Source organism: Theropithecus gelada, chromosome 10 (assembly GCF_003255815.1).
Source record: "Theropithecus gelada isolate Dixy chromosome 10, Tgel_1.0, whole genome shotgun sequence".
NCBI lineage: Eukaryota > Metazoa > Chordata > Mammalia > Primates > Cercopithecidae > Theropithecus > Theropithecus gelada.
Window position 1 is genome coordinate 89,679,399 of NC_037678.1, and position 72,089 is coordinate 89,751,487.

The window sequence follows — 72,089 nt, forward strand, 5'->3', positions numbered from 1 at the left end:
ACACCAGTTCAATTTATTTACATTATTTTAAATTGGATTGTTACAGTAAACTTACTTCTTCCATCACAATATGGTAGAAATCAATAACATAGAGAAATCTTGGAAATATCCAAAGGTTTGGAAATTAAATAACACACTTCTAAATAACCCATAGATTAAAGAAGAAATCACAAGGGAAATTAGAAAAATATTGAAACTGAAAGAAAATTAAAACACAACATGTCAAAACAAATGGAATGGCGCTAAAATAATGCTTAGAGGAGTGCTTATAGCACTAAACACCTATATTTTAAAAGAAAAAAGGTCTCAAATCAATTGCCTATGCTTCCACTTCAGGAACCCAGGAAAAGAAGAACAAATCGAACCCACACTAAATGGAAAGAAAAACTAGTAAAGATCAGAGCAGCTGGGCACAGTGGCTCACACCTGTAATTCCAGCAGTTTCGGAGGCCGAGGCAGGCGGATCATGAGGTCAAGCAATCGAGACCATCCTGGCCAACATGGTAAAACCCCATCTCTACTAAAAATACGAAAATTAGCTGGGCGTGGTGGTGCATGCCTGTAGTCCCACCTCCTCACGTGGCTGAGGCAGGGTGTGGTGGTGCACACCTGTAGTCCCAGCTCCTCACGTGGCTGAGGTAGGAGAATCACTTGAGCCCTGGAGGCGGAGGTTGCGGTGAGCTGAGATTGCACCAGAGCCAAAATCAATAAAACAGAAAATAAAAACAATAGAAAAATCAATGAAACATAAAAATTTGGTTATTTGAAAAGTCAACAAAATTGTTAAATGTTTAGCTAGATTGACAAGAAAAAGAGAATGAAGATATAAACTTCCAAAATAATCAAGATGAAGGAGGATACATCACTACATGCCCAACAGAAATCATAAGAATTAAAAAGGACTATTACAACTTTATGTCAATAAATTAAACAAGTTAGATGAACCAAATTCCTAGCCAGGAAACTACTAAAACTGACTCAAAATAGCATAAAATCTGAATGTGTTAACATCAGCTATTGTTAGTAATTTTTATCCATTCGGATTACTAATTTAAAATCTTCTCACAAGGAAATCCCAGGCCCAGATTTTTTCCCTGGAATTCCTTTGATGAATTCCCTGGTAAATTCTATCAAACATTTAATGAAAATGAACAGGCTAGTACAATCCAACACAAATTCTATAAATAAGTGTTACAGAAAGGTAAAGAACAATTTCCAACTCTTTTTATTAAGCCAGTATTACCCTGATACCAAAGCTAAAGACATCATAAGAAAAGAAGACCATGGGCCAGGTGCAGTGGCTCATGCCTGCAATTACAGGACTTTGGGAGGTCAAGGTGGTTGGATCACTTGAGGCCAGAAATTTGAAACCAATCTGGCCAACATGGCAAAACCATGTCTCATCTCTACTAAAAATACAAAAATAATAAAATTTTAAAAATTAGCTGGGCGTGGTGGCACATGCCTGTAATCTCAGCTACTTGGGAGGCTGAGGCATGAGAATCATGTTGAACCCGGGAAGTGGAGGTTGCAGTGAGCTGAGAGCACGGCTCTGCGCTCCAGCCTGGATGACAGAGCAAGACTCTGTCTCAAAAAAAAAAAGAAAAGAAGACTGAACAAATAGCTCTCATGAACACAGATGCAAAATCCTTAACAAAATATTAGCAAATGAAACCCAAGAACATATAAAAAGAAATTGTGGTGATTTCACAAATAACCACGAATACTTTGATACTGCTCCCTTTAAACTATGAATCCTAACTGTCCTCTTGATTGTGGGCTGAACTTAGCGGCTTATGTCTAATGAAAAGAATGCAGTGGAGGCCGGGCGCGGTGGCTCAAGCCTGTAATCCTAGCACTTTGGGAGGCCGAGACGGGCGGATCACAAGGTCAGGAGATTGAGACCATCCGTGCTAACATGGTGAAACCCCGTCTCTACTAAAAATACAAAAAAAAAAACTAGCCGGGCGAGGTGGCGGACGCCTGTAGTCCCAGCTACTCGGGAGGCTGAGGTAGGAGAATGGCTTAAACCCGGGAGGCGGAGCTTGCAGTGAGCTGAGATCCGGCCACTGCGCTCTAGCCTGGGCGACAGAGCGAGACTCCATCTCAAAAAAAAAAAAAAAAAAAAAAGAATGCAGTGGAACTGGCAGTGTTAGGATCCCAAGGGTAGGTCACAAAACGCATTGTGGCTTTCTCTTTGCTCCTTCTCTTTTTCCCTTATTATCTCCGGGAAACCCAAATAATATGTAATTAGTCCACTCACACAGCCCTGCACCCTATCGAGAGGCAGACATAGCAATGTACTGAGCATCCTGCCAACACCCAGCAAGGAACTGAAGCCTCCTGCCAAGAGCCATGTGAGTGAGCCACACTGAAATTGCATCCTCCAGGCCCAAGCGATGCATCAGACTACTGCAGCCTTGGTTGACATCTTTTTTTCTTTTAAGCTCCTTTATTATTTTATGGAGGTGAAATGCATATAACGTAAGTCAACCATTTTTTTAAAGTACATAATTTAGTGGCATTTAGCACGTTACAATGTTATGCAACCACCACTTCTTTCAAGTTCCAAAACATTTTCATGACTCTCCTCTCAAAAACAAACCCATGCCCATTAAACAGTCACTCCCCATTCTCCCCTCCCTCTAGTCCCTGGCAACCATCAATCTGTCTTCATGAATTTACCCATTCATGAAGATATTTTATATAAATAGAATTATATAATATGTGACCTTCTATGTCTGACCTTTGTCAGTTAGCATACTGTTTTTGAGGCACATCCGCATTGTAGCAGGTATCAGTACTTCATTCCTTTTCATGGCCAGGTAATATTCCAATGTGTGCATCTGCCACATTTTGTTTATCCATTCATCAGTTGATGTATATTTGGGTTGGTTCTATCTTTTGGCTATTGTGAATAGTGCTGCTATGAACACTTGTGTATACATATTTCTGTAACTGTGTTTAATTCTGTTGGGTATATAACTATGAGCGACATTGTCAGGTAATGTGGTAATCCCATGTTTTACTTCCGGCCAAATTGCCAAACTGTTTCCCACACCAGCTTCATCATTTTACATTCCCACCAGCACTATACAAGAGTTCCAATTTCTCCACTTCCTCACCAATATTTGTTATTTTCCTTTTTATTTTTTAAAATATGGCCATACTAGTGGGAATAGAGTCTCATTGTGGTTTTGATTTGCATTTCCCTAATGATTAATGATGTTGAGTATCTTTTCAAATGCTTATATGCCATTCGTATATCTTCTTCAAAGAAATATCCTTTGCTTATTTTTGAATTTGGTTGTTTCTTATGATATTGTTGAGTTTTAGGAGTTCTCCATGTATTTTTGATATTAATTCCTTATCAAATATGTAATTTAGGTCGGGCATGGTGGCTAATGCCTATAATCCCAGCACTTCGGGAGGCCGAGGCAGGCGGATCACTTGAGGCCTGGAGTTCGACACCAGCCTGGCCAACATGGTGAAACTCTGTCTCTACTAAAAATACAAAAATTAGTTGGGCTTGGTGGCGCATGCCTGTCATCCCAGCCACCCAGGAGGCTGAGGCAGGAGAATCGCGTGACCCAAGATTGTGCCACTGCACTCCAGCCTACTTGACAGAGTGAGACCCCATCTGAAAAAAATAATAATAATAAAATAAAAATAAAAAATAAAAAAAGTCTGTGTCTGACACTGGCATGTAAAGTGGAAAGCAAGAGTGAGAAATTATGCTGAAAACAGGGGAAATCGAATTAAAGTCCTACGTATGGAAGCCCCCTGACAGTTCAGTCCTCTTTCTACCCCCTTGTGAAGAAACAGTGCACAGTCTCATTTATTCCCAGGGAGAGGGAGAAAGTGCAGACAAACCAGGGAATTCTTCTCTAGCAAAAAGTTGAGTGGCTGGAGAAAGCCAAGGCTTCTGGCATGCGGCGCCCTGCAGCAGAGCTCTCCTCGTTTGAGCACCCGCAGCATCTGCAGCCTATAGCCTCTAGATTGAAATCTTTTTTTTTTTTTAAATATCCCCCGAGGGTTACACCATTCCTGGAGGTACTGCAATACCAGGTGGGTGTGTGGAGTGGATGGAGCAAGCTCCTATTCCATCTCCCTGCTCAAAAAATCCATTTACTGTATTGTCCTCAGATAGAGGATATATCAGCCTATTAAACTGGTAAGAACAGATTCTACACATGATCTTAGCCAAAAGACCAAGAAGCGATCTAGAGAGAAATCTTATCAGTAAGCCCTGGACAAACCGCCTTCTTCCACCTATCCCCAGGAAACAGACCTTCCTACACAGAAGCATAGGAAATCCACACCGATCACAGAATTCTTTCCATAACAGACAGGGAGGACTCACCAGACGTATCGTGAAACCAGCAGTGTGGAAGAGAAGTCAAAGGAAACAAACAGGAAAACTGATGCAGGTTGAATATCCCTTAAAAGAAATGCTTGGGACCGGAAGTGCTTTGGATTCAGATTTTTTTGAGTTTTGGAATATTGCATATACACCATGAGATACCTTGGAGATCAAATCCAAGCCTAAACATAAAATTCACTTATGTTTCAGACACATTTTATACATAGAGCCTGAACGTAATTTTATACAATATTTTAATAACTTTTGCATAAAATTAAGTTTGTGTGCATTGAACCATCAGAAGCAAAGATGCCACTTTCTCAGCCACCCATGTGGACAATCTGTTGTTCCCTGGCATCACCATCATTCATGACTGTGAACGTCTATGCTCTCAATAAGTAATCATTTTCCTACACCTGCATTTTGACCTATCACATGTAACGTGATCCATCAAGTGACCCACCACATGTAATGATTGCTGAGGCAGCAAAATCATTCTCCTGCCTCAGCCTCCCGAGTATTTGGGATTATAGACACCTGCCACCAAGCACAGCTAATTTTTGTATTTTTAGTAGAGAGGGGGATTTCACCATGTTGGCCAGGCTGGTCTCGAACTCCTGACCTCAGGTGATCTGCCCGACTTGGCCTCTCAAAGTGCTGGGATTACAGGTGTGAGCCACCGTGCCTGGCCTGGCTAATTTTTGAATTTTTAGTAGAGACGAGGTTTCACCATGTTGGCCAGACTGGCCTGGAACTCCTGACCTCAAGTAATTGCCCACCTCAGCCTCTCAAAGTGCTGGGATTACTGGCATGAGCCACCGCGCCCCTTATATGGTTCCATTTTATTTTTTCTCTTCCCATACCGATTATACTGATTTTGTTAAAAAAAAAAAAAAAAATGTCTGTGACCGCCCTTGAGTTTGCATTTACAACTAATGTCAGTTTACTTTCAGATGATACTGTACTGGTTCACTGGTAGTGCAGGTATTTTGTACCATTCCTTGTACTCTTTTCCATACTCTTTCATGTTACAGAGTTATTTCCCAGTGTTTTTCCCTATGTATCTATATCTTCCTTCCTTTTTATTCACGTAATAAATTGCAAACACAGGTATTTAATTTCAGATAAGATTACTCATTTAACAGATATTTATACACTTCTTGTTTCTACTATATAAAAGTAGAATAGAGAAGAGAAATGATTAGTATGTAGGTACCAAAAAGCCTAAATCCTCACGCAAGTTTGGCCCTTATCCTTCAGTGTAATTAGAGTAAATGATCTCATTGTGCTATGTTAGTATTTTTGAGTGCCTATTAAAAGGGCTAATTAAAAACATTAAAGTAATTATATTCCTTATCCCTTAGTTTCTTTTTCTATGTAATGACTATTAGGGCAGAATATCTTCCTCAGGGCATGATAAAAGATAAAAGACAGATAACAATGCAAGATATAAAATACCAAATGAAGGAAATGATGCTAAGTAAAATAAGTCAGGCACAGAAAGACAAGTACTGCATGATCTCACTTACATATGGGATTTTTAAAAGTTGAACTTAAAGAAGCAGAGAATAGAATGGTGGTTGCCAGGGGCTGGAGACAGGGATGGAGAGATATTGGTTGAAGTGTATAAAGCATTTATTGTATAGCATGGTGACTATAACTAATAATAGTGTATACTTGGAAATTGCTAAGAGAGTAGATCTAAATGTTCTCACAGCAAAAAATGGTAACTACGTGAGGTGACAAATATGTTAATTAGCTTGATTTAATCATTTCACAGTGTATATATACACATATCTAAACATCACATTGTATACCATAAATATATACAATTTTTATTTGTCTATTGTACCTTAAAAAAACTAGGGATAAATTAAAATGAAATCAAATTATATATCCAAATAATTAGATTTCAAGCTTCCAATTAAAGATTTCACTCTCATTTTAAAATTTTAGTTGGGGAAGCAAAAAGATGCAGCTACAAGACGTTTACACAGAGAATGGCATTTGAATGAAGCTCAGTTCCAACTGCCCAGCACCCTCAGGCCCTTCCTTAACCAAAGTATGTAAAGGATGTTGAGGCTGGTGTGGATTTCCTATGCTATTGTTTATTAAGATCTGTTCCCTGGGGATAGATGGAAGAAGAGGACCCAATATGGGAGGAACCTTGGCTTTCTCTGGAAAATATGCCAATTTTTGTTAGAGAAGATTATGATGTAGTGATATATTAAGATATATATATATGTATAATACACACAAACATATGTAGAATCCATTGATCTACACAATGAGAATCTATTGTTGTAATATTTAGTCTTTGACACCTGGTTCCTAACACAGAGCTCCTTAAGACCTTTGTAATTTCCTCGGTGATAACGTCTGACACAGAGTTCCGAAATCCCTTGGAATTTCCTGGGTGAGAGGAGCATCTTTTGTTCTCATGACCCGAGGCTTGGTGGGCTCCTGGATGGGGGCTGGTTGCCAGGGGAACCAACCTTGTGATTAGAAGGTTGAAACTTTCAGCCTCACCCCTCACCTCCAGGGAGCGGGGAGAGGCTGAGGGCTGAGTTGATCACCCATGGTCAATGACTTAATCAGTCATAGCTTCGTAATGATGCTTCCATAAATCCAAAGGACTGGATTTGGGGAGCTTCCAGATAGCTATACACTTGGGGTATCTGGAGGGTGGTGCACCCGGGGAGGGCAGGGAAGCTTTGTGGCCTTCCCACACACCTCACCCCACACATCTCTTCATCTGGCCACTCAACTGTATCCTTGCCATAGCCTTATAATAAATGGGTGAACGCAAGTAAAGCGTTTCCCTGAGTTCTGTGAGCTGCTCTAGCAAATTAATCAAACCCAAGAAGGACGTCGTGGGAGCCCAAATCCAAATCTGAGCTGGCCAGTGGAGGTAGAGGTGACAACTTACTACATGCAACTGGCCCCTGAAGTAGGGGCAATCTTGTGGGACCAAGCCCTCCACCTGTAGGATCTGATTCTCCGGGTGAATACTGTCAGAATTAAATTGAATTAAGGACGCCCAGCTGGAGTCCACAGAGAATTGGTTCGTGTGTGTGGAAACCCACCCCCAACCCCAGGTGTCAGAAGTGTTGTGTTGAGTGACGTGTGCATACGCGTGGAGGAAAAAACACTTTGGTTTTTCTTCTCTCTCATAAGAGTCCTCTTGTTTTGCACTTGGTGGGGATTAGTTCGTGGTCACTAGTCTGCTTAGTGATGAGTTCAAGTTCATGGTCATGTCATTCTCTTAGGGACACAGAGATTACTAGGGGAGGTTAAAGATGCTTGCACAGGCCGGGCGCGGTGGCTCACGCCTGTAATCCCAGCACTTTGGGAGGCCGAGGCGGGCGGATCACGAGGTCAGGAGATCGAGACCATCCTGGCTAACACGGTGAAACCCCGTCTCTACTAAAAAATACAAAAAAACTAGCCGGGCGAGGTGGCGGGTGCCTGTAGTCCCAGCTATTCGGGAGGCTGAGGCAGGAGAATGGTGTGAACCCGGGAGGCAGAGCTTGCAGTGAGCTGAGATCCGGCCACTGTACTCCAGCCTGGGCGACAGAGCGAGACTCCGTCTCAAAAATAAATAAATAAAATAAAATAAAAAATAAAAACAAAAGATGCTTGCACGCATCTCTGATGGTGTCACCGTGTTCTCCCTGCAGCGGTGTTCCCGAAAGTCCAGGCCATACATGCGGTGTGTGACTCTGCCACCAGAGAGGGGCCTCTATGGAGAATTACCTCCAGGCAGTGCTGCCACTCTGGACCTACGGCCGAGCGCTGGAGGCACAGGCCAGGCGGTGAAGCTCCAGGGAGAAGTCTTGGCAGAAAAATACCGGGAAATCCTAGGAGTCGAGGGCACAGTCAACGAAAGTCCCTTCCTCATGCAGTTGTCACGTGGTCCCTTTAAAGAAGCCTAAGCCCAGCCCGGCACAGTGGCTCATGCCTGTAATCCCAGCACTTTAGGAGGCCGAGGCAGGTGGATCACCTGAGGTCCGCAGTTCGAGATCAGCCTGGCCAACATGGTGAAACTCCATCTCTACTAAAAATACAAAAATAAAATAAAATAATTACCCAGGCATGGTGGCAGGCACCTGTAATCCCAGCTACTTGGGAGGATGAGGCAGGAGAATCGCTTGAAACCCTGGGAGTGAACTGAAATTGCGCCATTGCACTCCAGCCTGGGCAACAAGAGAGATTCTGTCAAGAAGAAGAAGAAGGAAGAACGACGAAGGAAGAAGGAAGAAGGACAAGGAGAAGCAGAAGCAGCAGAAGCAGCAGCAGCAGAAGAAGCCTGAGCCCCTTTGCCCTAGAATCGTCCAGAAGCATAGTGGGGATTCTGAAACCAACTGTCCAGAAGCCTCAGGATTGCTCAGGTTGTTGAAGTCAAAATCTCCTAGAGTGGAAATGAACAAACAGTGTGGCTTCTGTGGCCCACGTTTACTTATCCTGTCTTCCATTTTCTAAGACACTAAAAATATGCATCAGCCTAGACCAGTGTCCTAGGCTATGTCATGAGGCACCCTCTGAAGTGGAGGGTTTCGTTGTGGAATACAGGAATGAACCTACCAGGACATGCCAGGACCAGGATGTTAAAGAATAGTTGTAAGGACAGTGCATCATTGCACCCCATTGTGACTTCCCTTAAAAAGCTGCTGGTTATAATGAAACAGACAAGACCAGAGCAGATATCACTACAAAGAGTTAGAGCCTTGGTTGCTGTAATCATCACAGCTCCATAATACTATCCTTTTCTAAGAAGCTGAGATGATTTGCAGATGTGACTTCATTTAGTTATACAACAAGCCTATCCATTGGTAAGATATTATCATTCCCAATATGCCTCATGCAATTAGGACTGTCTCAAGGTTACCTGGGAAATTGGCCATAAAGATGAGACTGGTAACTTAGTTTTCATTAAGTTTTCACTTTCATTTTTGACCAATTACAGCTTGCCACCACTGGCAAGGCTCACAAGACATTTGGAAAAATTCCATCCAAATGTGAAAATGGCAATATTAAGCCCTCAGGGCTTGAAACACTCTCTCCAAAAGAAGAAGAAGAAAAGAAGATTGTCTCATATCACTAAAGAAACTGTAGAACATCTCTGGCTAACACACATGCCAAAAGCCCTGAGGTCCTTCACGTGTCGTACCAGGAAAATAAAACTTAAAAAAAAGATAACAAGAAGTAGTAAAAATGAGGAGATAAAATCAGAAACATTCCCTTTCAACAAAACAGTGCAGGTAAGGGTGAGAGCAGTTCCTTCTGGAGCCCTCTGCTACTACAGCTGTTATAATACACATGAGAGGAAATCAGAGAAACGGAAGAAATATGTTGAAATGATTTGCCTCATCAAGACATCTAATTTTAATATTCAATTAACTGCAATCTTCTTCATATTGGGTGTACTTTTCAGTGACAGTCAAGCAATCTGAAGCAGCTGGAGTTCTTCTTGGTCAATGCATGGACCTCCAACACTTGAGGCACTCATGATCCCACATGATTGACAGAAGTCTCTACTCTTGAGCTGAAAACACGTCAGTCGGTTGTAATATGAAGCTTCTTTCCTAAGTCTGAAAAGTTAATTACAAATATAATCAAAACACAGTTTTAAAATAAAATTGAAAGCATCTCTCTAGTCATTGATTTTAGAGTTTGGTTTCCACCTGTCCCAGTAATGCAAAGCTTTCCTAGTAGACACCTGAAGACTTCGGGGCATCTTGGGAAAGTGGGATGGAGCCCTAGACCTGGCTTTGAGGGCTGGCACTGTGCAATCACCTGGGTTACCTCACACAAACCCCAGTCCCTATAGCTAGAACCTTCATCATAAAAGAATGGGTCAAACCAGAAGACTTCTTTTTTTTTTTTTTTTTTTTTTGAGACGGAGTCTCGCTGGGTCGCCCAGGCTGAAGGGTGGTGGCACGATCTCGGCTCACTGCAAGCTCCGCCTCCTGGGTTCACGCCATTCTCCTGCCTCCGCCTCCCCAGTAGCTGGGACTATAGGCGCCCACCACCTCACCCGGCTAGTTTTTTTGTATTTTCAGTAGAGACAGGGTTTCACCATGTTAGCCAGGATGGTCTCGATCTCCTGACCTCGTGATCCACCCGTCTCGGCCTCCCAAAGTGCTGGCATTACAGGCGTGAGCCACCGTGCCCGGCCCAAACCAGAAGACTTCTGAGGTCCCTTTCTTAAACTTCCACCTGCTTATTTGTGAATTTGCTTGATTAGACTAGACATCATATTGAGAAGCTAGAACAGAGAAAAAGGGAAAAAATATATACTAGAGGACATTACTGCACACTTTTTTGGCCACACCTGGAGCCAGCTTGTGTCCCCCTTTGTGACATGTGCTTCTGCATCAGCAGAGAATATCTGACTGAACTTTGTGGGCCAACAGAATGTTAAAGGCCTTTTCACACGTACTACATTGCCTTGTGATTATTTTTTTCTACCTTGTCATTTCCCCAATGAGACTATGAGCAACTTGGGTCCAGGAGCAGGGTCCCCCTACTTTGAATCCCAGGGGCTCAGCTGAGCAGGACACTGTAAGCCCCTGATAAATGGCTGCTAGCTGTCTATGTACATTATGGCATGTTGTCACACTAATATAACAGAATGAACTTATAAATATATAAATATATTTCTTATATAAATGAACATATTTATAATGAATATATATTTTGTTTTTAAAATTAATCTAATTAGTCATAATCCAAGATAACCTTCCTGTTTCTTTAAAAAAAAAAAAAAAAAAAAAGACACAGTTCTGGAAAAATCTGTTCCCTGGCCAAAAAAACCCCACAAAATTGCGCATCAATTAATTGTTTTTCTTCTTATTTTTCTTCTCCTGCTTCTACCCCTGCATCAATAAATTTAAGCAGGCAAGATAATGAAACCCATTTATCTTATATTTTCAGTAGACTGTTGAGCTCCAAGGAACTCAAAATATATAAGCAAGACTGAATTCACTTTTTTTTTTTTTTTTTTTTGAGACAGAGTCTTGCTCTGTCACCCAGGCTGGAGTGCAGTGGCACAATCTCGGCTCACCGCAACCTCCACCTCCCAGGTTCAAGCAATTCTCCTGCCTCAGCCTCCTGAGTAGCTAGGATTACAGGCATGTGCCACCATGCCCAGCTAATTTTTTTAATTATTATTTTTAGTAGAGATAGGGTTTCACCATGTTGGCCAGGCTGGTCTCAAACTCCTGACCTCAGGTGATCCACCCTTCTAGGCCTCCCAAAGTGCTGGAATTACAGGTGTGAGCCACCATGCCCAGCCTGAATTCACCTTTGTAACAATTTTAAACAATAAGTTGGAAGACGATAAAAGACCTAATCATTTAGTATCTGATCCTTGCTGGAACCCATAAATCAATTCTAGAACTCTGAACTTTCAATTAACTGAATTAGTAATTTTTTTCTTAGTGTCTGTCTTTTTAAAGATGATCACTTTATAGTCAATAATAGCACAGATCCTTTTATTTCATTTTGCAAAGGCCCAGTTTCATTAGAAGTGCAAAAGGTCATGTGTACAAAGAAGGAAACATTCTGATGAAAACTGTGATTTTTAACAATCTGAGTTTTCCAGCTGTCTAAACAACTAGTGGCCACCAGGGCACCCGCAGTCCCCTCACTTGTGTCCCCGAAGCTCATCAAGAGTTGCTCAACAGCCCACAGAACCACCTGCCTGCCTCATTGTCCTTATCTTTCCATTTCAAGGTTTCAACCAACCCTTGAGTACAGTCCTTACCGAGTCAGATCTGAATGCCTTAGGGAAAGAATGAGACCAGGCACCTCCACTGGGAGGGGAAACATGTTGCAGCACATCATAACAAAAGTATCAAGACAGAAGTTTATAAACTGTGCTAGGAAAATCAAAGGAAGAGGGTGGGGGGCGGGGAAACTTCAGAGAAGAAGTGACACTTGTGCTGAACCTGAAGGATGAATAAGAGCTGCCAGAGGGGCCTGGCACGGTGGCTCACATCTGTAATCTCAGCGCTCTGGGAGGCTGAGGTGGGAGGAATGCTTGAGCCCAGGAGGTTGAGACTGCAGTGAGCCAAGATTGAGCTACTGTACTCCATCCTGGCCAACAGAGAGAGCCCTGTGGGGGGAGAGAAAAAAAAAAAAAAAAGTTTGCCAGAGGAAGAAGGTGGTGGTATTCAATCCATGAAGTACAGGAGGCTTGATGCATAGCATTTTGAGGGAATTCTCAAATTCTAAGTAGTGAAAAGTGGCAGGGAATACCATGGGATAGGGAGGAGAAGCAGACAAGAGAGCAGTGAATAGTAAAACTAGTGGCAGCTTGGGGTAGACTGGAACAGAGTGGAGATTTGATCCTGAAGGCAGAAGGCAGCCACTAGAGGTTTATAAGCAGTGCAGGTAAATGGTCCCAGTTCTGTTCAGATAACAGGGGAGCAGAAAATTGAAAAGAGGTGAGGAGACTTGGGAATGGCTAAAGCACTAGCTGAGAAGCCACTGCATTAGTCCCAGGGAGAAATGACAAGGGCCCAAGGCTTCATCCAATGCTGAGGCAATGGCAACAGAGAGATCCCGGCGGATGTCCACATGCAGAGCACACAGCAGGTGGTGGAAACTGATGTCAAGTGAAGAGAAAGGAACTCTAACAAGGTACTTAATCATTTGTGAAACTGAGAGAAGAGTCATGAAGTCCATGGAGATGTGGGGACTACAGGAGGAGAAAGAGGTTTGGGAAGGGAAAGGATGGGGTGAGTTTGAGGCATGCCGAGCTTAAGGTGCCTAATGGTCGTCTAGCAGAGACGTCTGCCTAGCATTGGAGAATGGATCTGGAGCTCCAGAAAACTGATATGGGGTGGATCTTGTATTCTCTCACACAAGAAGACAAAGTTCAATTTTGATTCAAGAGATCACAGGGCCATTGTAATTGCAAAACAATGGAGCGAGACTCATTCTATTGATGGATAAAAGCAGGAAAGCTAATCTGGCAGCTGACAAAGATGGCCCTGTGCCAGGTCAGACTGAGACATTTTTTGGTTTTGTTTTCGGGGGTTCTTTGGGTTTTGGAGGGAGTTGCAATTGTACTTCCTTGCTGGTTTGTTGTGGTCATCTAGATATTAACTGACTGTCTCCTCCCCCTCCCAAGGATGTACTCCATTCCTAGGATCTGGTATAGACTTACTAATCCCTGGTATGCATCTTTTTGTCTGCCTGGAGGTGACAAGAATGTGTTTTGTCACGCTGGTCACAAGGCGAAAGGGTAAAAAGAAGGCAATTAAAAATAAAGTTGTAATATAAATTGTTCTTCTGCTTCTCGTTTGATACGGTTGAGCAGGGTGTGCACTGAATATTTGTAGAAATGAATAGGTGTTATAAAATATCTCAGGTAGATGGCAGAAAAATGCCTTAAGGAAGGGGGCATCTTTTTCTAATTTGCACAAAGATACTGTCTGGGCTACTTCCTTCCTGCTGAAGATGGTTGGCTGCTACGAAACATAACAGCAGTAACATACAGTCACGTGTTGCTTAATGACTGGGAAACATTCTGAGACATGTATCGTTAAGCAACTTTATTGTGTGAACATCATAGAGTGACTTACACAAACCTAGATGGCAGAGCCTACTACACACCTAGGCTGTATGGTAGAGCCTATTGCTCTTGGGCTGCAAACCTGGACAGCCTGTTACTATACTGAAAACTGTAGGCAACTGTAACATAATGCTAAGTGGTTGTGTGTCTAAACATATCCAAACACAGCATTCGTGTTTCTAAACATACCCAAACACAGAAAAGGTAGAGTGAACGTAAGGTATTTGTAATCTTACGGGATCACCGTCATATATGCAGTCAGGAAATGTCATTATGTGGTACGTGACTGTATACTCATTTCATCCAGGAATTAGAAGGCTGAAAGGAAACACAATCCATTTTCCAGTTGCTGGAACCACACTATGAATATTAGCCTGGAATTCAGTCTTTAGCCAGTTTGAATTGTGAACAAACACAATTCGAGATATAAAAATCAGGCTTAAAATCTTGTTGTAGTCAAGTGCAATGTTCTTCTACCAAAAGAGAATGTGTAGCATCTCCAGTTTCTGCTTACATCTTGTGGAACTGGAAAAGAAAGTCAGAAGATATCCTGACTTACTCAGTTTTTTGCTAGGATTCATACATCAATTCCTTAAGCGGAAGATGTTCTCTTACATGAACATGTAACATCAAGAACATCACAAGTAAGATTTTAATGTGGTTATAATTCATTCCAAAGAGAGAAATACTAGTCAAATCCACTACATCTCAACTTGTTTGTTTACTTTTTAATGTGTTTATTGTCTGTTGTAAGCTCCTGAGAAGACAGGCTCTATCTCGTTTATTGTCAAATCCTTGTTCCTAGAAGAGCAGAATAGCAGATGCTCAACAAACCTTTCTCTTGTTCTGACTAGGCAAATTTATTTAGCCTTTTAACCTAAGATTTAAAAGAATTTAGTCAGGATGAAAAGAAATCAGGAACTGAACCAATTTAAGGTTGTACTGATGATCACATTGATAAGTATGGTGAACATTTACTGAGCAGTTACTGTGTGCCAGGCCACCGTTCTGATGGCTTAAATATGTGGACCCATTGAATCCCCACATGACTCACAGAACCTCATGCAGGTTGAGAAATTTCCCCCAGTTCAGCCAGAAAGTGAGTGGCAGAGCTTGCATTGAAACTTGGGCAGCCTCACTCTACAGCCTGTGCTGTTGCCCATAACAGGCGCTTTAGCTGCTGCATTTGCCTGAATGCTAACAAGCCTTCCATTCCCTTTATTACCTTGAGACTGAGCAGTGTGGACAAACGCAGGTAGCTTTCTTGTCCTTCTTTCAAGAATGTTAGGCCAGGCACAGTGACTCACGCCTATAATTCCAACACTTTGGGAGGTCGAGGTGGGTGGATCACCTGAGGTCAGGAGTTTGAGAACAGCCTGGCCAACGCGGCGAACCCCGTCTCTACTAAAAATACAAAAACTAGCCGGGTGTGGTGGCACGCACCTGTAGTCCCAGCTACTTGGAAGGTGGAGGCAGAAGAACCGCTTGAACCTGGGAGGCAGAGGTTGCAGTGAGCGGAGATTGCGCCACTGTACTCCAGCCTGGGCGACAGAGTGAGACTCTCTGTCTCAGGAAAAAAAACAAAGAAGGAAAGAATGTTGTATCTGTACATTTAACTTGTTCAACAGCCATTTTCCCAATTACTCCATTTTGCTAGTGGCAAAACTCCTTATAAGAAGATGTTCTGTCTCTGGGCAGTTTCCTTTGGAAACTACTTGGTGTTTGCAAGCTTCACACCCTTGGTTAGCTCAACTGTGGCTGCATGCATGCATTTCGAGGCCTGAGGATCCATTTCAGCCCACCATTTTGAAAATGCTCATACAATATTAGCTTCAATGGGGACAAGGGCTTTGTTTGGTTGATGCTATAAACAAACAGTAGTTGGCACCAAGTAGACCCTCGGAAAATATGGAATGAATAAATGAAGCCATACCCTGAGAGCCCTGAGACAAGATGTGACACGTCCATACCCCACCCCCTCCAGTCAAAAAGAACGAGAATGGCTATATTACTTATCTGCATTTTATTTTAGAGCAGTAACTGACTATGGAATTATAGTAGTGTCTTTTTTCCATCATCTTCAATTATATCCATAGTAAAAATATAATTAAAAGTTTCAACCTCACAAGATTTGGAAAGATGCAAAGTCAGTGGCTTCCTCTGAGGCCTTAGCTACCCATTGTCCAGGGAAAATGCTGGCCTCTGGACAACCGAATCCTGACTGTTGAGAACACTTGCACTGGTCCTCTACCTAAATTGCCAAAAGGGTCCGCAGGGAAAGGAAGGAATCACCATGTTTAGGGCGCCCTCTTCTGTTCAAAGGGCTGAAGCCCAAGGAGCCAGGGCAAGGCTTTCAGCGGATGAGCATTTTGGAGCAAACGTCAGAGAACCACAGACTTTTCATTCCTGGAAAGGGCTTTAGAGACAACTAGTTCAAACCACACATTACACGTGGGCAACTGAGGCCCAAAGAGGTCAAATGCCTCATCCACAGTCACACAATTGGTTAAATCTCGAAAGAGGAAGAAACCGGACTCCCAGGCCCAGACCGCTCAGTAATGAGAGGAAAATGAACTCATAACTCCAGTCTCTTGTGCCTTTGTAAAAATCAAGAACAATTAATCACAAATCTATAGTGCCAATTTCTTATGATTTATACCTTCAACTTCCTGTAATGTCACTAGTCACATTTTCAATACATGTTAACAAAGGTTCCCCAAGCATAGATTTCCTTAAGAACCAAAGAGAGACTTACCTCTATTTAGTCCAGCCATTCCTTTCATTATTTTTCTCCACAGGCCTCATATTTGAAGGTTTTTAGCCTGCCAAGCAAATCACACTTTTAGAATAAAAATGCATTTTCTCATTTTAAAAAGTACAGAAACAATGACCATGTATGAGATGTTACGTTACTGATATTATCAAATGAAATTTAAAATTTAAAATGTCAAATGTTTGAAATAGTGACTGATACATTATAAATACGCCAGAAATGTTCGCTACTATAATTCTACAATAACAATCAAAAGTAGAAAGAAAAAAAGTACTTTTGTTAGTCTGTGCAGCCCCATGGGAGATTAATGTCTCATTTCAATTTGATATTTTGAAATACTAAAAATAATAGTGGAGTTCAAAGGTAATTCTGGGGATACCTGGAAGCCAAAGATCCCTAGGCTGAGTCCATCTGCTGTAACCCACTAATCTCCCAGCCTGGGTTGGGGGGCTCACTCTGCCCTTGCATGGGATTGTGATGCTCTTTCATCTAGTGCGTTGATGTGGGTGCCTTGATATGAAGGGTATGCCCTTGGCAGTCCTTCAAGCCTTCTTGCTACTCCACTGAAACAAACATACCCTATCAACAAATTCTTACAGATAGATAGCTGGAGCCTAGTAAGGATGTGTCGAATGTTTGCAACTCTTTGCTAAAACCACAGGCTTCTAAAAGGAAAAAAAAAAAAGCGACTTCCATCTATGTGATGTTCTAGAACAGGAATCACTAATTTGGTGACTGCCTTTGAGGCAACATAATTGAGTTTGACTGGGAAGGGGCATGAGGAAACCTTCCAGAATGGCGAGGATATTCTCATCTTGAGAAGGGTTTGGATTTCACGGGTGTCTGCATTTGTCAAGATTCATTGAATAGTACACTTAAGATCTGTGCATTTTGTTGCATGTTTTGAATTAAAAAAACCATAAACAAATATTGAACTCTACTGATATGTATGCTGAACGATTTAGCGGTGAACTGAAGTCTGCAGCTTTGAAATGCATCAAAAAAGTGGATGAACTGATGGATGGATAGAGGGATGACAAAAGTATAACAAAAGATATATAGTTAAATATAACTATGGTGGGCATCTGGATATTCACTGCATGATTCTCTCAACTTTTATATTAGAAAATTGTCATACTATGTTGGAATGAAAAGAAATAAGGCAGATGTAATCATTTACTACCTTTAAATATGTTACACCAACTTATTCAGTGTTCAAGGTTCTGCTTTGTAAAAGGGCATTTTTAACAGTTCTAACCAAAGAGGCCTGCAGAGTGGAAAGCTAATACCTTGGTGGTACTCTTCTCCACCAACATGGCTGGATGGTAATCACCTGTGACACATCCTTCCCTTTAGACTCAGTGCTACTGGAGGGCAGGGAGCACGGGGCATTCATTTCATGAGCCATGTGTTTGTGGTGGGCACCTAATTAAGATGTGGTAAGAACAGAGTTTCTGAGTCAGAAGGGTTCAGATTTGAGTTCTACAACTTACCGGCTGCAGGACGTCAGGCAAAGTACTCACTAAAACAGAGCTTCCATGTCCTGTCCGTGGAGAGGAATTCATCTCCATTTGGCTGTCTGGAGGGCTCAGTGAGGTGATATGAGTAAAGCACAGTAGCAGGCTCCTGAAAAGAACTTCAAACATAGTAGCCTGTGCCTGAGACTGAGGCAGACCTGGATCCTTGGGCCCTCACAGAACTATTAGGGGACAAATTCCCAAAGGAATCACTAGATGATGGCTATTTCATTTCAAGACTGCAGTATCTTGATGTGCATTTCTAGCACAAACCTCCTTCAGCTGCTGCCTTGGTTTGCTTTATCCACACCTGACCCATCACTTGCAATGTACATCCTGGGGACCAACATCTCCAAACATGGTCCTGGGGCAGGAGCATCCTCCTTACTGGAAAGCTCAGGGCCCCTGAATCAGAATCTGCATCATAACAAGATCCCCAGAATATTGAACTTTGAGAAGCTCTGGTCTACCTTAGATGGTTTTCTAATGGTTCCCTATTGCCACTGATAATAAATTTCTTTCGTCTTGACCAGAGCTACAATCGTCCCTGACTCTCTTCATCTTCCTTATTGCCCTTCATCTCTTCATTCTTTAGGATCTGCCCTCACTGCTGCTGGTTTTATTGTCATTAAAAAATATTAACGAGATGCTCAGACTTGCTCAATTATGAATATGGTAAAAAAAAATTAACTTATTAAGGGACAATCCATTCTAAAAATACTAAATATATGGACACGTGGATGCAGTACTGTAGTCCTCCTTATTCACAGTTCCACTTTCTGAGGTGTCAGTTACCCAGGGACAACCACAGTCTGAAAACATGTGAGCATAGTACAATAAGATATTTTGAGAGACCACATCCACATAAGTTTTGTTACAGTATATTGTTATAGTTGTTCTATTTTATTATTAGTTATGAATCTCTTACTGTGCCTAATTTATAAATTAAATTGTATCTTCAGTTTTTTTTTGTATAGCAAAAAACGTATGTACAGTATATGGGATTTGGTACTATCCAAGGTTTCAGGCAATCAGTCTTGGATATATCCCCCAAGGATGGCGGAGGGGAGGGGGGCGGAAATTATCATATTTAAAATTTTAAAAACTGATAAGGTTTCTTTTCTCAGCTGGAAGGTTTTATGTTGTTATGATTTTATAAGCTCAGCCACATGAAGGATCGAGTCAAGACACCTTGGCCAGGCAGGCAAGGAAGCTTATGTAGCCCTGACCTTGCCTCCTGCCACTCTGTACCCCATATTCCCTTCTCCAAGCTCTCACAGCTCTCTGCACCTCTGAATAGCTCTGGTGACAATGGGATCAGTGATTTGCCTGTCCTTCTCTCACTGCTACCTGAATACTGTATTTCCTTCCATAAAATAGCATCCTACCTGAATGCCTAGTGCTGACTGGAAAATGTGGAGGGAGTGTTGGCATTGGAAATTACAGCTTTGTAACTATTAGGGTAAAAACCAGTCTAGACAAGAATCATTAACGGATGCACGGTCTTAAATTGTCAGAGACAGTCTCAGAGACAACGAAAAACTGGTAACAGTACAAGGCAGAAATCAGGCACTACCAAATGTGATACCCCTCACACAACCCCCGAATAAAACATTCAGCTACCAAAAAGGAGGATTCTGCTCTTAAAAGACAGAAAAAAAAAAAAAAAAAACCCTAAGAAAAATATTCCAGGTTAAAGGATACTAGAATCGTGCAACTAAACCTAATCCTAGGCTGGATCCCATACTAGAAGGCAAAAAAAAAAAAAAAAAAAAAAAAAAGTTATAAAACACATTATCAAGTCAATTGTCAAATTAGAATACCAATGGTAAGTTATTAAAAGTACTGCATCAGTGTTACATTTACTGCACCTACAACTTTCTGTTTGAAACTATTTTCAAATAAAAGGTCTAACATTTACAAAAAAGTATTTCTTTCTAAATTAAAAAATAACCATTTCAATATATAAAAATAAAAACATACCTCAATATAAAAATAACCTACACAAAGGCATGTTTCTTTAAACAGGTAAATCACGCTATCAGTTTAAAAAAGTGCAACAGAGCAGCTGGGTGCAGTGGCTCACACCTGTAATCCCAGCACTTTGGGAAGCTGAGGTGGGTCGATCACCTGAGGTCAGGTGTTTGAGACCAGCCTGGCCAACATGGTGAAACCCTGTCTCTACTAAAAATACAAAAAAATTAGCCAGACTGTGATGGTAGGTGCCTGTAATCCCAGTTACTCGGGAGGCTGAGGCAGGAGAATCGCTTGAACCTGGGTGGCAGAGGTTGCAGTGAGCCAAGATCGCACCATTGCACTCCAGCCTGGGCAATAAGAGCAAAACTCAGTCTTAAAAAAAAAAAAAAAAAAAAAATTGCAATAGAGCTCGTGAGAAGCTGCCAGGGACAAGGTGAGATGGAACGTGCATTGGAGGAGACTAAGGAAGCAGCAATCATGAATCCTGGCTCACAGGTACTGAGCCCCAACTCGCTTCACAAGTATTATCAGTTTCACTGTTTTCCAGTGTATTCATTTATGCCTTTGTGTTTCTTTTTGCTATATTTTTTCAAGCTTGGGTTGAAGACTTTGTTTCCTTACCTTTCAAATGTTTTCTTTCAATGATAAAGTCATTAAATACAATAGATTTGCTATGATCAGAATTTTGGTTTTCATATATAGTATTCTTGTTTTGTTTCTAATGTAAAACAAAAACTACCAAGAAGACTACTTAAGAAAAGAAGTGAAAAGGTTGAGTTACTACAGGCATCACTGAAAAAGTTTCACAAGTTGTTCACTGAGGGAGAAATTTCAGTGTTTTTAAATGTTGGGAGGTGGAGTTTCATCGTGGCTGTGTTCATTATGGATTAAAAGCTAGCACTCCGGATAGGTCAGAGTGAATCCACAGTACTGTTACATAATTGGTTTAAAAGGTTCTATTTTTCAGAGGTCAGGGAAAAATATTGAGTTAGAGCCAAGTCGTTTTGCCCTACTAGGGTCATTCAAAGTTTAGAGTTCTTAACAGATATAGGTGAAGGGAGATGGCATTGTTTTATTATTTTCTAAGCAGGTGCTGCTGTAAATGGAATCTTTTCCTTTACTGTCTCTTCTTTTGCTCTCTTCTTTCCCTAAAACGATTGGATGAAGACACAAATATTAGCCACTTGGATGACCACACAAATATTAGCCACGTTATCAGGTTTCCAATTCTGTACCTCCATGTTGTTTATTGTATCATTCTCACAGGATTTGTTTCTATCAGAGTCACTTCAATTTCTTTTTGATACAGAATCATCTGTGGTTAGAACTGATGAGCTGGTAGCTTCGCTGAAGTATTAATACCCTGTTAACAACACACTTGACAGCAGCAACGATTAGGAACAAAGACAAAAATAGTATAACTAACATTTGCAGAGATTCCTTAAACCATAAAATATCCCAAGGCAATGCCTTTGTATAACATCTTTGCAGCAAATAATGTAAAGCTGTTCTGCCGGGTTTGTATAGCAGACGCAGATTACACATGCAGTAATTGCCATTATAATGGACAGGCTTCAAGTGTCAAATTAGAATACCAATGGTAGGTTATTAAAAGTACTGCATCAGTGTTACATTGTACATTGTACATCAGTGTTACAAGTGCATCCTACTAAATTCAGGCACTCAGAACCAAGGGAGAAACTCACACACAAAACAATAAAAATCACTATCTCCAGCTACTCCTGAGAAGTCTGCATTTCAACAGGCACATTGATGAGAAAGAATTAGGTCATTTGAGATCTCACTAGGGAGTGTAGATACACTAAATCAAATATTGACATAAAATCATTTCTCAGGGGCAGACTCCGTCTTTCCAAGACTGACATTGTGTGGTAATCATACCTTGACATGAATACCTCAAGCAAGGAAGGGTACAACCAGAGTAAATTTGGTACATTCTTTAAGTGTATTTCTCAGATGGCAGGGAGCTGATGTCACAAAATATGCCTGAGGTTACAATTTAAAAGTGTAATTATTCAACCAGCACAAGGACACCAATTAATTAACTGAATATAAAGAGTATAATTAATTATGTCCCATAATCATCAGAACAACATATCTTTACAGAAAAGGTAAAAGACCTTGTAGTTGAAATATTCATGTTGTATTTCCAAGAATAGTAATACCAATCACATACCTTAAAATTTTTTAACCCTTTAAACTAATTTTATTTTACTTCAAAACTGGTTACTGAATATCATTAACCTTTGAGGTATATTTCTGTGAGGTAAGCAGAAACATAAATTGATGAACCTTATTAAACTTGCAGCTGATTTTTTTGTCAGATAGTCTAATAAAAGGTACCTCACTAGTATTTCAGAGAAAGGGCTACAAACCCAACAATCAGTTAAATTTCCTTATGTAACTGTGGTCTTATTGATTATAACAAATTAGCTACCTTCATTAGGATTTGTCCTAGATCTAGGATAGTCAGAAAAATAAATATAAATTTTGTGACTTACAGCAGTTATCAAATTAACTTGTTCTGCTGGCCATGATGGAATAACTCATATCAGATGATCATTCCCATTATAAATAACCATAACACTGGAGAAAGTACAAAGCAACTATTTTCAGGCCCTGGACTATAGGTTGCACAAAATTGTGATCCTGAGAGATGGGAAATTCAGAAAATGAGTTCTACATTTGCCCTGGCTAACTGCTTGGGGACAATTTCCTGACCATGATACAGGATGGTGGGGGCAAGGCATACTGGTTTTACCGAGATGAGGAGGCAAAAAAGACTTTGGGGATGGTGAAGCAGATGACATTGGTAGTGTAGGTCTCAGAAAGGAGGCAGCTGTGCAAAGTGGGGAAAGCCCGCCTCAGCTGAAGTTGAGCTTTGCTTATGCAGGGCAAATATGCAATGATTACCAGAAAACAGCTGCTTGAGAGAAGAATGGAAATACTAGAAGTTTAGCAGGGCTGGTGAGTGTAGGCATTCCGGCCCAATCAGAATAAACAAACCTCATTAACACCTCAATCATTCAGCTGAGAAACTAGAGAGGCCATGCCATAAAATAAGGACCACATCTTATAGTAAGATCTTCTCTAGATACACTGTAATTGGAACTAAAATAAGGACGTTAAAAATATCTGCATGGGTCAAAGAACTTGGAGTTTGAGTCCTGTGAGTTAGAGGGGCCTGGTAAACACTTTGACCTTTCAAAGATCTAACCTAACAAAGAATAAAATGAAGCCTGTACAAGTTCAAAACATTCATCCAGTAATTAAACTGCCTACAGGTATAAAAAGCACTTTCAGACGAACATAAGAGAATTTAGAATCATGCCACAAAAAAGGTCCAGCATAAAAAACTTTAAAATTACTAGACATGCAGAAAAACAGGAAGTGTGACCACTGTTAAGAAAAAAATGCAGTCACAGAAATAGATCCTGAGATGGTCCAGAGGTTTCAGCACATAGACTTTACAGAAGCTAGTATAAACATACTAAAGAAAAATACATGCATCACAAAGAAACAAATGGGGGTGGAAATCTCAGTGGAAATTATTTTAAAAAGAAACAAGTGGGAATTCTAGAACTAAAAACGTAATAAATAAAAATTTAAAATTTGCTAGATGGGCTTAAAAGATTGAAGATGGCAAAAGGAAGGTTCAGTGAACCTGAAGACAGGTCAATAGAAACTAATCTGTCAAACAGAAAAACATACTGAAGATTGGATAGTTTCAGGAACAATATCAAATGGTCTAACATATGTGTAAGTGGAGACTTAAAAGAAGAAATTGAGAAAGAATTAAATTTTAAAATTGAGAATTATCCAAAATGAGAAGAAACTGAGAATTATTTAAAGATATGACAGCTAAAGTTCCTAAATTTAATGAAAAACATTGGTTAACAGATTAGAGAATCTCAGTAAACCTCAAACTGGATTAATACCTTACAACAATAAATGATTTAGACACATCAATGTCAAACTGCTGAGAACCAAAGACAAAGCAAATTCTCAAGAGCGACACACACACACCCCTATCTACCCATTCTCAACTATATCAAAACAAACAAACGTGACCTTCCCTGGGGAAACATGAATAACCTGTCTTTGTTTTCAAGTTCAAAAGGCTAAAGTCAGCTATATCTGGCAGCTGCTCCATGCACTGCCTTTTCTGCATGAGGGATTTAAGCTGCTCAGTGGGTCAGATTTTAAACTGTAAGAGAAGCCATTATCACCTAGTGAGACCAGATTGCTATAGTTTTCCAGCACCATCTCCCAGTACAGGTCCTTGAGTAGGACTCCACAACCTTCTTTCATCTCTTAGATGAAATCCACAGCCAAAACCTTGAATACCATGAAAACCCATTATGCCAAACACAGCTCTGCTCACTCTGTTGACACATGTGCCCATGTTGAAAACAAGGGAGCAAGAGGGCTACTTGGGGAAGATAAGTAAAATATCTAGATCCTGCTTTTGACTGTAACTCTGGAGCTTGGATTCCAGGACCATTAACCCTGTTCACTATTCAATCAGCATCATTTGTTGAGATGCTAGTCTGGCTATTATGGGGTTTACAAATGAAAACACAATTCCTAACCTTGAGGTGCTTTAAATTTAACAGACAACATATTAAACCAAAACATAAGTATAGAATCATTATCTTTCTGAGATTTAGGAATTTGGAGATTCTTTAATCTAGCTGCTTATATTCAATTTAAGGATCTGAGCCTCTGATTGGGTTAAAGCCCTGTTACCCAGTCTGGTCTGAGGACAAGCAGTACCAGCATCATCTGGAAGCTTATTAGAAATGTTGATGCTTGGGCTCCATCAGGCATGCTGATTCAGAATTTGCTGCTTACAAGATCCCAAGTGACAAGTATGCATGTTTTTGAGAGCACTGTGTTAAATGATCTACTGAGGTATATGGTTCAGAAATAGTGACAACTAAACAATAACTAAACTTCTGATTTTCCAAAACAAGATCTCTCTTCTACATTATTACACAATATATTCCCTTCTTAAGAAGAAAGCAGCTCTGTTATGAATAATGGATGCCCAGGCTCCACTGCAAACTCATTTATTGGGGTGGTGTTCAGGCATTGTATTTTAAAAAGCTCCCAAGTACAGCCAGGGTTAGCAGAGTCTCAAGTCTCAAGAAGTCACTACAGGATAGTGATCAGGGAAGGTTTCATGAAACAGAGCTGGGTATTTGGTCTTGAAGGACAGGATGGATTCAGAGGAGCTAAGGGTATTCCAGATGAGGTATGGCATGGAGTGGTGGGAAGTGCCAGGAGAAAAAGAGGACATGGCAGCAAGGACTGTTTTAGAAAGCAGGCAATCCAGATTTCTAGACAGAAACTCCTAATTATTAAATGCTGAGGTCTTTCAAGGATGAAACAAGAGGCTGGACACACCAAGTATCTGTATGACAGAGGTGGACATCCAGACGGCATACTTGTCTATACGCAAATCAGCTGGATGCAAGACCATGCGCTACCGAAAATCTCACTTTGGTCATGACAGTCCGCCCAGTGGCTCAGACCCTGAGATTCTGTCCACACTTCCTACACTCTTCCTTACTCGTCTGTGTTCTTCCAACTTGTCATCTTGCCTAATTCCTCAGGCAGCACATCCTGTAAGTCTTCATTTCCAGGCTTAAGAGATGTCAGCCATTTGTGTCTTTATTGTACAGCCAGCACAAGTGAACACTTGACCATGGGCGTCCCTGCATTGTTGTCCTGAACCTTTATGTGTATTAACAACTAATTTCTTGGTGATGACTGACTCATAAGTGAGGCAGAGAATGATGTTGAGGGATGAATCCAATTAACACTGGACATGTCTCCTGAGCCAGGACTGAACTGCATTCACAATAAATCATGTAGCCTTGGGATACGAGAAGGGAATGGATTCACCCTCTGAGAACTAAAAAAGAATGTTAGGAAATTCTCATCTCCCTGGTCCTTCAGATCTTGGTCATTTCCTTGGTCTTCCCAGAGAATGACTGAGTTTCAGAAAGCCTATCTGAGGAAGGTGAAGAGCAGTGAGAGGGTGCACGCGTGGAAAAGCCCTCTCAAGAGTGAAGTGGGCCTTCCCCTCGAGCTCTCCAGATGGGGCGTCCCAGATGGCACCAGCGCACCAGCGCAGTCCTGTTCTCAACCAGGATCCCGGACAAAGGCCTAGAGATTTAAGCGGACGGCAGGCCAAGCTCTGGCCTAAGAATGAGGCTTCTGTTTTCCAGGAGATGAGAGTTTGCCCATAACTTCGTAGATTTCAAAAAGAAGAAAAAGGTCTCAGGGCACCGGAAATGGTGTATTTGGGTTGAGGGCGTGGGCTCAGAATCGGGTCTACCTCGAACGGGATGTGAGACTTCGGGAAGACTGCTCCGTCTTTCCAAGGCTTTAAATGGAGCTCAAGTGTACACGAGATGACGTTCGCCCGGTACTTAGGAATATGGGGCGTGACTTTCCAAGCGGGCGGCTGGAGCCAGGGAGACCAGAGAACGCTGCAACACGAACCAGCACCTGAAGAAGCTCGGTCACCCAGCTGTACACCACGACCAACCCCAGAAGCCGAACAGATGCGCCCCGAAACCTCATTTCCGCGCGCCAAGGGGCGGGGCCGGCACCGGGTGCGGAAGTCGCTCCAGGGGTCACTGGGAAGTGTAGTTTTCCAGCAGAGGCGCTCAGAGGGAGGGTCACAGTAGGGCCAGGCACTTTTCTCGGGAGTTTCTACGTGTTTTATGTACGTGGTTAAGAAAAAAGAGGGAGAATTCAGGTGCCACAGCGGCCATTCTCCAGTGACTGGAGCGTGTTACTCAGAAACGGATCCGTCAGAGGCCAATGGGAGCTGCCGGCCGTCAGGGCGCGCCTGGTGGCGCCGAGCATCCTGGGAGGTGTGGTCCGGGCGCAGTGCCGAGGATTCGGGGTAGTGTAGTCCTGGCGCCCCGCTGGAGGCGCTCCCCAGCTGGTGGCTGGAGCGACCCCTTGTTCTTTGGTGGCGCTGGTGAGTGAGGCTCCCGCGGGACCCTTGCCGCAGCCGTACCCTTTTCTGCGCGGAAAGGAATGTCCCGAAAGGCTGGACTATGGGCTGAATTTGGGGACCGTGCGGGTGGCGCGGGGGTGGTGATTGTGGTGGGAACGCGCTGGCGTGGCGCAGGCCGTCCTCTCCCAGATGTCTTATTTTGGGGGTGTGGGCGTGCATCTCCGGGGGAGTTGGGTGAAGCCTATCCGAGAAACTGGATGGTGATGGGTGGGGGATCGGGCTCTCTCTCCTAGGGTTCTCGTGGGTGGGGACTGGTTCGGCTTTGGCTGAAATCGGGAAAGGGGGTCTCTCGCTCATGCCATAAGTCCCCGGTTTTGGGGGAGTTGAATAAGTAAGCTTTTAAGGGAGCTGGTATTTCCCAGGTGGCGGAGCGGGGACCATCCCTGGGGCCATGTGTCCCCCAGGCTTTGGTCGGTTGAGGGCTAGTCTCTTGGGGCCCCACTGTTCTTCGGCTTTGCTGGAGTGGAATGAGGAGCGGTCTGGTTTGACCAAACAAGCCAGGGTTGACTGGATCTGGGGTGACCATTTTGCCGCGATCTTAGGGTTTCACTTGGGTTGGTCGCCCCCGGATTCAGGCCTTGGAGGAGGAAGTCTGGCTGGGACCCACAGGACAGGTTTTTTCCAAAGGTCCCAGGGACCGTCACTGATCGCAAGAATTACGGATTCCCAGGCCCCTGGTGTGGTCAGGCTTTGGGATTTTACATTCCATTTAAGTTTTTATTGCGGAGAAATTTCGAACAGCCAGAAGTAGATAGAACTCTATAGACCAGATCTCCATCACGCAGATGCAACACTTAACACCTTATGACCAATCTTGATTCATCTCAGAACGGACACAGAGAATCCTTGCAACCCACAGAGTTCACCGTCACCGCCCTTACTGTGTAAGAGCAGGGTCTCCACAGCTACATTTCCTCTGGGCTCTGTCACTTTATAGCTGTGTCACCTTGGGCAAAAGGCTGACTTCACTGTATCTTAATTTTCTCAATTTAACCTAAAGAGGATAATAGCATCTATCTCATTGGGTTGTTGATAGAATGAGGTGAAACTCCTACAGTGGCTGTAACAGTCTCTGGCTTATACTAAGTACTCAGTGAATATTACCTTTCTTTAATAACAGGCACAGAGGTCACCTCATGCTCAGCATCAACAGCATGTTAGGGCAGGTTGTGCTTTCAGCCTGTATCCCAGCTGTGTTCCCAGGAAGCTGCCCACAATTCTTTTCTCCTTTTCTTCTGTGGCAGGTTCATTCCTGATGCCGCTAAGGAAGAGGAGGCGCTGCCCTACTGGAGTTTGAGGATTTCCCTTGATTTTCTTGATCGCTTTTTGTTCTTGTTCTGCCTCGCTGTGGCTCCTGTCTGCCCAGAGAGGACTGCCTGCTGGGGAAAGGGGGTACTCCTGAGCTCTTGAGAGCCCAGCTTCAGGTGGGTGCCACTTACCTTTTGCATTTCGAACTATGAGTGGGTTTCCTTTGCCTAGCTTTGACATTTGTGTTCTAGAGTGTCCCATCCAGGGATCAGGGTCCCAGCTGGTTCCTTCAGGAAACTAGGCTTGTTTTAACAGTGATCATTTTCACAGGGAATATTTTTCAGAGCTGATGCTCTCATTCATTACACCTATATTCTTCCCTACATTCCTTCTTTCAGTATTTGTTCAGACTGCTCATTCCCAGGGCTTGTCAGATGCTGTGAAGTTGTCAACATTCTGTTCTTCTGTCTTCCAATACTCTCACTTACTCTTTTCCCTGCTAGAGTGTTGGCAGCAAATCCCAGTTATATCATTTCACCTGAGAATACTTCAGGAGGCATCTCTAACACATAAGGACTTCTTTTTTTTTTTTTTTTTAACATAACCACAATTTCATTGTTACACAGTTACATTGCTACAGTTATATTTTGTTATACCCAACAAAATTAATAATTTATTAATATCATTTAATATCTAGCTCATATTAAGTTTTCCCCCATTGTTAAAAAAAAAATCTTTTTTTCCACCAGTCAGAACAGCCCTGGTCAGAGGCAGGAGAGGGAAAAGTATCTGGAAACAGCATCCCAGTTTTCCCTATCTCTGCCTCATTTCTCCTCCTACTTCTTCTGATCTTGCTGATCTGTACTGACAGCTTTATAACTTGATATAAGCTAAGCTATACCTCTGAGTTTTTCTTGCATCCTTGTTTTCAAACTTACTTCCCATTAGAAGTTGTGTCCTCCCCGCCAGGCACGGTGGCTCACACCTGTAATCCCAGCACTTTGGGAAGCCAGGGCAGGCAGATCACCTGAGGTCAGGAGTTCGAGACCAGCCTGGCCAACATGGTGAAACTCTATCTCTACGAAAAATACAAAAATTAGCCAGGCGCGGTGGCGCACACCAGTAATCCCAGCTATTCAGGAGGCCGAGGCAGGAGAATCTGTCGCCTGGGCAACAGAGCGAGACTCCATCTCAAAACAAAATTTAAAAAGTTGTATCCTCCCATTCCACCTGTGCATTCTTCTCGATTCCTTTTCTTTCCCTTTGTCTCCATTTCTCCACTGTCCTAGCTTCCTGTCTCTTCTTCACCTTCTTGCCTTGTCTTTCCTCCCATTTAGAGCTGAACTCCTTGAAAGAATTATCTATGTTTATTGTCTCCATTGCTATCCTTCTGTTATCTTTTGAATATTCTAGTAAGGCTTTTTCAAGTGACATCAACAAATATTGTTGTCAGGGTTACCAGTGTTCTCCCTGTCACAATCAGGCCACCATCAGTTCTCAGCAACATTTGATGTAGTTGTTTACATCCTCCTTCTTAATATAACCTTTCACACAGTTGCTCTAGGCACTAGGTCTTCCTGGTTTTTCTCCTAACTCATAGGCTGCTCCTCCTCTATCTCCTTTGCTGGCTCTTCTTTCTCTCCCAAATTTCCACCGTGGAAAAGGCCCTGCTTCAGTTCTTAGACCTCCTGTCTTCTTCAGCTATACTCTGTCCTTGGTTCTCCCATTCATTCTCAAAGCTTTAAATGCCATCTGTTTGAGGCTCAGCCTAGAGCTCTGCCTGCAACTCCATATCCTGGTCCCCTACCATCTCCACATTTCCATTTGGATTTTTTTTTTTTTTTTTGGTAAGACAGAAGTCTCACTCTATCACCCAGGCTGGAGTGCAGTGGTGCAATCTCGGCTCACTGCAACCTCCGCTGCCCGGCTTCAAGTGGTAGTGTAAGAGCAAATCCCAGTTATATCATTTCACCTGAGAATACTTCAGGAGGCATCTCTAACACATAAGGACTTCTTTTTTTTTTTTTTTTTTAACATAACCACAATTTCATTGTTACACAGTTACATTGCTACAGTTATATTTTGTTATACCCAACAAAATTAATAATTTATTAATATCATTTAATATCTAGCTCATATTAAGTTACACTCCAGGTAGTGTAAGAGCTTCCAGCAGGGCTGAACTTGTTACATGGTATGTTAGAGCTCCCAAGAGTGAAAGGTTCTCATGCCTTAGCCTCCTGAGTATCTGGGACTACAGGTGTGTGCCACCCCACCTGGATATCTTATGGGCATCCCAAACCTCATGTGTGCAACAAGAAACTCTGATCACCTTCCCTGAACATGTTCCACCCCAGTGGTATATAGACCATTCTTTCAAGAGTTTATCTTGGAGCAGAGGCATTTCAGCTTCTTCCTTCAGATTGCTTGGAGTCATCAAGGAGTCATCCTTGATCCTTTCTTGCTCTTACACCCTCATCCACACTACAGAAATCTGGACTCTGACCGTTTCCATGCCCTGCTGCTTCCATCATGGTCCAGGCCACCGTCTCATCTGGATGATCACAGCCTTTGAGTGGTCTCTTTGTTTTTGCCTGTGTCCTGCTAAGGTACATTAATCAGTGGAGCAACTAGAAGGATATTTTAAATGTAAATCGAATCATGTCATGTGTTTGCTCAAAACATTCCAATGGCTTCTCATCCTAACCAAAGTCAAAACCAGTATCCTACAAAGCTAGGTCTGATCTCCCTACATTTACTCTTAGACTTCACCTGCACCACACTATTTCAGTCATGCCACACCGGCCACAGTGAACTGTCCATCCCTTGACCATGCCAGCCTGACTCTTCCTTCCATCAGGGTCTTTTCACTGGCTGTTCTCTTGCCCTAGATGTTCTTTTCAAAGTTATTCCCTTGGCTCTTCACATCCTTGAGATTTTTACCCAATCACCTCAGAGATGCCTTCTGAAATCACCCTATTTAAAATTCTAAAATCTCACCCCACTTCTGTGACTATCCTTTCCCCTTCCCTGCTTTATTTCTCTTCATGCCATTCATCACTTTCTGATACATCGTGTATTTTATTTATTCGTGTAATTGGTCCATCTTCCTCCTCTAGACTTTTATGTCAGTGAGGGTGTTTTTGTCTTTGTTCACGTCTATATCCCCAGGATTTAAAAAGTGCCTATCACACAGTAGGAGCTTAATAAATACTTGCCAAATGAAGGAATAATCCAATCTGTATATATAAAGCTAATTCTGGGAGTATTGGATGAGGCAGACTAGGATGTTGGGAAATGGTCTACAGAGACTGTTAGGAGGCTTTTGCCATTGTCCTAGTGCTCCAGCTGGTGAAGGGGTTGGGAGGAATTGAGAGAGTTGGCAGAGGTGGAATCAATTAGCCTTGATAATTGGTTTGATATGGAAGGTAGGAAGTAGTCATGGGACTGAGTAAGCGCCATGGATGACAGGAAGGTGCTTCTGTTATTAGGTAAGCTGAAAGAGAGAAGGGTTCTGGTTATTGACTGCTGCACAACAAACCACTCTAAAACTGAGTGGCTTAGGAGAGCAACTATGTTTTAATCTCTCACAGTTCTTTGGGTTTACCCAAAGCGGATATGATCAGTTGAGATGTGAGTGACGCATCTTGCTATGGCTGCCGTCATTTGGGGACTCATTTGGGTTGGAACATGCAAGATGGTTCCATCACATATTTGACATATTTTCATAGGTTTCATCACATATTTTCATGGGTTGGCTGGAAGGCTGGGGTCAGCTGGAAGGCTGGGGTCAGCTGGATCAGCAGGCCTCCCTCTCTCCAGGTAGTGTAAGAGCTTCCAGCAGGGCTGAACTTGTTACATGGTATGTTAGAGCTCCCAAGAGTGAAAGCTGTCTGGCCTTCTTAGGACTTAAGCCTGTAACTGGCACAGTGTCACTTGTGTCAAATGTATTGGTGAAAGCAGGAACAAGGCCAACGTGAAAGAGCTCCCAGTGTTTAAAGCTGGAATAATTATAACAGCAATATTAGCAGTGATAATATTGTATTATAACCCATAGGATAAGATATAAATCCATATTGATATAAATAAATAAATGAATACAAACAAATGGGGAGACAGAATAGCTCTGACAGAAGAATTCTAATTAATGGATTTAGAATGAAAGGGGGAAAAAGAACATTGTCATTTGGTAAACAGCACAGTAATAACTATTGCAGATAGGTTCCACAGATATATGCTAAAATTAGTGGCTAAAAGTTTGAAGAGAAATAGGATATTTGTATAATCTCAAAGTATCTCTCTCAAGATATTTATTAATTATAAAGGGAAATGTAGTGACTTTACAATGGAGAAGCTCAGAAGACACCTCCTTAACCAAGTGATCAAGGTTAACATCGCCAGTAAAAGGACATAACAATATCATGAACTCATTGATATGCTGAAGGACACAGCATCACATCTGAGGTATTCTAACCAGAAATGAAAACCTCGTTCTAATCATGAAAAAACATCGGACAAACCAAAACTGAGGGATACTCTTCAAAAGCGCCAAGTTCGTGAAAGACGAGAAAAGACAGAGGATCTGTCACAGATTGGAGGAGGTTAAAGATCCATGACAACTAAAGGCAAAGTGAAAACCTCAGTTAGATCCTGGACCAGAAAAAGTACATTCATGGAAAAACTGGCAAAATATTATTAAGGTCTGTAGTTTATAGTATTGCATCAATGTTAATTTCCTGCTTTTGATGATTGCACTATGGTTTTCTAAGATGTTAACATTAGAGAAAACTGGGTGGAGGGCATGGGAATTGATATTTGTGCAACTTCCTTGTAAGTCTAAAATTCATACAAAATAAAAAGTTTTAAAAATCCATCAACTCTATATTCTTGAGTTTTTGGTTTGTTTTTTGAAGAAGAGGTGTTGAGTTTTGGTAAAGAGTATTTTACCATGTAGAGAGACAATCGTGACTTCTTACATCTGTTATTATGATGTATTATAACAATAGATCCCCTAAAATTAAACCAGTCTTGCAATCCTGGGTAAATTTTTCTTTGCCATGGTGAAATATTTTGTTATTGCGATGTTGGAGTCTTTTTGCTAATATTTTAATTAGAATTTTGCTTCAATATTTGTAAGTGATAATTAGTCTGTAATTTTTCTGTTTTTGAACTGTCATCAAGGTCCTCATGGTATCCTTGCTTTATAAAATGAATGAGGACTTTTCCCTTTAGTTTTCAGTGCTTTGGGACAGTATTTGGAGCATAAGGACTACCTGGTTTGAAGGTTTGATACAATTTCCTTGTGACCATCTGGACTTAATTTTGGGAGTTATTCACTTCATCTAGGTCTACACATTTATTTATATAGAGGTCTGTAAAGTAGTCTACATGACTTTTAAGAAGATGTATTTTGGTGACTTTCCCTTAGTTGTTTCTTATTTTGAGATCTTGTTGGGAGGTTCTAACGGGAGCACAGCTATTCGTATACCCTTGACCAAAGACCGGTCCTCCTCTATGAGGGATGGTCGTCGTCCTTGACCAAGTGTGCAGCTTCTGGAGGGATGCACATGGAGCATTGAGGGAGGAAGGGGACATACACCTAGCCAGCCAGATCAGCTGGATCGACCCTGGTGATCAATGTGGTGACAGATGTCGCAGCCAGATCGCCCTCACAGCCATGTTATTTCTTATTTTGAATATTTATGCTTTCTCCCTTTCAGTTAGCTAGTGTTTGTCTACTCTTTTTGACAAAGTAGGACATGGCTCATTAGATCTACTGCTTTCTGTTCATTAATGTATGCTTTCATCTTTGTTATTTGTGCTTTCTTTTGGGTTACTTTATTTTATTAGCTTTTTGAGCTTGGAATTTAATTTATTTTATTTATTTATTTATTTTTTTTGAGGTAGGGTCCCACTTTGTCACCTAGACTGGAGTGCAGTGATGCTATCAGGCTTGCTGCAGCCTCAACCTCCCAGGTTCAAGTGATCCTCCCTCCTAGGTCTCCTGAGTAGCTGGGACCATAGGGGTGTGTGTATGCACCATGTCTGGCTATTTTTTTGAATTTTTTGTAGAGATGAGGTCTCACCATGTTGCCCAGGCTAGATTCTTTTCTTTCCTTTCTATTTGTAAAAGGATTTAAGGCTATAGTTTCCCTTACCTCACTGTTTTAAATAAATCCTGTATATATGTAGTGTTTTTTATTACATTATTTTTAAGCAATTCTATAATTTCATTTTGTGTATTCCTTTTAATTCCCACCTATTGCCTATGATATGATCAGCAACCTTTTTCTGCTTTCTTCTTCCCCTGTGTCTTCTATTTGAGTGGCATTTCTACCTTATCAGGACACTGCCCTATACCATTAGCATATGTTTTCTTCCTTCTCTTCTCCCCTTTTCATGCTAAGTTTACAATTATGTATATTAAATGCTCATCATCAGTCTTTTTGCTAAGTTTCCCGTCATGTCTTGCATTGAATGATGATTTTTGGCCAGACCTTTTTTTTGGTGGTAAATACACATAACATAAAATTTACCATTTTAACATGTTCAAGTCAATGTCATGAAGTACATTCATATTGCTGTACAACCATCACCACTATCTATCTCCAGAAATATTTTCATCTTCCCAAACTGAAACTCCATACCCGTTAAACAATAACTCCCCATTCTCCCTTTCCCCAACCACCTCTCCTGAACCACAGTTTGACTGTTCTGGTTACCTCATATAAATGGAATCTTACTGTCCTTTTACTTCTGGTTTATTTCACTTAGCATAATGTCTTCTAGGTTCATGTTGTAGCATGTGTCAATTTCCTTGCATTTTAAGTCTGAATAATATTCCATTGTATGTACATGTCACTTTGTTATTCATTCATCCATTGGTGGACACTTGAGTTGCTTACACCATTTGGCTATTGTGAACAATGCTGGTATAAACATGAGCATACAAGTATCTGTTCCAGTCCTTGCCTTCAGTTATTTTGCATATATAGCCAGAAGTGGAATTGGATGAATCACATAATAATTGTATTTTAAATGTTTTGAGAAACCACCATACTGGTTTGTGGGTATACCATATTTTACATTCCCACCAGCAGTGAGCAGTGGTTGAATGATAATTTCAAAAACTCTGGTAGAACTCATATTTTTTGCTTAGAGTCACTTTGGATTCCTGTTGTTGTTCTTTAAAGTCTAATAGTTTTTCTAGTGTCTTTGAGTTGGTGGTTATGAGTCAACTTTTCCCTCATATCCCATAGGCCCTTTCATATTTAGATTCAGGTAATCTATTTTAAAAATGTTTTCTTACATTATACTTTTAAATATTTCCATTGTTTCGGTATCTAGGAACAAATTATATGAATATTACTTCTTTGTCTGGTTTCCTATCCAGCTTCTTTCTGATCCTTTTTACTTCTTATTTCACTTCATTCTCTTGTTTTCTGGCTATTGCTAAGTGCTCATTATGTTTTCAGTTCAATCTATTCCTCCTTGAGTGTCTTATAAGTTCGTCTTCATTTCTCATATAATATTGTCTTTTTCTTTGGTTTCTTTCAAAAGTTTGTTGAAATCTTTTTGTTTCTTTACTTTTTTTGTCCATTTCTATTCTTAGTTTTTGAATTTTTAATTCATGATGATATCTCATATCCCAAAATGTTTGTTTGAAGATATTTAATTTAGTTTAATGTTACGGTTTTGTTTATTTTTTTTCTGTCTCATTTTTTTTTTTTTTTGGTGGAATTTTCTTTAGCTGAATTGTTTAGATTCTTATTTTCATTTTTTTTAATAGACTACAACTGTTCGCATGTCCTCATTTCTGTAAACAGAACTGTCAGATTCTAGTGTTCTTGAGATTTCCCTAGTTCAGGAAAATGCTTCTGCCAGTGTAGCAAGGTACAGTTTCTTTACTGGATTGCAGGGGATGGAGAGGTGGTGCGTCCTTTGGGGTTTTGTTGTTGTTGTTTTGTTTTTCTCTTTTGTTTTGCAAGACCCTGGATTACCCTCTGTTGCTTGTTTTTCTTTTCCTTTGCTCTTTCCAAGCAGTATCTTTTCCTTGCTTTATACGTTCCCCATTATGCCACTGCTCCCCCAGTTGTGGGGTTAAAGAGCAGGCCCTGCTTCACTCATGAGGACAGCATTTCCACCTGACACCCTCTCATTTCTGTTTTCCTTACCCAGATCTACCTTCTGAGATATCATCCTTCTTTAGGGAGACAAGGAAAAAAGGCCACAGGGTCCCGGAGAGCCAGGGGAATGGTGAGTGTTTCCTGTCTCCATTACTGGCTGTAACAGGACGGACACATTCCCTTCTCTTACCCTGACTGCCTTATTGGTGCCTAGTAGAGTTCAGCTCCAATTCCACTTACTGGCTTCCCTGCCTCAGCATCGCTTTCTGCACAACCCATGACACAGTTTTTCACCCAGTAGTTAACTGAACAACACACAATTCTACAGTTTGAGATAGAGTCTGCATTTTTTGTTTTGTTTTGTTTTGTTTGAGACGGAGTCTCACTGTGTCGCCCGGGCTGGAGTGCAGTGGTGCGATCTCGGCTCACTGCAAGCTCCGCCTCCCGGATTTACGCCATTCTCCTGCCTCAGCCTCCGGAGTAGCTGGGACTACAGGCGCCCGCCACCTCGCCTGGCTAGTTTTTTGTATGTTTTAGTAGAGACGGGGTTTCACCGTGTTAGCCAGGATGGTCTGGATCTCCTGACCTCGTGATCCGCCCGTCTCGGCCTCCCAAAGTGCTGGGATTACAGGCTTGAGCCACCGCGCCCGGCTAGAGTCTGCATTTCTTTGTTCAGCTTCAAAAGTTCTACTGCCTGAGAGTAACATCACAGTAATGGAATGGAAAGTACATATGATTATACTGGCAGAATCTGTCAGGTGTACCTATTTTGGAACTCCGGAGTCTAGTTGAAGGCCTCCAGTTCCCAGATGGAAGAAAGTATAGAGGGTAAGTCACAGCTAATTTTAGCTCCTAGTATAGTAGCAGCTACCTATCATCCACCCTGCCAGCCCTATGGCAGGTAGCCATCCTGTATTCCTGGATCAGCTTCTACATGGCTTGTGGGACACATCGTGGACAATAAGGACCCTTCACTCCAAATATTGAGGATGTGTGTTCTAATTGTTAATTGCTGTTTCTGATCACAGAGGTGGTCCACTTAAATCCCCTGAAAGCTACTTCAGCCAATTGCAACCCCCACTGGCTAAAGTGGCTTTTAGGGGATTTAAGTAGCCAGAGTCTATTTTCCCCCGCTGAAGTTCTCTTTTTCCCCTTTGAGAGCCAAATATTTGAGGACTAGTATATTGAAAAACAGCTGCATATGGAGGAATGTAGAAGGTATACCCATGGAAAGGCATGGGCCCAGAAAAGACCTGAGAAGACTTTAAGCTTACACCTCAGACTAATTCCTAGCATAGGGACACCCTACATCAATATTTAAAAAAAAAACGAAAATACAAACAGAAGGGAGACTCTGACTTACAGAGTTGCTGTTTTATAAGATTTAAATGTCTAGTTTTTGACAAAAATCATAAGGCATACAAAGAATGAGAAAAATATGACCCATTCAAAGGGGAAAAAAATGAATAAACTGAAAACATCCCTGACAAAGGCCAGATAGTGGACTAAACAAAGACTTTAAAACAGCCATCTTAAAGAGTTAAAGGAAGATGTGGAGAAAGTCAAGAAAACAACGTAAGAACAAACTGGAAATATCAATAAACAGACAGAAAACATAAAAATAAACCAAAAATAAATTTTGGAGCTAAAAAGTACAACTAAAAATAAAAGTTCATCAGAGGGATTCAGAAATGGATTTGAGCAGACAGAAGAATCAGCAAACCAAGAGATAGGACAATTATCAAGTCTAAGGGACACAGACAAAAAGGTTAAAGAAAAGTGAACAGAGCTTGAGGGAACTATGGGATACTATCAAGTGGATCAAGTACCCCTTTATGGGATTCCCAGAAGGAGAAGAGGAAAAGGGGACAGAGAGATTGCTTGAAGAAATAATGGCTGAGAACTTCCCAAGTCTGATGAAAGACTTGAATATAAACATCCAAGCAGCTCAATGAACTACAAGTGGGAAAACCTCAAAAAGACTCATACTGAGAAACAATGTAATCAAAGCACCAAAAGCCACAGGTGACAGAGGGATTTTTGAAAGCAGCAAGAGAAAAGCAATGCTACGTACAAGGGATCCTCAATAAGATTATTAGCAAATTTCTTATGAAAAACCTCTTGGGCCAGAAGGCAGTGGGTTGATATATTCAAAGTGCTAAAAGAAAACAAACAAACAAAAAAGCCTGCCAACCAAGAATTCTATATCTGGCAAAACTGCCCTTCATTACTGAGGCAGAAATTAAGACATTCTCATATAAGTTGGTGGAGATTACAACCACTAGACCTACCCTACAAGAAATATTAACGAGAGTCTTTCAGGTTGAAATAAAAGGACATTAGACAGTTACATGAAGCCATATGAAAAAATTAAATTCTCCATTAAAAATTAATACACAGGTAGTAATATAAACTTGTATTACTGTAACTGTGCTTTGTAACTTCACTTTTTGTTCTCTATATGAGACTTAGGAGACTACTGCATTAAAAAAAAAATCTATGTTTTTGACCACACAGTGCATAAAGATGTAATTTTGTGACATCAATAATGAGTTGGAGATGGAGCTGTATAGGAACACAGTTTTTATATGCTATTGAAGTTAAGCTGATGAGTTCAAATTTGAGTTTTTAAAGTTTAGGACGTTAAATGTAATTCCCTTGGTTACCACAAAGAAAATAGCTGTAGGATGTAGAGAAATGCAAATGAGATGGGAATTTTAAAGTTGCATTTAAAAAATCAACAAAGAAGAAAAAGGACAGTAATACAGGAAATGAAGAATAAAAGACTGTAGGACATGTAGAAAACAAAAAGCAAAATAGCAGAAATCAGTACCTCCTTATCAGTAATTATTTTATGTGTAAATGCTTTAAACTCTAAAACAATTTGGCATAGTGGATTAAAAAAAAAAAAGATCTAACTGTATGCTGTCTACAAGAGACTCACTTTACATCCAAAGGCACAAATAGTTTCAAAGTAAAAGAATGGAAAAAGATGTTTCATGCAAATAGTAACCAAAGACAGTAGAAGTGGCTACATTAATACCAGAAAAAATAGACTTTAAATTGAAAAAGGTTACAAGAGATAAGGAAGACATTAATACAAAAGATTTAATACAGCAAGAAGATATAAAAATTATACACATACACCTCATAACAGACCCATAAAATATATAAAGAAAAATGGACAGCATTATAGGGAGAAGTAAGTTTTATAATAATAATTGGAGATTTCAGTACCCCACTCTAAATAATGGATAGAACAATAAGAAAGACAAAAAGTAAAGAAATAGAAGATTTGAACAAGGCGTAAATCAAATAGATATAATAGACATATTCCAAACATTGTACCCAACAAAAATAGGATACACGTTCTTCTCAAGTACACATGGGGCATTTTGCAGGGTAGACTACATGTTAGGCCACAAATTAAGACTGATATCATAAAAAGTGTCTTCTACCACAACAAGGTGGAGCTTGAAACGAATAACTGAAAGAAAATTTTGAAATTCACAAACGTGAAAATTAAAGAACATACTCTTAAACCAGTAGGTAGAGGAAGAAACTATAAGGGAAATTAGACCTTACTTAGAGTCAAGTGAAAACAAAAACACAACATAGGAAAACTTATGAGATGAAGTAAAGTGCTAGGAGGGAAATTTTTAGCTGAAATACATTAGAAAGCAAAGTCTCCAAAGAATAACCTAATTTTACAACTTAGGGAACTAGAAAAAGAAGAACAAACTAAACCTAAAGCTAGCGGAAGGAAGGAAATAATAAACACTAGAGCAGAGTCAAATAAAATAGCAAATAGAAGGATAATAGCAGAAAGCAACAAAACTTAAAGTTGGTTCTTCGAAAAGATTAAATAAATTGACAAACCTTTAGCTTTATTGACTAAGAAAATAAGAAAACTCAAATTACTAAAATCAGAAATGAAAGTGAGGACATTACTATTGTTTCTACAGAAGTAAAAAGGATTGTACAAGAGTACTATGAATTGTGTGCCAGCAAATCGATGACCTAGATGAAATGGACAAATTATTAGAATGCAATACCTATCAAGACTGAACCATGAGGAAATCAAAATTTTGAATAAGTGTATAATTAGTGAGGAGATTGAATCAGTAATCAAAACCATCCTGACAAAGAATCAGGGCCTCTTGGACCTGATGATTTTGCTGGTGAATTCTGCCAAACGTTTAGAGAACTAACACTAGTTCTTCTCAAAGTCCTCCAAAAATACTGAAGAGGAGGGAACACTGCCTGACTCATTCTGTGAGGCCAGCATTACTCTGATACCAAAACCAGACAAAGACACTACAAGAAAATTACATCATTTATGAACATAGTTGCAAAAAAATTCAACAAAATACTAGCAAACTGAATTCAACAGCATTTGAAAAGAATTATACACCATGACCAAGTGGAGTTTATTCCTGAAATGCAGGATTATTCAACATACAGAAATCAATGGGTGTATGGCTGGGCACGGTGGCTCACGCCTGTAATCCCAGCACTTTGGGGGACCGAGGTGGGTGGATCACCTGAGGTCAGGAGTTCGAGACCAGCCTGGCCAACATGGTGAAACCACATCCCTATTAAAAATACAAAAAAATTAGCCAGGAATGGTGGCACGTGCCTGTAATCCTAGCTACTCAGGAGGCTGAGGCAGGAGAATTGCTTGAACCCAGGAAGCAGAGGTTGCAGTGAACTGACATTGTGCCACTGCACTCCAGCCTAGGCAACAAGAGCAAAAACTCTGTCCCCCCCCCAAAAAAAAATCAATGCATATAAAATATCACATTAACAGATGAAACAAAAAAAAAAACCACATGATCATCTCAATGCAGAAAAGTATTTGACAGAATTTAGCACCCTTTTATGGAAAATAACTAGAAATAGAAGGAAACCACTATATAATAAGGCTATATGCGAAAATCTCACAGCTAACATACTCTATGGTGAAAAACTAAAGGCTCCAACATCAACAATAAGGCAGTAATGCCCACTTTTGCCACTTATAGCCAACAGAGTATTGGAAGTGTTAGCCAGAGAAAATAAGCAAGAAAAAGAAACAAATGCCATCTGAATGGGAAAAATGAAGTTATCTCAGTGTCAGGTGGTATGATCTTAAATGTGGAAGACCCTAAAGACTAAACACACACAAACCTATTAGAACTAATATATGAAGTCAACACACAGAAATCAGTTGCATATCTATGCACTAACAGTGAACAATCCTAACAGAAAATGAGGAAAACAGTTTCATTTAAAATAGCATCAAAAAGAATAAAATGCTTAGGAATTAACCAAGGAGATGAAAGACATACACTGAAAACTACAAAATACTGCTGTAAGAAAGAAGATGTAAATAAATGGAAAGACATCACATGTTTGTAGACTGGAAAACTTTTTTTTTTTTTTTTTTTGAGATGGAGTTTGGTCTTTTGCCCAGGCTGGAGTGCAGTGGCACGATCTTGGCTCACTGCAACCTCCATCCCCCAGGTTCAAGCAATTATCCTGCCTCAGCCTCCCGAGTAGCTGGGATTATAGGCGCTGCCACCACACCTGGCTAATTTTTGTATTTTTAGTAGAAACGGGGTTTCACCACGTTGGCCAGGCTGGTCTTGAACTCCTGACCTCAGGTGATCCACCTGCCTTGGCCTCCCAAAGTGCTGGGGTTACAGGTGTGAGCCACTGCGCCCAGCTGTTAAAATGTTAAAATAATAATACTAGTCAAACCAATCTACAGAGTCAATGTACTCCCTATAAAAATAACAATTTTTTTTAAAGAAATAGAAAAATTCATCTTAAACTTGATACGGAATCTCAGCTGACACTGAATACCTAAAACAATCATGAAAAAGAACGAAGTTGGAGGATTTACAGTTCCTGATTTCAGAATTTACTACAGAGCAACAGTAACCCAAACTGTGGTACTGCCATAAAAACAGACTTATAGACTGACAGAACAGAATAGAGAGCCCAGAAATAAACCCTTGCATATATGGTCAAATGATTTTTGACAAGAGTGCCAAGACCATTCAATATGAAAAAGACTATACTCTACAAACACTGTTGGGCAAACTGTATATTTATATGCTAAAGAATGAAGTTGAACCCTTACCTAACAGCATATATGCAAATTAACTGAAAATGGATCGAATACCTAAACATAAATGTGAAAACTATAAAAGTTGTAGATGAAAACATAGGCAAACATCTTTATAACATTGGATTTGGTGGTGATTTCTTGGAAATGATACCAAAACATAGGCAATAAAAGAAAAGAATAGCGAACTTGGACTTCATCAAAATTTAAAACTTTCATTCATCAAAGGAAGGGAATATATTTGCAAGTCACATATCTGATAAGGGATTAATATTTAGAATATATAAACTCCTACAGCTTAACAACAATAAAAGAACACTCCAGCTTAAAAATGGACAAAGGATTTGAATAGTCATTTCTGCAAAGATACACATGTGGCTAATAAGCACCTGAAAAGATGTTCACTATCACTCACATTAAGAAAATACAAATGAAGACCACAATGAGATACCACCTTATACCCATTTGTATGGCTATTACTTTAAAAAAAAAAAAAAAAAAACCCAAAACTAGAAGGCAGTAAGTGTTGCCAAGGATGTGGAGAAAATAGAACCCTTGTGCGTTGCTGATGGGAATGCAAAATGGTGCAGCTGCTGTGGAAAACAGTATGGTGGTTCCTATAGAATTGCTGTTTGATCCAGTAATTCCACTTTTGAGTGTATGCCCAAAAGAACTGAAGGGACTCCAACAAATATTTATACAACCATGTGCATGGAAGAATAGCCAGAAGCTAGAAACAAACCAAATGTCTATTAACAGATACATAAACAAAATGTAGTATATACACACAATGGAGTATTATTTAGCCTTAACAAGGAAGTAAATTCTGAGTGCATGCTTCTACATGGCTAAATCTTGAAGACATGCTAAGTGAAATAAGTCAGACACAAAAGGACATATATGATTCCACTTATTGTAGCCACATAGAATAACCACATATATAATGGAGACAGAAAGCAAAATGGTCACTGCCAGGATCTAGGGGGAGGAAAGAATGGGAAGTTATTGTTTAATAGTTGGTGTTTCAGTGTGAGGTGATGAAAAAGTTCTGGATTCTACCAGTAGGTGGCTTTTATTCCTCCTAGGGAGCCCTCCCTGCCTACATTTTGGCTTTGTCTTCCTTTGCTCATAATGTCCTTGTCCCTGCTCCCCACATGCCTCATCTGTAGTTCCTAGCACTTTCTTCTTCCCTTGATTCCAACCCATTCTCTAAGACCAACTTGCCAGACCCTGTCTTAGAAAACCCTTTCTAATCTCTATTCCAGTTTGTCCTCCATTTGGAAATAGTGCTAAAAAAATTAAAAGAATAAAACTGGGCAGGGGCATGAGAATAGGGTGCAAAGATGAATTTTTGGACTGTGGCCAAGAAGCTCCATGGTGAGCACTCACAGTCTGTGTCTGGAAGTTTAATGAACTGTTCTCTACATTTCACAGGTAAGAAAACTGGGATACTAGTTGGTGACGGAGGTGGGTCTGAAACCCAGGCACCATGATTCCAGTACTTCACTGCTCTCTGCTTGTGACCATCAGGCCCGAGAAAGCCAAGCCATAGGATTTTGAGGAATTACTGAGTTAGAGTGGATTATTTGATCTTTTAAATTCCTTAAACTCAGAAAATCTGTTGTCCTTTATTATTGCTTACATTTTATATGTTGCTTGCTCTTCTGTCTGCCTAGATTTAAAGTTCCCAAAATGTAGGGACTCCACTTCGTGCACATATACCCTGTATGGCCCCCCAGGACCTTGACTGTATGGGTTCACAAATGCCACTGGCTGGATAGAGACAGGGATTTAAAAGTCTTGGAACACATGGCACCAGGGTCACTGTCAAAGGCAGGGATCTTGATATCTCACCTGCCTCCCCCAGGGCAGCCTTCTGCCTGCCCCTCACCCAGCCACGGGCAAGGCTGGCTTCTGAGTGAGCAGGGCTCGGTTTTGTGTTACAGGCACACATGGCATTCAGGGATGTGGCTGTGGATTTCACCCAGGATGAGTGGAGGCTGCTGAGCCCTGCTCAAAGGACTCTGTACAGAGAGGTGATGCTGGAGAACTACAGCAACCTGGTCTCACTGGGTAAGCCTGATATCTGTGAGGATTCCCATTCTTAAAGCAGCCATCTTGCTTTATTACTTGACCTTTGGGTTGGACTAAAAAGCAACGACATTTTATTCCTGTTTTCCCGTGGTGGGTCTGATTTTGCAGAGTCGAAAATGAGTAGATTTTGTTGTATGTGTACATATGTGTATTGTGTGTACTACTCTGCATTTCTAGCCCTTTTTTCTCAGAGTGGGGTTCTCATCCTATGTTAACTTGTTTTAAATGAGAGGGGGTGTTCATCTACCCGGCATGAAATAGAATCAGTGTACTCTCTTTTTTTTTTTTTTTTTTTTGAGACAGAGTCTTGCTCTGTCGCCCAGGCTGGAGTGCAGTGGCCGGATCTCAGCTCACTGCAAACTCCGCCTCCCGAGTTCACGCCATTCTCCGGCCTCAGCCTCCCGAGTAGCTGGGACTACAGGCGCCCGCCACCTCGCCCGGCTAGTTTTTTGTATTTTTTTAGTAGAGATGGGGTTTCACCGTGTTAGCCAGGATGGTCTCGATCTTCTGACCTCGTGATCCGCCCGTCTCGGCCTCCCAAAGTGCCGGGATTACAGGCTTGAGCCACCGCGCCCAGCCCAGTGTACTCTCATCGGAGTTCGCTGCCCACTCATCCCTTCCATTTCTGAGAGCCCCACGCACCCCTTCCAACTCAGGGCTTTGTACTACCTCTGAAGTTTCCTAGGCTGTTTGGCTCTGAATTCTTGAATGGGCTCTTGAGCCCATAACCTAGTTACCTTATTTTCTTTTCCTGTGAGCAGGAATTTCATTTTCTAAACCAGAACTCATCACCCAGCTGGAGCAAGGGAAAGAGACCTGGAGAGAGGAGAAAAACTGTTCACCGGCTACCTGTCCAGGTGAGTGGGAAAACACTGGGTGGATGAGACATGAGCTCAGCAGCTCAGAGGACTGGGGGAGAGGGGGCGTTGCTCAGGTGCTGGGGAGGAAAGCTGTTCCCCTGACCTCCCGGGCTGCTGTTTAGATTGCCTGACACGGCCTCCCTTCCAGATCTCCATCTTCATCCGAGTATGGATGGGGCTTTCCTGGTGTCTCTTGTCTCCTTCCTCCGCTAGGAAGCTGTTTTTCCTCCCACTGGGTTTCTCCTCTCTGGCTCACTCAGTTCTCTTTCATAGTCATGGGCTTCTTTCTCTTGTTACTGTTTTTAAAAAAGATCATCAAGAATATGGAAACAACTGTGACCTAAAGAAAGAAGGCAAACCCAGTGGAAGGAAGAAATGTAAAAAGCCAATAGAGAAATTGAAATGGAATTCTAAAAAGACTGTGAGCTATTCGAGAATGGCTTTTACATTTTATAATGTTATATAAATATCTATATAACATCCTTAATTTTGCCACTTAACCATCAAAGCCTGAACTATTTACTATCTTTAAGAAAAAGTTTGCTGGCTCGTGCTCTAAGGGAGTATAAGACATAGCCTTAACTTTTTATATTCTCTTAATACTTAATCTAGGTAAAATATAAAATGTAAGAGCATTGCAATTGCACAATTCCAATCACCCCCTCCTCCCAACATGCTTTGTGCTATAGTTGTCTTTTGTATTATACACTCTGTATTACAATGTTAAAATGTTTGTTTTAAATACTCACATGGATTTGTTTTCTACCATGTATTTTTTTAATTAAGAGAAAAAATAGTCTTTAACTCATCCAGGTAATTTATCATTTTCTATTTTTTTTTGTTTGAAAATCTGAGTTTACCTTTCGTATTATTTCTCTTGAACCTTAAGGACTTCATTTGTCCTTAAGGACAAATGGTACAGGTGGCAATGTGTTCTCTATTGCTTCTGAAAGTGTCTTTATTTTGCCTTCGTTCTTGAAGTGTATCTTCACTAGATGTAGAATTCTACATTGGTTATTTTTTCAGCACTTTAAAGATAACATTCCATTGTTCTGCCTGTCCCTGTTTCTGATGGAGAAGTCACCATGAACATAATTTACCTTTATTTCCTTGGCTACTTTTCGCCGGACTTTCGGTATTCAGCAGTTTCACAGTGATGTGACTGCCTTAAGTCCATTCTTCCTTTACATGTTTTTATCTTCCTGATTCTCTCTGTCCCCTTTTGGGACTATAGGCACATATATATTAGTCCTTTTTATATAATCTCACAGGTTATAGATCCTTTCTGTATTTTTAAATCTTTTTTTCTCTCTGTTCTTTAGACTGGATGATTTCTGTTGGTCTGTCTTCAAGTTTACTGTCTCATTTGTCATTTCCAATATGCTAAGCTCTGGCCAGTGAATCCTTCATTTCACTTTTTTGTCAGTTCTGCAATTTCCATTCACTTTTACTACACTTTTCTTTGTGGTGAGATTTCCTATCTGTTCACTAAATATAATCAAATTTTGCTGTATCTTCTTTAAATCAGACACTAAGTGGATACCTTATTAAGTGAAAAAGTTACAGGACTTTGTATATTACGCAGTTGAGTTTGTTGTTAAAGAGAAGTATATGAAAGAGTATATATCCATATGTTTATGTGAACATAGAACTCTGTTGTTACTTACCATTACTAGTGGTTACACTATTACTGGTGGTTACCTCTGTGGGGATAGAATTGGGGAGGGTTGGACAAGGAGCTGCTGAGAATTTTTCATCCTACTTTGCATTATTTTTAAATGACAGAGGCATAGATAACTTTAAGAAATTATATATGTGTTTTAATTTTTAAAATTCTTTTGACAATTTTATAAATGTTTGCACAGAAGTATATATTTTCTTTTTCTGGGTAAGAAATTTTCTCCTCTTGTTTTTGTTAAATTGATTAATTCTGTCTTCGAGGTGAGGGACTATAGCATACATAATATAAATTGTTGCTGTTTTTCAACTAGCTTGTATCCTTACTGTTCATCTGTTAGAAGGAATCCTAAAACTCTCCACAGTCCTTGTAATTTATATCAACTTCTCCATTTATTTCTAAGTTTTTGTGTTATATTTTACTTTATTGTTCTATTAGGTATATAAGGTTCAGGATATTTTTATCTTACTCATTAATGAAGTTTTTAATACTGAAATTCTCTTAGTTCCATGAGCTATTCTTTCCTTTAACTTCCTCTTTATTTCTTTTTAGTCTTAGCACCATACTTTCTTGTGCATACTTTTCTATTTTATTGTTCATTCTTTTATTTTAAAATGAAAACAATGTCATTTGGGTGTTTTGCTGTTAAGCAGCAGCATGTAGCTGGTGTTGCATTTGCTGTCAAACCAAGTGGTGTTAACTTTTAATAGGGACTTTGGCCTTTCATGTTTACTTAATAACTGATAAATTTCATGAGACTTGCTCAGGGGTTGACTGAGGCCATGAGTAGGTGTTTTACTGCAGCGCTAGGAAAGAAGGAAGGTCAGGGTAAAGGAAGTAAAACATCTGTATTAGTCGCCTTGGGCCACCATGACGAAATAACATGGACCAGGTGGCTTAAACAACAGAAATGCATTTAGTTATAGTTCTGGAAGCCAGCAGTTCAAGATCAAGTTGTCAGCAGGTTTGGTTGCTCTGAGGCCTCACTCCTGAACTTATAGATGGCTGCCTTCCCCCTGTGTCCTCACAGGGCCCTTTCTCTATGCTCACACATCTTGGTTGTCTCTTCCTCTTCTTAAAGGCCACTAGCCCCACTGGATTAGGGCCCACCCTTATGACCTCATTTAACCTCAATTACCTCTTTAAAGGCCCTGTCTCCAAATACAGTCACATTAGCAGTTACAGCTTCAACATAAGAATTTGGGGGGAACACAACTCAGCCCAAAACAGCATCCTTTTGAGAGCACCATAATGGTTTCATAGACTCTCCACTGAATCTATAGTTCCATAAAAGGTCAGTTGGATATATAAGTCCATTGGATCTCAGTTGTATGAAGGAGTAAAGTATGATGGTGTATAAGCTGAAAGGTCGTGGATTGGAGCCCCAAATAAGGTCAGGAACCAATGTGCCCATGATGCTTGAGCAAAGTGAGTCAGAAGATAGAAGAAAAGGCTGTGTCAGAGAAGGGAATGTGCACAGGAGAGAATGTGAAGATTGTGCAGTGTCTGTGAACAGCGTTCACAGTGCACGTGAGGTCAGTGTTGCTAAGAAGTTGGAGTCTTAGCCAGAGGCTCAGCCCTGTGGAGCACCCTGAGAGTGCTCACAGGTACTGGTTTGGAGAGGATGTGAGGCTGGTGGGTGATCAAATATTCAAGGCAATGTGTGAAACCAGGAGGCCTGTGGATGATCCTAAAAGAAGTATGGTAGGTACTGGTGTGGAAGCCACATTACAAAACAAGGACATTCATCCCACTCTGTAGTGCTGAGATATAAGAGGAAGAAGCTGTCTATCTACTTGAGGGAATCTTACAGAAATCTTCCTCTCAAGGGACAACAGAGATAGGTCTAGCCAAGGACATGGAGGGAATGTTGGACAGAGAAGGAGAGGATGTAGGGGCATTATCTGACTTGTGTGTTCATTCTAGAATTGGCAGGTGGAGGCTGGGAAAATGCTGTACACCCTGACCTTTGTACATTTACACAAATATGTGTTTTTCTCAACCTGAAAAGTATAGAATTACCGAAACATTTATATTAATAACAAGCAGCTTACCTATCATTGTCTTAAAGTGAAACCTATCTTTTTTGTGTCTTGTTTTTAATCCTTGTTTTAATTTAAAGAAAAACAGCAGCTCTCACAACGATGTTGAATACATTAAAAAAAATGCTGTACAATCCAAGGAGCAAGTCATTGTGGTTGCCCAGGAAGCTGTCTTGGAAACCCAAAATATATGTGTAATGGGAAGAAGACTGTTCTAGGTGTGAAATACATCTTAACAGTTTCATTATTCTATATTTGGGACTTGGATTTAAGACAGTCTATATCAGAATCCTCAAAATAGGCTAGTTACAAGAAAAGCATTGAATTTTCTTGGCTGTTTCATTGATCAGAATGCTAATTCAATAAATGTAACAGAATCATTTGCAACAACATGGATGAACCTGGAGGATGTTATGTTAAGTGAAATAAGCCAGTCACAGAAGACAAATACCACACAATCTTACTTATATGTGCAGTCTAAAAAGGTGGGACCCATAGAGGCAGAGAATGGAATGGTGGTTACAAGGGGGTGGGAGTGGTTGGGTAAGATGTTGGTCAGAGAATTTGCACATAGAAGGAGTAAGTTCAAGAGATCTATTATATAACATGATGACCACAGTTAATAACAATATATTGTGTTCTTGAAAATCACTAAGAGTAGATTTTAGGTGTTTTCACCACAAAAAATGATAGGTATGTGAGGTGATGCATATGTTAATTAGCTCAATTTAGCCATGTCACAATGTATATATATTTCAAACTGTACACAATGAATATATACATTTTTTATTTGTCAATTTAAAAATTAATTAGTTTTTTTAAAGTAACAGGAGTTACTATAATTACGAAGAATTATATACCCTCCTGAAGTGAATAATCTTTGTTATTTAGATTGACTAAGAAGCCTGGTAAGAGGTAACACAGAAGCATAAGAATGAGAATTAAAGCCAGGAGCTGTGGCTTGCATCTGTATTCCTAGCTACTCAGGAGGCTGAGGGAGACCAAGGCAGGAGGATCACTTGAGGCCAGGAGTTCAAGACTAGCCTGGGCAATGTAGCAAGACTCTGTCTCTAAAAAATTTTTTGTGATTAGCCAGGATGAGATGGTATGTGCTTGTAGTCCCAGCTACTCAGGAAGCTGAGGAGGGAGGATTGCTTGAGCCCAGGAGTTTGGGCTGCGTGATCTATGATTGTACTACTGCATTTCAGCCTGGGCCACAGAGTGAGATCCTATCTGTAAAAAATTTAAAAAATAAAGAATGAGAAACTGAAAATCTGGTGAAGTAAAAATAGAGCTTGTATTTCTAAGTTGAGTATACAGAAGACAAAAATTAGTTATTTTTCATATGGAGGACAGGAATACACCAAGTTATAATTCTTTTTTAGTTACCAGTATTATTGTCAAGTTTAAGCTTTTTTTTCTGTTTATTGGCAAGCTAAATAATTGTACATGTTTTTAAGCATATATAGTGTTGATAAACGGTATTTAAAGTTTTAAGTTTCAGTCTCAAATAATTAACATAAGGCTGATCTCATTACTTTAGGCAAAAATACAAGTAAAATTATTGCATGGGAACACTTTGTATAGTTTTGTTTTTGAATTTTTTAACAAAAATATTTATTCTTATAATGATTTCCTAACAGAGATCTTAGAAATTGAAAAACAACATAATCAGTCTTAAGTTAAAAATTGCCTGAAAAATATGCCATTTCTGGTATTTACTTTGAGTAAAGTAATTACAGATTCACATAATTTCTGGCACTGTCTGTAAATTACAAGATACTAGTTGGACACATATATCTACATTTGCCTAATCTTAAATATTTATGAATGCAATATACTGATTTTTAAAATCAGTGTAGGTGGAGTATCCCTTATCCAAAATGCTTAGGACCATAAGTGTTTCAGATTTTGGGGTTTTTTTTGTTTGTTTGGTGGGTTGGTTTGCATTTTGGAATATTACCAAATACATAATGAGATACCTTGGGTATAGGGCCCTAGTCTAAACAGGAATTTCATTTATGTTTTGTGTACACCTCATACACATGGCCTGAAGGTAATTATATTTTTCCTTTAAGGATGCTGAATAAACTGAGTTTTATGTGCCTGTGTTTTGACTGCAGCCTGTCATATGTGATCAGCTGTGGAATTTTCTACTTGTGGCTGCATGTTGGTGCTTAAAGATTTTCAAATGTTTGAATTTTGCAGATTAGGGATGCTGAACCTATATATTAGTCTTGGAAGTTTAGATTAGTTAAACTTTCTTTGAGAAAGCCTACATATCAGAACTAAGTTTTATATCACTAGAATATTATGCTAATGTTATATTTACACTGATAAAATAAGGGAAAAGACATTGCATCTGTCTAATTTACAGGCTTTATCTTATTTTGAAATATTGATTCCACCCTTTACAGTTACATACCAGCTAGTAAGGTCATTTACATACTGTAGTCTATAAGCCCTGAGTGCCTCACATTTCTTTCTTGTAGTGTGACCTAATAACCAAGGTACCTGGCTTAATTCACAGCTAAACTTTTTTCTTCAGAGCCAGAGCTTCAGCTGCAGCAAGAAAGATTTCCTGCAGAAACTGGCATATTTAAATCATTAGGAATTCAATTTTCAATTTTCAATTTTATTATTTATTTATTTATTTATTTATTTTTGAGACAGACTCTAGCTCTGTTGCCCAGGCGGGAATGCAGTGGCACAATCTCAGCTCACTGCAACCTCTGCCATGCAGGTTCAGACACCTGCCTCAGCCTCCTGGGTAGCTGGGATTACAGGCGTGCACCACCACACCCAGCTAGTTTTTATATTTTTAGTAGAGACAGGGTTTCACCATGTTGGCCAGGCTGGTCTCAAACTCCTGACCTCAAGTGATCCACTCGACTCAACCTCCCAAAGTGCTGGGATTACAGGCGTGAGCCACCACGCCTGGCCTGATTTTTTTTTAATTTTGTTATTCTCGAGTTTTTAAATTTTAAATTTGTGTCAGTACCCATTAGTCTTTACAAACCTATCAGTACAGGAGTACCTTAGATTTAAAATACTTTATAAACAAATTAATTAACCTGGTAATATTTTGTGTTAAAATTTCTTCTCAGACTAAATATTCCTAGTGTATACACAGAATGGCAGATTTGGTGACCAACTGAAAAAATTGACTAATGGAGAATTAAAGTTTTGTTTTTCTTCTGTCACTCCATATAAATATTAAAACCATGTTGAATTGAGATTTATCTGAAGGCGCTTCTGTAATTCTGAAATACATTTTGTGTAAATAAAAGCCTGCCACTACAAATAGGCACAGCAGTTAGGGCTGTAATAAGCCAACATACTAGAAGCCTTGGTTCTTATATGGGTGGGTGGGAGGTATTACCTGTGTCAAAATCATAGTCACTGTGCTTAACTCGGGACAGACACAGGAGTTCCTTTTACTGCTGAAAAACCTACTTACCCATGACTATGCCCTAATATGTATGAAGGTAAGCCAAGGAGATAAGAGGAGTTGCTTCCTTCTCCTATCATATTCAAGAGAAACAGAACAGCCAATAAATCAAATCTGACAACAGTCCAACTCAAGTTTCCATAATCTCAAGGAAGTTGCTGGCCAGAAATAGAAACACAAAATCAGTTATGAGTTGTGGAACCTCAGACAACCTAGATTAAACCAAAACACTTAGTGAGAACTCAGTGAAAGCAGCTAGGATTTACTGCTGAGAAAGGGACTTGAGGGACCACCGGGCACCTGTCCTGAGTACAAGGGCTGGAAGAGCAGGCTTTCTCTGCAGGAGCTCCTCAGCACTGGCGTGGGGAGAGGGTGGCATCAGGTTAGATTGTTGGTTCCCCCTTCTGTCATCAAAGCCTGAGGTAAAGGCCATCAGAGCTACTGAAAGGAGAAAAGGTGAGCGTATTTACTGGCCAGGCAATGAAACACAGAAGGGAAGACATTCACTTAGGCAGTTTGCTGAGTAGGAAGAGTCAGGAATTTTTAAGTATTAGGAAAAGGTGGTTCTGCTCATTGTAATTAGGATTGAAAAGTAGCATTTTGTGTAGCATGGAATAATTCTGGAATGTGGATGTGTACACAGTTTTAATAAGCTTGATTGTTCATTGGTCAAGAAAAAAGCATTTGGGTACATCCATTGAGATCTCTACCTGGTTACTCATATTGCCTGGTTCATTGATTGCCTTCAGCTGACTAGACCCTGTTGTGATAAAACAATATAATCAATGTTGACATCTCCTGCACAAGAGATACTATAAGTAGAAATTTCTTCTTTTACACTGATTTTTGGGGAACATTTTATTTACACTAATTATAGAAATGGGTTGGGGGTGCTAGGAGGGAGCATCCTTTAAGTCACTGGGGGCCCAGGCTCTGTGTTGTCTGTTGCTGAAAGCCTACTGCCTCCTAGAAATTCTGGCATAGAGTAATCTAACAAATCTTTTTTGAGTGGGGAGACAGCAGTTCGGGTGTGTCACATACTGTTTCACCAGCCTCTCATGCTCCTCCCTGTACCAAGGCTTCTCTGTTCACTCCAAGTAACTGCTTTCTCAATCCATCCCCCTGTCCTCATAGGGAAATAAGGAAGGACGTTTCCACGTGGGTCCTGGTGTTAGACATCTTTCCATCACAGAAAAAAGTACTTGTGGACGTGATTTATCTCATTGTGGGTGGTTGTGAGTTAGAAGATAATTCATTGTATTGAAGGTAAAGGGGAGCTGTTCCATACTGGCCCTATTTACACACCCCAAAATGCCAGGGATGCTTGTATAGTCTGATATGTAGAACAGGTCTTACCAGTGGGTTTTCTAGATTGTAATGGAAGACGTGAGAAGTAGTGGTAGGCTGGCGAGGAGGCCATGTAAAGGAAGTCCCAGTTGGATGGCACTTAAGGCATAAGTGTTTTGAAACCGAGGGGATGTGACTAAGCTGATTGCTCAGGCTGCCCACTGAGAACTCAGTTGTGACTCACACTTTTCTCTCTGCAGCAGATCCAGAGCCAGAACTCTACCTCGATCCTTTCTGCCCTCCTGGTTTCTCCAGTCAGAAATTCCCCATGCAGCATGTGCTGTGTAATCATCCCCCCTGGATCTTCACATGCTTGTGTGCAGAAGGTGACGTCCAGCCTGGGGATCCGGGCCCAGGGGACGAGCAGAAGCAGCCACAAGCCTCTGAGGGGAGACCCTGGAGTGATGAAGCAGAAGGTCCCGGGGGAGAAGGCGCCAGGCCTTTGTTTGGAAGAACAAAGAAAAGGACTCTGGGAGCGTTCTCCAGGCCACCCCAGAGGCAGCCAGTCACCTCTCGGAACAGCCTCAGAGGGGTGGAGTTAGAAGCCAGCCCAGCGCCGAGGGGGAACCCTGAGGAAACAGACAAATTGCTGAAGAGGATAGAAGTCTTAGGATTTGGAACAGTCAACTGTGGAGAGTGTGGACTGAGCTTCAGCAAGATGACAAACCTGCTCAGTCACCAGCGGATACACTCAGGGGAGAAGCCCTACGTGTGCGGGGTATGTGAGAAGGGCTTCAGCCTAAAGAAGAGCCTCGCCAGACACCAGAAGGCACACTCGGGGGAGAAGCCGATTGTGTGCAGCGAGTGTGGACGAGGCTTTAACAGGAAGTCAACGCTAATCATACATGAGCGGACACACTCCGGCGAGAAACCTTACATGTGCAGTGAGTGTGGGCGAGGCTTCAGCCAGAAGTCAAACCTTATCATACACCAGAGGACACACTCCGGGGAAAAGCCTTACGTGTGCCGGGAGTGCGGCAAAGGTTTCAGCCAGAAGTCGGCTGTCGTGAGACACCAGAGGACACACCTGGAGGAGAAGACCATCGTGTGCAGTGACTGCGGTCTGGGCTTCAGCGACAGGTCAAACCTCATCTCCCACCAGAGGACGCACTCTGGGGAGAAGCCCTACGCCTGCAAGGAGTGTGGGCGATGCTTCAGGCAGAGGACCACCCTTGTCAATCACCAGAGGACACACTCAAAGGAGAAGCCCTACGTGTGCGGGGTGTGTGGGCACAGCTTCAGCCAGAATTCAACCCTCATCTCTCACAGGCGGACGCACACCGGGGAGAAGCCGTATGTGTGTGGGGTGTGCGGGCGAGGCTTTAGTCTCAAGTCACACCTCAATAGACACCAGAACATACACTCAGGGGAGAAGCCCATTGTGTGCAAGGACTGTGGCCGGGGCTTCAGCCAGCAATCCAACCTCATCAGACACCAGAGGACGCACTCAGGGGAGAAGCCCATGGTGTGTGGGGAGTGTGGGCGAGGCTTCAGCCAGAAGTCAAACCTTGTTGCACACCAGAGGACGCACTCAGGGGAGAGGCCGTATGTGTGCCGGGAGTGCGGGCGAGGCTTTAGCCACCAGGCGGGTCTCATCAGGCACAAGCGGAAGCACTCGAGGGAGAAGCCCTACATGTGCAGGCAGTGTGGACTGGGCTTTGGCAATAAGTCAGCTCTCATCACACACAAGCGGGCTCACTTGGAAGAGAAGCCTTGTGTGTGCAGAGAGTGTGGCCAAGGCTTTCTCCAAAAGTCACACCTCACCTTACACCAAATGGCACATAAGGGAGAGAAGCCGTATGTGTGCAAGACGTGTGGGCAGGGCTTCAGCCTCAAGTCTCACCTCAGCAGACACAGGAAGACCAAGTCTGTGCACCACAGACTGCCACTGCATCCTGACCCTGAGCCGCGTGCAGGGCAACCTTCCGATTCCTTATACTCTCTCTGAAGGCAAAGATGGGGACAAGGACTAACAGTCAGAATGTTGACACTTTGATGAAATAGAGAAATGCATTCTGTAAGTGGTCAAAGGACGTTTAACTGTTTACTTTCCCCACACTAAGTCTTCTCCATGTTTTGTGGCCTTCGGTTGTAATAAACTTGGCTTCTTTATACATCTGTAACTGTGCCTGTGTCCTTCATTCACTCATCTATAACAGGGATAGGGAATGATACAGACATCTGAAACCCTTAAGTCCACTATTCCACAGGAATTCATTTCCTCGGAAAACAAGAGCCAAATCATTTGTAGATTTATTGGAAAGACTGGTCCTTTGTATGGGGAGAGAATCTAGGAACTATGTAAAGAGATTTCACAGGAGGGGAGGGGATCTTCCAGAAAATGTGACTTCCTCTAGTCCAGCTCCATCTGCAGCTACCCCCATCCCTTGGCTCTGACAGCCCCCTTTCCTGCTTCTCTCCTCCCAGCTTTCAAACATCTCTGTTGTTGCCTTTGCCCCTGACTACCTTTGTTACATTTCTCAGACTTTTTTAGTCCCTGGTCCTTCCATCGGGGGCCCTCTCACCAATACATTGTCCTCAGCACTCCAGTCCCAAGGCCTGATCTTGCAGCTGTGACCAAGCAGAGCCTTGGATCTCAGTTACACCCATATCAGACCACCAAGAAAATGGATAATCTCCAACCACCCCCAGCTATACCACCTCATCAGCACCTCCGTAACTACAGTCAGGCAGTGCATAATGTTGGTCTGCGATGGACTGCATATACAATGGTGGGCTGGTAAGATTATAATGGAGCTGAAAAATTCCTGTCACCTAGTGGCATTGTAGACTTCCCAATGGGACAAGATACAGAGGTGGGTAAGACAGTGCTATGGATCCTGACCCTGTATAGACCTAGGCTAATGTGTGTGCTTGTGTCTTACAGTTTTTAACAACAAAAAAAAAAAAATTAAAATTTTTAAAATAGAAAAAAGCGTATAGGATAAGGATAAAATGAAAAATATGTTTGTACAGCTGTACAATGTTTTTGTTTCAAGCTAAGTTACAAAAAGTAAAAAATTGAAACACTTTTAAAGTTAAAAGTTACAGTAGGCTAAGGCTAATTTATTATTGAAGTAAGAAAAGTTTAAAAATAAATTGAGTGTAGCCTAAGGGTACAGTATGTACGTCTGTAGTAGTGTATAGTAATGTCCCAGGCCTTCATATTCACTCACCACTCACTGACTCACCTAGAGCAACTTCCAGTTCTGCAACTTGCCTTTTATGGTCAATGTCCTATACAGATGTACCTTTTTTCTGTCATTTATGCTGTATTTTACCTTATTTTTTCTATGTTTAGATGCACAAAGTCACCCAGAGCAACTTCCAGTTCTGCAATTTACCATTTATGGTAAGTGTCCTGTACAGGTGTACCATATTTTTGTCTTTTATGCTGTATTTTACCATACTTTTTCTATGTTTAGATGCACAAATAACTTACCATTGTGTTACAGTTGCCCACAGTACTCAGTGCCTACAGTACTCAGTGTAACCTGCTGCACAGGTTTGTAGCCTAGAAGCAACAGACTATGCCATGTAGCCCAGGTGTATAGTAGGTTATGCCATCTAAATTTGTGTATGTACACTCTACAGTGTTTGCAAAATGACTAAATCACCTAATGATTTCTCAGAACATATTCTTGTTAAGCAACACTTGACTATATATGACAATCTTTAACCATGTGTCTTCCTCAGCCCTCCAGTAACAGGGATTAAACCCTTGAAGCCACATTCCTCAATCAGTCCTGTAATACCAGTGTTTAGAACTTTGAATCATGCTCCTCTATCCCGGGACCCAGTCCCCATGTCAGTCATCAGGTAACTGGTCTAAGGTCTTTCAGCCACATAGTCTCAATAGTTATCCTATCTCAGGGCTTAAGGTGTTTAACCCTATGTAAATATTATTAACCATACCTCCTCCAGTGTGTGGTTTTGCGCAAAATAAGTGTCCTTCAAGGTAAAGATCATCTCAAGGGTACAACTGTAAGACCCCTTTTTAAGACTTCAGAAATATTTAAGTGTGTGGCTTCTAGACTGTACACAAAATGGTGCTAAATTTTAAGGGAATCATCCCATAGCACCTTGACACTCAACCCAAATGAGGGGCTTGTCTCAAAGAGCTTTGTGGATATGGGTTTTGTCTAATGGAATGAGCTTCAATAAGAGGCATAGGAAACCCATGACATTTGTAACAGAAACACCAGCTTGCTCTGAAAAGGACACAAAAGCCCCTACCTCTTTCTATGGGCAGGAAGGCAGGGTGAGAAACCTACTAAGCTGCAAGCACAGGCCAGTTCTCATGGAAAAGGAGGAATAACTTGGACTGCAGACGTCATGGAGAATCACTCTCAGGGGCAGTACTGTGCTACAAAGGTAACTGGTGGCACGTGCCAGCTGAACTGCTGCATTTCTATGAAGCAGTACCTGCTGTTTCCCCATTTTTTGATAGAAGCACTTTTTCAGGGATAGTTATCCCTGAATCTACACTGGGTGTTAGATATGCTTCTTTGGTTCCCAGGTCTTCAGATAAAGCATCATCTACACCTTGACCTGATTCAAAGAATGAGATCCCGATCTTTGAGCCAATGCCATAGTGGGATAAGACTTTGGGGGCATCTTAGGAGGGATGAGTATATACTTCACATGGAATGGATGTGTGAAAATTGTCTCCAAGATGGACATAATCAATTCCTTCCCTCCCTATATCTATATTATGAGATGGGGTGAAGAGGGGTGTCCTGTTACCTTCCCCATGTATCTGGGCTGGTCTTAATGACTTGCTTCATCAAGAGGGTGTAGCAGAAATGATATTATGGGACTTCTGAGACTAGTTCATAAGAAGCCTTACAGCTTCTACACTTTGAACCCTGCTGCCATGCTGTGAAAACTTCTAGTCACATGGAGAGGACTTATGGAGGTACTCTGGTAATCAGCCATAGCTGAGCTAGCCAACAGTGAGCCTCAACTCCAGTCACATGGGAGAGCTATTTTGGAGGCCTGTCCTGTCAGACCTTTCAGATGACTGAAACCCTAGGTGACATCTGCAACCAAGTGAGGGACCTCAGGTGAGAACCATTCAGCTGAGCTCAGTCAACCTATAGAACTGAGGCATGATGATAGTAGTTGTTTTAAGCCTCAAATTTTAGGATTGTCTGTTATACAGCAATGGATCATTGGAACACATTTATAACCTAGGACTGACTTTCTGATTCAAAATCTCGAAGTCATAATGAAAAAGGTCAAATTTGTCTATACAAAAATAAATTCTGCAAGGCAATTCACACTTACGGCCAAAACAAAAGACAAACTTGATGGAGATGCTGTCTTTCCTATCTGCATAATACCATTAGAAATGAAATTTTAAAAATCAAAAACACAATAAAAGATACTAAAAAACACAAGGACAGATAACAGCATAGGAAGAGAAGTCTTCTTTCATTTGAAGACATCCTTGACATCAGTCAAGATACAAATGAAAACCACACAGAGATATTTGCACCTGCCAGATTAGCAAAGACTACAAAATTCGAACATAGTATTGTAGACGGTGGAAACAGGCACACTTATACATCAGTCTTGGGAATATAAATTGCCACAAGGCTTCTGGTGGACAACTTGGTAATATCTCTCAAAATTTAAAATTCATATTGCCTTTGAGCCCGAAATCTCACTTAATGAATTTATCCAATAACTGTGTATGTTTATGTGCAAAATGATTTAGATAAGTTATTCAGTGCAGTCATGAGTAATTTCAAATTTTAGCGAAGAAAAACATGTTCAGTAGGACTGATTAAATAAAAATCATGCACAAATAGAACAATATGCTGTCATAACAAAGAATGAGAAACATCACTATGTACTTATATGATAGAATCACCGGCTGGGCGCGGTGGCTCAACCCTGTAATCCCAGCACTTTGGGAGGCCGAGATGGGCGGATCACGAGGTCAGGAGATCGAGACCATCCTGGCTAACACGGTGAAACCCCGTCTCTACTAAAAAATACAAAAAACTAGCCAGGCGAGGTGGCAGGCGCCTGTAGTCCCAGCTACTCCGGAGGCTGAGGCAGAAGAATGGCGTAAACCCGGGAGGCGGAGCTTGCAGTGAGCTGAGATCCGGCCACTGCACTCCTGCCTGGGCGACAGAGCGAGACTCCGTCTCAAAAAACAAAAAACAAAAAACACCAAGATTAATCAGTGGGAGGAGGGATGGGACAAACAGTCTGAGAACACTGTGTCCAGGGTGCTAAGTTTTAGGTTAAAAAGAGGCAATCAAAGTACATATTTTTACAAGAACAAAGTTGGAGAACTTATACTTCCAAATTTCAAAACTTACCATATAGCTCCAGTAGTCAAATAATCAGTAGAGTTTTTTTTTTTTTTTTAAATATAAGCCCAACAGCAGAATTTTCTTCTAAAATGGCCCACAAAGACAATTTGCATTCAAATTTGCATAAGTAGGGTTTTCTGGATGTAATACCATACTATATTTTTCTTTCAAAATGGTCTTGAAAATAGGATTATTTTTCATCCAAATTCACTAAGTCTTATGGGTTTGTAGAAATAATTCTTATGCCAGGCTTTTCCAAAATGACCCAGAAATGTAACTTTTCATCTAAATTTGCTGAAGTTTTTAGGACATGTGGTCATAAATTCTATGCTGCATTATTTTACAAAATTGCCCAGAAATAAATACATTTTTCATTCAAATTCATTCAAGTCATGTGTTTTAGGGTACACAAATTCTTGGTCAAATTTCTCCCCAAATGAATAAGAAACATGAGTTTTAAAAATCCAAATTTATATAAATAGTAGGTTTTGGGGATTTAAGTCATATGCTGCATATTTCTCCCCAAATCCCCCTGGAAATGTGATATTTTCATCCAAATCTGCTCAAATTTGGAGGCTTATTGGAACTAAGTCCTACACCAGATTTCCCTTCTAAAATATGCAGAAAATGTCATTTCTTATCCAAGTTCACTGAAATCTTAGGATCTTTGGATCTAAATCATGTGTAAGACTTTTCTTCTAAATAGCCTGGAAATGTGATTTTTTCAATCAAATTAGCTCAAATAATGAAGTTTTTTGGAAATAATTTCTATGCCAGAATTTTCTTCCAGACTAACCTAAAAATGTGATATTTTATCCAAATATCCTTAATTGTGATTTTTGGGGTAAGCTCTATTCCAGATTGTTCTTTGTAAATGGCTGGGAAATATTACTTTTTCTTAAAATTTACTAATATTGTGAGGTTTATTAGACATAAGTCCTGTCCCAGACTTTCTTTCAAAATGACCCCAAACGTGATTTTTTTTTTTTTAAAGTCCAAATTTACTCCAATTTTTTGGCACATCAGCCCTAGGCCAGCTTTTTCTTCCAAAAAGTGGAAGGTTTTTGGATATAAGTTCAATGCAAAAATTTTTTTCCAAAATGACTCGGAAAGATTATTTTTTTCATTCAGACTTGCCAGAAATGTAATTTTGGACATAATTGCATACCATATTTTTCTTCTAAAATGGTGTAAAAAATATTTAATCTAAATCTGCTAAATCTTGGGGTGGGGGCAGGCAGTAGACGTGAAGTCCTCACCATAATTTTTTCCCAGTGTGACACAGACTGGGAAAAGAAAAACATGTTCAGTAGAACTGATTAAATAAAAATCGTGCGCAAATAGAACAATATGCTGTCATAACAAAGAATGAGAAACATCACTATGTACTTATATGAAGTTATTTATCCATATTCATTCAAATTGTGGAGTTTTTTAGGGTTTTTGTTTGTTTGATTTTGTTTTTACATAAGCCTTAAAGCAGTTTTTCTCCCCGAAAATGGCCCAGAAACATGATCTTCCATTCAAATTGGCTCACACTGTAGATTAGTTTGGAAATACATCCATGCCAGATTATTCTAAAATGGCCTGGAAATATAGGCTGGTTTTTTTTTTCACCCAAATCATAGATTTTTGCTGTTTCTGTTGTCGTTCACTTGTTTTCAAGTCCCAGCATAGTGAATTACTGTTCAGATCAGGATACTGTGTCACTAGTGAATACCTGTAAAATCTGTTCTTTGGTTTGGGGCTAGAGTTTCTTTTGTGAAAGGAAAATAATTCACTATGCCAAAAGCAAAAAAAATGAAACTGAAAGCTGGGTCATGCAAATAACTGTCTTTCCTTTTGTTCCTAAACAGATAGCTACAGATAGCTACAGATAAAAGGTTAATTATCTCCAACGGGCCAGGTGTGTTGGCTCACAGCTCTAATCCCAGCACTTTGGGAAGCCAAGGTGAGCAGATCACCTGAGGTCAGGAGTTCGAGACCAGCCTAGCCAACATGGTGAAACCCTGTCTCTACCAAAAAATACAAAAAAAAAAAAAAAAAAAAAAATTAGCTGGGCATGGTGGTGCATGCCTGTAGTCCCAGCTACTGGGGAGGCTGAGGTAGGAAAATCGCTTGAACCCAGGAGGCAGAGTTTGCAGTGGACTGAGATCACTCCACTGCACTCCAGCCTGGGCAAAAGAGTGAGACCCTGTCAGAAACAAAGAAAGAGAGAAAGGGGGGTTGGGGGGAGAGTGGGAGGGAGGGAGGAAGAGAGGGAGGAAGGGAAGGAGGGAACTCCACAGGTAGCTACTCTATTTCACCTTATGTAAAGTGCCGATTTACTGAGCACAAGACCAACACATAATTGACTATTCCCCTGCATGCTCCCTTTCTCTTGCAACATGTTGATTACCATACCCTCCCTCTTTCCCCTCTAGCCCACTTTCCCCTTTAAGTATTCCCCTTTAAAGCCATCTTTGGAGAAAGGCATAGGCCTATCTCCTGGGCATGTCCTTACCCTTGGCAAAATAAACCTCTAAATTGATTGAGACCTGTCTCAGATTCCTTTTGGTTTACAAATTGGTGACCACGAAGGGACTTTGAGTGGAGGTGGCCCTGACCTTTGGCAAATCTCCTATTGCTACTCAGTACCAGCTTGAGCTATCTTTACTACTCAAACCAACAGGACAATTTGCTGAGGCCTGGGAGTTCCTCCTTTCGAAGAATCCCTGATCTCCCAAACTTTGGTTAAGATCTAAGATTTATTGTGCTGTACAACTCCTTTTCAGTTTTCCTGCTTCCATGATGATGGAGAGCAGGAAACTCTTTTCTGGAGTTTCAGCTCACTTCCAACCGGGAAGGCAAGTTTGAGTTTTTTTCCTGCTCTTTGGATGGTAGCGAGCAGTCTTCAGTCTGTGCCCTTTTCCTAACTAAGTAGTTGAATTGGGGTTTTATCTTGGAACTTCTCCTTATGACTAAAAATTAAGATTAACAGTCAGCTGGTCTTAATTTCTTCTTACCATTAGAGCACTCAGTAATTGTATGAATTGTGTGATCATTTTTGTGTTTTGCTTAACTGGTTTTGTTTATTTGTTTCTGTTTTTGTTGTTTCAGTCTTTTTCCTATTAGGTTTGATCATCTCTACCTGACTTGGTCAAATCTGAAGGAAAGTTCCAAATTATGGGGAACAAATCCTCTGAATTGTCTACATTCCTGCAGCTGGGAAAAAAAAAAAAAGCCAGCAAAAGGAAGAAAAGAAAGATTTTGACTACTTGAGGGGCTTCATTTACATAACAAGGCCATCTTTTGCGAGCTAGGCCCAAACTGAAAGAACTATAGTGGCTGCCCCACAGTGTAGTTCAGTAGCTAAGGTTCTGCCTGTTTTCACCACAGCAGCCTGGGTTTGGTTCCTAAATCACGTCTTTTCTGGTTTAAATTTTGTCTTATTAATACTTTTGAAATATCAGCAGGTTGTCCCAGATAAAATATAGTTAAAAGAGATTTAAAAGGATTTTTAAGAACTCAGTGGTTAAAAGCTTAATTAAAAGCTGATATCCAAGATGTGTGTGTATGCATATAAGGCCTTTATGCTTTTTCTCTGTCCTAGGATCTCGTTTTTTGAGAAAAAGTTTTTTTCTTCTCAGTTGACTGAATTCTGTTTCCTCAAATTACTTTGGCCTGTCTCTCCTTCCTCTTGCCACCCTCTGCTGCATGAAGGATCTAAATAATTTCTAACAGCCCGGGATTCCTTCAAGAAAAGAGAGAAGGCCCCTCCTTTCTGGGGAGAAATCTCTGTTCTTCCATATGGATCCCCAGGAATATAAACAGACAAGTTCCTCTCCGATCTTAAACTGCTTGCCTTTGTATTGTTACCTGATTTTTTAAAAATTATATTATAGCAAACAAATATTTTTCTTTAAAGAGTGTTCTTATTAAAGGGAAATAATTTCTAATTCAAAGGTTATTTATGAAAAAAGACGAAAGATAATAGAGGTTAAAAGGAAAATAATTTTATATGAGTAAGAATTTGTACGGTAATTTTTTGTCTCGAAATAAAAATGACTGGTTATTTAAGAAAGAGGGATATTTAAGATAAAACAGAAAGTCCAAGTGTGGCCGGCCAGGTCTTACTAATCCAGGCCTTCATAACAACTGTTTCAGCACTGACCGAGGGATTAAGTTAAATATAAAAGCTGAAAGGGCCAGTGACCTTGTGCAAAGGCTGGACTGTAACAAAAGCCCACCAAGAATTTTGCCTAGGCCTTTCCTGGCCTTGAAACACGACAAGATAATGAAGGAATTCTTAACAGGATACGTTTAGGATTAAGCAAGTTTTATTGGGGATCTGAAGAAACTCCCCAGGCCTCCACAAAAGAGTTTACTAGGGTCTGAAGGAACTTCCCAATCCTCCATGATTTAGCAGGAGACAAGATAAGGGTAATCACCCCAGAACCTGGACCCATTTAGATTAAGTAAATTTACTCAGGCTCCAGAGGAAGGTCTTCAGGACTCAGATCTTAGTTATAGATGAAGAGAAGTTAATCACTTATGTCTTTAGATGAATGCATACTTACACATAGACATATAGCTTCGAAGGCATATAAGCTCTGGAAAACTTTGTAATTTTGAGTTGGTCTAGCAGTGTTTTCCAGGTCTTCTCCCTGTAACCAGTTACAGAAATAAAAACTCTCTTCCTCCTCAGTTCATCTGCATCTCATTATTGGGCCATGAGAAATAGCAGCCTGACCCTCAGTTTGGTCTGGGAACGTAGGCATCATAAATGGTCTGTGTAAGTCATAATAAACTTTGTAAGAGGAGAATTTATATAAAAAAAACTTTATATGATCAAGTTGGCTATAGTTAAAAGAAAATTATTTATAAACGTCTCTCTAGGCTGGGTGCGGTGGCTCACGCCTGTAATCCCAGCACTTTGGGAGGCCGAAACGGGTGGATCACGAGGTCAGGAGATCGAGACCATCCTGGCTAACACGGTGAAACCCCGTCCCTACTAAAAAATACAAAAAACTAGCCGGGGGAGGTGGCGGGCGCCTGTAGTCCCAGCTACTCGGGAGGCTGAGGCAGAAGAATGGCATAAACCCGGGAGGCGGAGCTTGCAGTGAGCCGAGATCCAGCCACTGCACTCCAGCCTGGGTGACAGAGCGAGACTCCGTCTCAAAAAAAAAAAAAAAAAAAAGGTCTCTCTAAAGATTAGGCTTTGATATTAAAATACCCTAATACACTAAAGAATTGGTTGGAACAACAAAATTTTCTTAAGGTATTGATTTACTCTTAATAAAATTACAAGAGATTTTTGTTAACCCTAAAATTTAACTTTTATTGTGTCTTACTGTTTTCAGTTTTCTCTCCCCTTTGAGAAGGCCTGAGATAATAATTCACTCCAACTTTTTTATCAGCTCCTCTAACTTTTTATCCTCACTTTCTAAATGCTGTTGTGACCTAATGCTAAAAATGTTTTATCTTAAAGATTTAAAGGAAATGTTTTCTTCCAATATAACATTCTGTGCTCTTAGCTTTTCTTAATATGTCTAATGGCTTACAAAATTGAAAACCTGGCTGGGTACCATGGCTCATGCCTGTAATCCCAGCACTTTGGGAGGCCGTGGTGGGCAGATCACTTGAGGCCAGGGATTCTAGACCAGCCTGGCCAACATGGCAAAACCCCATCTCTAATTGAAATACAAAAAATTAGCCAGGTACAGTGGTGTGCACCTGTAATCCCAGCTACTCAGGAGGCTGAGGCAGGAGAATCACTTGAACCTAGGAGGTGAAGGCTGCAGTGAGCCAAGATTGCACCACTGCACTCCAGCCTGAGTGACAGAATGAGACTCCATCTCAAAAAAAGAAAAAGACAAAAGAAACCTTCACTTAGGACACACTCTTCCTATGTCTGATTAATTCAAGTACCTTTTTTTCATTAGTTTTGACTTGCAGGTTATCTAAATGGACTCCCCACAGGGAACAGCAGTCACACTGCAAAAGGGTTTATTTTTGGGGTTTTTGCCATTTGGTAATTGGACTAACAAACAGATTTTATGCTTTATTGAAATAATTCCTACATCATTATCAAGTTTTGATTTGCTTAGGAAAACTGAGATTAATTTTGTTTTTAATTAAGGCAATTACCTCCATGTAACTTTCTGTATTACTTTTAAAATCCTTGTGCTATTGAGTTACAGGGTTTTGACTCCTGGATGCAAAAAGGACCAAGTTCTGCTGAATCTTAAACACTGACAGCAGTTAAAGGCTCATCTTCAGACTCAGGAGATGATAACAATAAAAATAAACTGCATTCATAAAACACAGAGCCAGAAATTAAAACTATTCAAACCCTCTAGGCTCAGAGACTATTGAAGAAAAGGTGGGTGTGTGAGATTGTAAGGGCTAATTTTGAGAGAGAAAATTATATCAGAGTTTCTCTATAGATTAAACATTAATAATCAAAGAAACACTGATGCAAGACCAGCATCTGGGCCCCTGTATCACATTAACAAGATTTTTCTTGGAGTATTAACCTACTCTTTAAAAAATTAGAAAAGTTTATAAAAAGGTTTAGGGAAATTATATCTTCTGGTCAAGATGATTAAAATTTAATAGATTTGTTTATAAGACTTGAGGCAGATTTAACTGGCCTCATGCTGTCTTTGTTAGTACTTATTGTTTGGGAAATTAAGTCTCCTCTCTCAAAGAATAAGGCTTTTGCCTTTTAAAAAAAAATGTGAATTATCACTTTGGCTGAATGAATGATTTATTTTACAATGTCCTGTGATCCCATTTATGATATCAAGTGTTTTAAACTGTTTTTATATTTGACAAACTTTCCAAAATCAAGTTCTAAATTCCTTTTAATTTTTGATATTAGGTCCCCTGAAGTCCAGAAGAGACATGTTTTGCTTATTCGGTATCATAAAATCATACAAGAAGCATCATCAAATATGAAATGGTGTTTAACCTTCTTTGGATTATATTTATATAAATGTGTTATTAGTATGTGTTCCAAAATTACATGAGATTCCTGTGATTCTGATATATCTTAGTATATGTTATCAGTAGTAATCATATTATGTCAAATTGTTGTATGCCACAGGAGTAACCAAATTTCCTTGTAAATTGTGTCTTTAACCATGACTGTTCTAAGATTTTCATTATCCACAATTGTGGTTTTACTTTGGTCTGTTTATAGAGTGGTTTATAATCAGCTGTAGAACTCTGAGGAGTACTCTTAAATATGAGTTTCTGATAATATCAGAGATTGTGCCATTGGAATAAAGAGGAAAACTTCCAGAACTCTCAGGGAAAGTTGATGTATTCATGAAAGTTGTTGATCAACTATTGAGAAGAACAGGAGTTAATTTCTTGGACTGAACTAATGGAAGATTGAAATAATTACAATAATCCTTTATGACTTTTTATTTAAAAATTTGCCAATTCTTTTTGTTTTATTTTTCAGATTTAAGAAAATTTTCTCTTCTTTTAAGCTATGTACAGCTTTTAACAATTGAGTAAATTATACTCTAGTGAGCAAAATTTAAAACATCATTTCTTTACCTCATTTCCCCGAAATTTGGAAATTGTTTGTAAGTATTCTTAATTTATGGCAATATAGTTATTTATATAAGCTCAATAAGAAACTGTTTTCTTTTATAACAGGATGTAATTGGAGATACCAGTTAGTTTACCAATGCTTTGACTGGAATGACATATATTCAGACTGCCCTGAGAAAATAAGGCTAACTTTTAGAGCCACTAAAAACCCGTTGGAAACACTGGCCTTATACGTTGTTAGTTACAGGGTCCTGCCCTGTGGTAAGTAAAGAGTGTCACTTTCTGACATCCCTGGGAACCCGAAGGTTTTTTGGAGACCTCAAAAACAAAGTAATTCATTCCATTTATACAGGTATCTGCAGGCACAGATAAATCCGTGACTGGACTTATGGCTTTAAAAAAAGGCCTTACATCAGATTCCTTATGGAAAAGCTTCCAGCAAAGCCAAATTTTTTAAAAAGAGAGCCTATATGGCAAATGATTATTTTTGCTGCACTTTATGTAAATAATCAAGCCAATAATAAGACTAAAACTTACTTTACAAATGAATTGGTCCTACTACGATTTTGTCTTTAATTAAATGGGGGAATTGGAGAGAGAAAAATCATGTTTCAAAATAAACTGTAGTACACCTGTTATTGGATTCTAACCTTGTCAAGTGTTTTTCAACTTTTATTATATTCTACAATTTGGACTGAATTCTAAAATATTTCCTGGCTACAAGTTTCCAAAATAATGTTTTCATTTTTTTCTTCTTTCCTTTCCTTTTTCTGCTCATTTTTCCTGATTTTAAATACTGAAGCTAGACAACATAAACTTCAGAAGAAAATCACAGCAACCTATCTCTATATAAACAAATTTTATGCCTACCTACTGATGTATGGACTTGAGTAATATGGCCAAATCAGTTTTCCAGGATTGTTCTCTCTTTTTAAAAAATATTTGTTATTTCTTCATCTTTCTTCTGCTTCCTTTCTCTATCCTTCACCTATTTTTTCTTTGTAGAATGTGAGACTTCATAACTGGCTAAAAATGAGTTTTCCTACAACATGGGGACCTACCTATCTAGGAATAGGCCATCCCAGTCATGAGACATCAGACAAAACCTGAGATCAGAGACTCATTTTCTTCTAAAATGCATTTTCTGAAAGAGTTTAAAAGAAAAAATGGGGAGGTTGGTCCAATGGTAGTGGGTTATCAGAACTTATTAACATTAGTGTCACTAAAGTTGGTATATGACCCTGCCACTGCTAAATTTGACTGGCTTTTTAAAAAGTGGCGGTGAGAATTGTGAAAAGAAAATAAATTTACTATGCCAAAGGAAAAATATTAAGCTGAAAGCTGAGTCATGCAAGCAACTACCTTTCCTTTTGTTCCTAAGTAGATAGCTACAGATAAAAGGTTAAATATTTCCACAGGTAGCTACTTTATGTTCATCTTATCTTATGTAACGTGTCAATTTACTTGCTGAGTGTGAGACCAATACATAATTACTATTCCCTTGCCTTCTCCTTTTCTCTTACAATATGTGGATTACTATACTCTCCCTCTTTCCTCTCTAGCCCACTTTTCTCCTTTAAATATTGAAATCCTGAAAGTCATCTTTGGAGAAAGGCACAGACTTGTCTCCCAGGCACATCTTTCACCTTGGCAAAATAAACTTCTAAGTTGATTCAGAGCTTTATCAGATATTTTTTTTTGTTTTCATTTCTTACTTTCATTTTCTAGGACCTGATTCTTAAATTTATTTGACAGTATTGAACACCTAGTTTATGCAAGGACTTATATACTAAAAATTACCCAAGAGTGTCTCTGATTCTGAGCTTTTTATTTTTTTATGACTTTTATTTTTTTTTCTTTTTTGAGACGGAGTTTTGCTCTTGTTGCCCAGCTGGAGTGCAGAGGCGCAATCTCAGCTAACTGCAACCTCCACCTTCCAGGTTCAAGCAATTCTTCTGCCTCAGCCTCCCGAGTAGCTGGGATTACAGGTGCCACCATGCCTAGCTAATTTTTGTATTTTTAGTAGAGACAAGGTTTCACCATGTTGTCCAGGCTGGTCTCTAACTCCTAACCTCAGGTGATCCACCCACCTCGGCCCGCCAAAGTGCTGGGATTGCAGGCGTGAGCCACTGCACCTGACCAACATTTTTTTAAAGGAAATGATACACTTCTAATAGCTGTAAACAAGTTAAACTTAGTCATCCAGGTGTAATGTTACTGAAAATAGCAGAGTAGGGAACTCTAAAATCCTGTCTCTCCACAAAAGCAATAAACAACCTGCAAAAACTGTTAAGAATCAAATTTTTTGGAACTCTGGGAATCTATTAAAAATCAACATTAACAAGCAGGAGAGTGCTTACTGAAGAAAGACACTGCTGAATTTTGGTAAAAGTGCTGTAGCATTATAACTTACCTGCTTACCATGCCCCATCATCAGCTTGGTAGCAGCTCAGACAGCAGTTCACATTCCAGATGCAGGTTGCTGGCATCAGAGGGAGAAATACGGACTTATTCTCAAGGAATCATGGCGGTGTGTTTTGATCGTCTGGGCTCCCTGAAGGCTTGGCACAAGGACTTGCTTTTCTTTTACCTGGCTCAAACTTTCTCCAAGTCATAAGCAATTTCTGAGTGGTGTTTGTTGAAAGCATGTAAAAGCAAATATATTAGCCTTAGCCACCTGAGACAAAGGATGACAGTTGGAGCAAGCAACAAGCAGCAAGAAAAGTCTGGGAAGAAAGAGGTTACATATGGAGATACTTGGGGAAATGATGACTTTGGAAAGCTTCTGTATATATGAAGAAATCCAGAAGGTCACATACATTCCCAGGCTGGACACATGCCCAGAGACACCTGAAAAGACTCTAATCTCTAACATCTATCTAACTTTTAGGCTCCATACGAGGGAGTGAAGGTTAAGGCAGAGTTTTAAACAACCTGGCTAAGCATTGAAGGAGTTCCCCATGCAAAGCCAACCTGCAAAGACTGGGAGAGTATTTTACACTTTTGGCTCTCAGTATTTCAGGAAATCTCTTCAAATCACTAGCTAACCACTAAGCTAAAACAACAAAACTTCAGTGGCCAACCACAAGGAATATAGCTTTAACAAAAATTGTTTAGAGAAGTGTCTAAACCATTGAAGTGTTAAACAACAACAAACTACAACAAGCAGCAATAACAAACTCTGGAGAGGGAGGAGAATCTGATTTCCAAAGTTGTCATATTATGCAAAACCTCCACTTCTCCACAAAATGTTATGACACATGCAAAGAAGCAAGAAATGATGGCCTATTCACAGGAAAATAAGAAATGTATAGAAACAGTCCCTGAAGAAGCCCAAACACTGGACTTACCAGACAAAGACTTTAAATCAACTGTCTTAACATATGTTCAAAGAGTTAAAGGGGAACCATGGACAAAGAACTAAAGGAAACCAGAAGAATGATGTGTCACCTTATAGAGAATATCAATAAAGCTATAGAAATTATAAGAAACAACCTAATAGAAATTCTGAAGCTGAAAAATACAGTTACTGCAATGAAAAATTAATTAGAGTGGTTCAACAGCAGAATAAAGAATAAGCAAACTTGAAGGAAGGTTAATTGAGATCTATTGTATGAAGCAAAAAGAATAAAGAAGAATTAACAAAGATAAATAATTCCTGGAGATTCAACGTACAACATGGTAATGACAGTTAACAACATTGTATTGTATAGTGATAATTTGTTAAGAGGATAGATTTTAAATCTAATTACATACATTTACAATGGTAACTATGTAGAGGTACTGGATATGTTTATTAGTTTGGTTGTGATCATTTCACAATGTACACATATGAAAACATCAAATTGTACACTTTAAATATATATAATATTTATATGTAAATGATGTCTCAATAAAGCTGTTTTTAAAAAAAATGAACCAATCCTCAGAGAACTATGGGACAGCATCAAGCATACCAACATATATATAATGGGAGTCCCA

At 40.3% G+C, this 72,089-nt stretch overlaps 1 protein-coding gene and 1 non-coding gene across 25 annotated transcripts; one reads left to right on the forward strand and one right to left on the reverse strand.

Moving 5' to 3' along the window:
* Positions 1-4,031: 4,031 nt before the first annotated feature.
* On the reverse strand, positions 4,032-4,223 carry LOC112633922. The gene has a single exon (XR_003121678.1). It is a non-coding gene; the product is annotated as a U2 spliceosomal RNA (small nuclear RNA).
* A 22,635-nt stretch (positions 4,224-26,858) lies between these two features.
* On the forward strand, positions 26,859-56,354 carry ZNF133 (zinc finger protein 133). 24 transcript variants are annotated; one of them, XM_025400486.1, is made up of 10 exons: positions 26,859-27,234; positions 28,518-28,697; positions 36,700-36,777; positions 37,324-37,475; positions 44,025-44,193; positions 44,706-44,832; positions 45,615-45,710; positions 46,025-46,134; positions 49,514-49,651; positions 54,432-56,354. In XM_025400486.1, exons 9-10 carry the CDS (start codon positions 49,624-49,626, stop codon positions 56,177-56,179), a joined length of 1,776 nt encoding a protein of 591 aa, XP_025256271.1. In that variant the 5' UTR covers positions 26,859-27,234; positions 28,518-28,697; positions 36,700-36,777; positions 37,324-37,475; positions 44,025-44,193; positions 44,706-44,832; positions 45,615-45,710; positions 46,025-46,134; positions 49,514-49,623; the 3' UTR covers positions 56,180-56,354. The 24 variants fall into 24 exon arrangements, with proteins under 24 accessions (XP_025256271.1, XP_025256263.1, XP_025256260.1 ...); XM_025400478.1 differs by lacking the exons at positions 46,025-46,134; positions 49,514-49,651 and having other exon boundaries at positions 54,435-56,354; XM_025400465.1 differs by lacking the exons at positions 44,025-44,193; positions 49,514-49,651 and having other exon boundaries at positions 27,157-27,234; positions 44,686-44,832; positions 46,025-46,066.
* Positions 56,355-72,089: the final 15,735 nt, after the last annotated feature.

Bases quoted from the DNA above. Each gene is read 5' to 3' on its own strand.
- ZNF133 (XM_025400465.1), top strand. The intron at 45,711-46,024 runs GTGAGTGGGAAA...TTTTTAAAAAAG, and splicing joins TTCACCGGCTACCTGTCCAG to ATCATCAAGAATATGGAAAC. The intron at 46,067-54,431 runs GCAAACCCAGTG...TTCTCTCTGCAG, and splicing joins CTGTGACCTAAAGAAAGAAG to CAGATCCAGAGCCAGAACTC.